At 42.7% G+C, this 72,089-nt stretch overlaps 3 protein-coding genes across 4 annotated transcripts; 2 read left to right on the forward strand and 1 right to left on the reverse strand.

Moving 5' to 3' along the window:
- Positions 1-18,470: 18,470 nt before the first annotated feature.
- On the forward strand, positions 18,471-35,932 carry LOC140568462 (uncharacterized). The gene is made up of 7 exons (XM_072692462.1): positions 18,471-18,639; positions 19,450-19,529; positions 20,635-20,943; positions 29,003-29,230; positions 30,257-30,353; positions 30,438-30,472; positions 34,266-35,932. The coding sequence occupies exons 2-7, from the start codon at positions 19,469-19,471 to the stop codon at positions 34,295-34,297; spliced, it is 762 nt and encodes a 253-aa protein (XP_072548563.1). The 5' UTR covers positions 18,471-18,639; positions 19,450-19,468; the 3' UTR covers positions 34,298-35,932.
- Positions 35,933-37,485: 1,553 nt separating this feature from the next.
- LOC140568478 (uncharacterized) lies at positions 37,486-48,045 on the forward strand. Of its 2 annotated transcripts, XM_072692464.1 has the most exons (6): positions 37,486-37,663; positions 37,799-37,862; positions 40,873-41,211; positions 43,629-43,865; positions 45,035-45,131; positions 46,927-48,045. In XM_072692464.1, the coding sequence occupies exons 2-6, from the start codon at positions 37,808-37,810 to the stop codon at positions 47,033-47,035; spliced, it is 837 nt and encodes a 278-aa protein (XP_072548565.1). In that variant the 5' UTR covers positions 37,486-37,663; positions 37,799-37,807; the 3' UTR covers positions 47,036-48,045. The 2 variants fall into 2 exon arrangements, with proteins under 2 accessions (XP_072548565.1, XP_072548564.1); XM_072692463.1 differs by having other exon boundaries at positions 37,486-37,862.
- Positions 48,046-53,038: 4,993 nt separating this feature from the next.
- On the reverse strand, positions 53,039-59,025 carry LOC140557892 (C-C chemokine receptor type 4-like). Its single transcript, XM_072682647.1, has 2 exons — positions 58,113-59,025; positions 53,039-53,193 (listed from the first exon to the last, which is right to left on the reverse strand). Exons 1-2 carry the CDS (start codon positions 58,927-58,929, stop codon positions 53,039-53,041), a joined length of 972 nt encoding a protein of 323 aa, XP_072538748.1. The 5' UTR covers positions 58,930-59,025.
- Between the last annotated feature and the right edge of the window lie 13,064 nt (positions 59,026-72,089).

Raw genomic sequence — 72,089 nt, forward strand, 5'->3', positions numbered from 1 at the left:
CAGTGGACCTGTTGATAAAAGGTGTGGTGTGAATAAATCAACTGTGGGAGCAATTGTAAGAAAATGGAAGACATACAAGACCATTGATAATCTCCTTCGATCTGGGGCCCCACGCAAGATCTCATCCCGTGGGGTCAAAATGATCATGAGAACGAAAAACAAAAATCCCAGAACTACACGGAGGGACCTGATGAATGACTTGCAGGGACCAAAGCCCCAGCTCTCTGCACTCACACTACGCCGAGAGTTAGTGAGGTCAGGATGTTGGATGTTGACCACCACCCCACCTCATCCCCAGCTCCCTAAACTTATCCCACCCATCATTGCAGAGAACACAGTTCCAGTGCTTTACAGCCCTATAGCCCCGACTGGCATATATATATATTGTTTTTTAATAGTATATGTGTGTGTGTGTGTGTGTGTGTGTGTGTATTGTGAGACACACAGACAGATGGGTAGCTATAGTAAATTGTATCAGTAGTTGTATCATAATCTGTATTTATATCATTATATAACATGATTCTATTAAAACATGTTATTATATCATTTATGATGGTTTAAAATAATAAAATAAACTAAAATGTAATTAATTAATTACTGACAGGGTAAACACATCTGTCTATCTATCTGTCTATCTGTCCTTCTGTCTGTCTATCTATCCATCTATCTATCTGTCCTTCTGTCTGTCTGTCTATCTATCTATCTATCTATCTGTCCTTCTGTCCTTCTGTCTGTCTGTCCATCTATCTGTATGTCTGTTTGTCTATCTGTCCATCTATCTGTATGTCTGTCTGTCTGTCTGTCTGTCTGTCTATCTATCTGTCTGTCTGTCTGTCTGTCTGTCTATCTATCTATCTATCTATCTATCTATCTGTCTATCTGTCTGTCTGTCTGTCTGTTCTATCTGTCTGTTCTGTCTGCTGTCTAGGCTGGGCTTTGTTGTGTGTGGCTTCTGAGGTCAATGATGCTGTAGGTCTGCTGTGTGCATGTTAGTCCACTAGGTGGCTCTGGTGGTTCTGTAGAAGATAGACATGAATGTACCAGGTAGTGCTGGGTTTATACAGGGCAGAGTTCCCAAAACTTGATACTGGAGCATGGATGGGTTGGTTCAGCAGCAGGATTGCTTTCGTGTTGTTCACACCTCTTAGCTTTCAGCTTTAGCGTTCTGGACCAAAATGACCAGCGAATACAGCAAATACAGGAAATCAACACTCCTGTAGTTTTTGCTCGGCCAAAAAAAAAGGGTCACTGCGTACAGGTAGTAACTAATGGCCAATTAGATGGTCATCCAATTTCCTGGAAAAGTGACGTAACAGTGTTTCATCTGGAAAGTTCATGACCAGGGGGTTGACGTAAACAAATCAAAAGAAGGACATGCAGGAGAAAGTGAAAGTGCTGGACATGTGGGTGTGCCTGAAATTACGAGCAGTGTTCAGAAGCAAATGGGAACTCAGCCCCAGCGGGAGAGATCAGCCCGTGGACAAATCCCAGCTATTTATGATGGTTTAAAACAATCAAAGCAGGTAGATGTAGACCAATAGTGGAGGTGAGAAGGCAGGACTCAAGCAGTTTGACCATTGGTTGATGTAGAAGCAGGGAGACTCATTAGAGCAGGCCACCTTTTTCCAGCCCAGATACTTGTGGGCCCTCTGAAGGCACTTTTACCGGTGGACAGGGGTTAGCATGGGCCAACAGTGACCTGTATTTTGTTGTATAAATTTATTTGAATATTGTTTAGGATGATGTTCAAATACGTGTCTGTATTTATTATGATTAGATAATGGTGACAAATAACCTTTGCAGCATTTTCATCTAGCTAACTTATAGCCATTTAAATTTATCTGGAGTTTATTTAAAAAAAAAAATTAAAAACAATTTTAAGAACCTCGAATATCTCCGTCAGGCCAAATGTTTGAACCCCAGGCAGGCTAGGTGGTCCCTGTTTTTTGCCAGGTTCCAGTTCCATATATCTTAGACAGGGCTTCCGTAATACTAAGGCGGACACTCTCTCACACATCCACCAAGCGGCGGATGGGGGAGAGACCGACCCGGTACCTTTACTGCCTTCCACCGTCTCAGTCGCGGCGATACAGTGGGACCTCGACACAGAGATTGCAGAGGCGCTCTCACACACCGTCATTCCCGCTGTGTGTCCCCCGGACAGGATCTATGTCCCTAGCGCATTTCGGGAGAGGCTCGTTGGTTGGGCTCATGCCTCCCCTGCAACCGGCCACCCAGGTGAGACCCGTACCTTTCACTTACTAGCAGCTAAGTATTGGTTTTAATTGGAATTAAGACATTCACCGTGTAGTCGCATCCTGTAGCACCAACGCACTTTGTAAGACACCCAAAGCGCTACCTTCGGGGAAGCTAATGCCTCTGCCCGTCCCTGACCGCCCGTGGTCTCACCTTTGTCACGGACCTGCCCGAATCGGAGGGTCACACGGTGGTTATGGCGGTGGTAGATCGCTTCTCGAGGGGGGTTAGGTTTATCCCGTTCCTGGCATTGCCCACAGCAATGCAGACGGCCCAAGCCCTGGTAGACCACGTCGGAATTACGGAATCCCAGAGGACATAGTGTCAGACCGAGGGGCACAGTTTACATCTCAGGTATGTGGGGCGTTCTGTGAGCACATGGGGGTGAGCGTGAGTCTCTTCTCCGGGTATCACCCACAGACCAATGGCCAGTGCGAGCGCACTAACCAGGAGCTGGGGAAGTTTTTGCGACTCTACTGTCAAGACTACCCCAGCGACTGGTCGCGGTATCTGGTCTGGGCCGAGATGGCCCAGAACTCGCTGAGGTGCACGACGACTGGCCTCACCCCCTGTCAGTGTGTTTTAGGCTATCAGCCCCCGTTGGCCCCTTGGACTGCTGCGGAGACCCGAGTGCCAGCAGTTGACGCATGGATGCAACGCAGTGAAGCCGTCTGGACGGAGACCCATCAACACATCTAGACCTTCCTGCGGCGCTACAAGACCCAGGCCAACCGGAACCGTGGGGAGACCCTGTCATACGCGTCGGGAGATCGCGTATGGGTCTCCACACGAGAAATCCGGACTGGGCCATCGCAAGTACATGGGTCCATTCGAGGTGGTAAAACACATTAATGATGTTTCTGTTAAAGTTCGTTTACCCCCGTACGAATCCACGTATCCATCCTGTGTTCCATGTGTCTCAGCTTAAGCCTGAGCCTGTGGAAGTTGAGGGGACCCCCGCTTATACGGTTCAGCGAGTACTGGACACCCGACGGCGTGGGGGCCGACTACAGTATCTATTGGACTGGGAAGGGTATAGTCCGGAGGAACGCTTCTGGGAACCGGCTAGTAACGTCCTGGACCCGGCTCTGGTCCAGGAATTCCACGAATGCCAGGGAGGGGGGCTGTCAGGGGGGGGCTGTCAGGCCCGCATCGCTTAGCTCCCTGGCTACCTACCAGCCTCAGGTGGTTCTTCTGTTCTGCCCCGTTTATGTTGTCCCGAGTTTGTTTTCAGTTTTTCGTTTGACCCTGTACTTTGCTGCCACTTCTGGTTCTGTTTATGTTGTTGGTTTTAGTCATTAAATATCTTGCATTGCACTGTCCCTACAAGTGTTCCCTTGTCATTGTCTAGCCTAGCCAGTGTGACAGCTAGTCACCTTTAAAAAAAAGTCGCTAGATTTGTCGCTAGTCACTTTTTTAAAAAGTTGCTAGATTTGTCGCTAGTCACTTTTTTAAAAAGTTGCTAGATTTGTCGCTAGTCACTTTTTAAAAAAGTTACTAGATTTGTCGCTAGTCACTTTTTAAAAAAGTTACTAGATTTGTCGCTAGTCACTTTTTGAAAAAAAGTCGCTGGATTTGTCTGTTGTTGCTTTTTTTAAAAAGTCGTTAGATTTGTCGCTAGTCACTTAAAAAAAGTCGTTAGATTTGTTGCTAGTCACTTTAAAAAAGTCGTTAGATTTGTTTGTTGTCACTTTCCAGCCTCTGCTGCCCAAGAGCGGAGTGCAGGCACATTGATGAGGCTTTTAACAGCTATGTTAGCTGACGTTACTCCAGGGATGATGTTTCCTCTAAATTTTACAAAGACCTCGCCTACTTTAGCTAAACACTGACTGGAATATTTACTATACAACCCACAGAGTAGCCGTCCCACCCTGCAAAAACTAATTTCGGGCCTTGTGCTTCATGGATGGTAGTGACCGAATGGCACTTCCCTGTCATCCAACGATCACGCCCGTTTAAGGGTGTAAATCTCTCATGGGTCATACTAAGCGGTTATTGATTACACAGGATATTAATGACAGGGTTTAGGGTTGGCTGGAGCTGGAGTTGGCTGCCCATTGCTCTGGGTGTGTGTGTGTGTGCTCACTGCTCCTACTTTACCAGTGTGTGTGTGTGTGTGTGTGTTCACCACCACAGATGGGTCAAATACGGAGGACACATTTCGCTGTACATAGTGCAGAGACAGTGACAGCACCTTTACTGTAAAGCCCCATGTACATGGGATCCTGGGGTAATTCCCTCTTTCCCAGGGCTCCCAGGGTGAATTTATTCCAGACTGACCATGTCGAGCATAACTGGGTTTTGAAGCTGGTATGCTGGTCAATCCAGCGTAACCCTGCAGAGTGACCAACTAAGACAGCACCAGACCAGTATCATACCATCGTAATCCAGCAGAGATCATCTTAAACCGGCAGAGACCAGCTTAATCCAGAGGAGACCATCTTAAACCAGCAGAGATAATCTTAAACCAGTGGAGACCATCTTAATCCAGCGGAGACCATCTTAAACCAGCAGAGACCAGTTTAAAACCGGTGGAGACCGGCGGAGACCAGCTTAATCCAGCGGAGACCAACAGAGACCAGCTTAATCCAGCAGAAATTGAGTGCTATTTTTTTTTCCAGCAGGGTTTTCAGGGCCATAATAACGTTAATTAGCGAAGTGAGTTAGCATAGCATCTCATGGGAGCAACTTGACGATTCTATCGACAATCTGAGCGCAGTGAAGTTTATCATCACTGGGTCGTTTTGGAACACACATTCTTTCCAGATTGAATTGGAAGAAAGGCCGACTGCAGGGTTAGGGGCTCGATTTTTTACACCCGTGACAATGAGACTGAATGAAACACTTGAATTCAAAGATTAACAGGTGTGTCCCAATACTTTTGTCCATATATTATATATATGAAAGCACCCTGAGATTGAATTTGGTTACTGGAAATATGTGTGAGGGTCCGAAAGGGGGAACAAAAACCTTCAGAAACTACCAAGGTCCTGGCCTCGCCGTCCTCATAGCTAGCTACGGGCATGATGCCAACCGAGGAACCACTTGAATGCTTTAATGGTTCATATCTATGTTGGAAAACCTTTTGTAAATAAAGGAAGGTGCTGTTCTCTCATTAAGGGGACCAGAGTCGTTTACACTATTGAAGCCCCTTTGTTAGGAGTGTTCCTGAGCATGGACACCGGTGGCTCAAATGACATCATGCCATTGTGTGTATTCACATCTGTTGTTATTCATTTCTGGGGTAGTTCGTCATAGGTGGGTATTGAGCGGAGATGTATAGTAAGGCAGTAGAAGTACTTCACTGCTTATTATAAAATTATTATAAAAATGCTATTATTATATAAATGCTACGAATCATTTCAAACCCACAGTATCACCTCCAGAGCGCTAGATGGCGCTGTCACCGGGTTCGATGAAGCAGCCTCAGCACTGAACAGAACAGGGGATCGAGCTGTGAGCTCTGCTGCTGCAGTGAGGACACTAATGCTAGAGCTCTGTTAGTTTATCTCCAGATGAAGAAGAAGAAGAACCACCAGAAGAACCTCCTCCATCTTCACCTCCTGCAAATACTCGTATGTGTCTGAATGGGCTGAGATCTTTCAGCTGTAGTTGAGTTTACAGAGAGTGAAGCTCAGGGGTTTGAGCTGCTCTCCTCAATGGTTTTACAGATGAAACTCTTGTATGTGGCGGGTTGAGTCAGGTCTGAGTTTGATTAGAGAGTGAACTGAAGACTCGTGTTCATGAACTCTGTCTTCTACAGTCCTGTCCTTCTACTACAGCCAGAGGAACTGAGACCGTCCTTAAGTCTGAGCATCTGAAATAATATAAACACTGATACCCAAACTTTTGACTGATTTAATAAGTAAGAACTACAGAACACAGTACTGTACTTTTACTTTCAGTACTTAAGTAGTACTTTTTAGAATACTAAACTACTTGCAGTACTTAAGTACTAAAAATTTGAGTACTTTAGTACTTCCACTTAATTACGGAGCCTAAAGAACTTCTACTTCTACTCAAGTCACTGTTTTAATAGAGCACCTGTACCTCACACATATTTCCAGTTACCAAATTCAATCTTAGGGTGCTTTCACATATATACTATATGGACAAAAGTATTGGGACACACCTGTTAATCTTTGAATTCAGGTATTTCATTCAGTCTCATTGTCACAGGTGTATAAAATCAAGCTCCAAGCCCTGCAGTCTGCCTTTCTTCCACACATCAGAGAAAGACTGGGAGGTTCTGAAGAGCTCACTGAACTCCAGTGTGGTTCTGTATGTAATAGGAGACATCTATGGGTTTAGAATGTCAGACGTCAGAAAAGCTCCTGTAGGTGTTGTGTATAGGTGTCCCAATACTTTTGTCCATATAGCTTACCTTGTTTGGTCAGCACATGGCCCTCAACAAACCAGTCAATGTCTAGAATGGGAAGATAGGTATATCATGCAACATCCTTTAGTGTTAAAGCTGCACTATATGGACAACAGTACTGGACGGAGCACCATCATCATTCTCAAGGGCTTTTGTTCCCCCTTTCGGACCCTCACACATATTTCCAGTTACCAAATTCAATCTGGAAAGAATGTGTGTTCCAAAAAGTCAGAGTCTCTAGTACTTCTGAGAAGAATGGTGATCAGTGTTTGGGAGAGGACAATGGACAACAATATGCCAGGACTGATATTTCTTGTTCCATGGAAATTAGATCTAGGCTGAACACAGCCACACCCAGCGTCATGCCAGAGTGACCTTATAAATGTGCTGCAGGTCCTGCATACTTTCAGTTTAACATCATAGGACTTCTGACAGAGTGATCAGGGTGCATTTACCGAGAATATCACGTTCTTATGTAACAAAAAAATGGCACAAAGTTTGTGACCGCCTGCTGACATCACAGGCATCCATAGCCTGTCCTCGATCTCTCTCGGCGGGTAGGATGGACCTCCCTCTCCACCCATTACTCAGCAACCTTGCTAGCCAGTGTCTTGTGTCTTTTACTTGACGTAACAGAGCTGGTGATTAGTGTTTTCCTCCAAGCGTGTTGAGCCCAGTAGCGGCGGTTTAAGAAGATGGGGCGGAGGTTTATCTGACGCAGAGTAATCAGGGGCTGGCCATTACCCCTTCCAGCGCTGGGAACATCATGTGACGTGGGAGTCCTAGCCAGCTAGTCCCCACCCAGTTTGGTGACCCGTGGCCTTTATGCTGCTTTATGCTGGGAGCCAGGATTAGCCAGGATTATGCTGGCTAAATGTCACAAACCTCAATATTTACTATCGAAATCTTCAGCATTTGCTATCTCTCTCTCTCTCACTGTACTCCAAATCACCCGCTCTCCCTGAATTCTCAGCATCCTCATAGTTTTGCATGACCACCTCTTATCTGATCGGTAATTACTATCTCTGTCACTGCCATGTTTCTACTGTCAACATGTAACACTCAGCAGGTTCCACTCCTCTCGAACAACACACCTGACTCAGCACCTGCACTGCTGAGGTGTACAACCCTGGAGACGTGCCCACAGCTCCTCCTCATAGCAGTCCAACCCCAACTTAAAAGATTACCCTGCCTCTGGCCTACAAACAACTTCAAATACACTCCTGGGGGGCTCCAGGTACGCTCGAAACTGTTCAGCCCTGCAGTGGAAAAGCAGCCTTCGCCTTCATACACACTTCAAACATTCAGACGCATTCTTGCAAACACTGACTACGCCTGCCTTCGGATGGCCTAGAGATGCAGTCAAGCAGGTTGTGAGGAATTTCATGCATTTCTATCTGCATATTGTGATTCATTCCAAGTGAAATGGTCCAATCTGCAGTCATGTGCTGTCTAACTCTGCAGGAATCTTATATTACTGTGACAACCCCACCCATTCATACACCCATATTCATATATATAGATATAAATAGTAATAATAAGATGTGTAAATGGCAAAATGTAAACATTCTTATTAATTAAACAGGCATGTCTGTGTTTTATATTTACATGTATAATGACTACATATATACAGGGCCTAGGGGGTGGATATATATACAAACCGGATTCCAAAAAAGTTGGGACACTAAACAAATTGTGAATAAAAACTGAATGCAATGATGTGGAGATGGCAAATGTCAATATTTTATTTTGTAATAGAACATAGATGACAGATCAAAAGTTTAATCTGAGTAAATGTAACATTTTAAAGGAGAAATATGTTGATTCAAAATTTCACAGTGTCAACAAATCCCCAAAAAGTTGGGACAAGTAGCAATAAGTGGCTGGAAAAAAGGAAATTGAGCATATAACGAACAGCTGCAAGACCAATTAACACTAATTAGGTCAATTGACAACATGATTGGGTATAAAAAGAGCTTCTCAGAGTATCAGTGTCTCTCTGAAGCCAAGATGGTAAGAGGATCACCAATTCCACTATTGTTGCGCAGAAAGATAGAGCAGCAATACCAGAATGGTGTTACCCAGCATAAAATAGCAAAGACTTTTAAGTTATCATCATCAACCATGCTTAACATCATCAAAAGATTCAGAGAATCTGGAACAATCGCTGTGCGTAAGGGTCAAGGCCATAAAACTCTACTGGATGCTCGTGATCTCCGGGCCCTTAAACATCACTGCACCTCAAACAGGAATGCCACTGTCAAGGAAATAACAGAATGGGCTCAGGAGTACTTCCAGAAATCATTGCCAGTGAACACAATCCACCGTGCCATCCGCCGTTGCCAGCTGAAACTCTACAGTGCAAAGAGGAAGCCATTTCTAAGCAAGCTCCACAAGCTCAGACGTTTGCACTGAGCCAGGGGTCTTTTAAAATGGCGTGTGGCAAAATGGAAGACTGTTCTGTGGTCAGATGAGTCACGATTTGAAGTTCTTAATGGAACACTGGGACGCCATGTCATCCGGACCAGAGAGGACAAGGATAACCCAAGTTGTTATCAACGCTCCGTTCAGAAGCCTGCATCACTGATGGTATGGGGTTGCATGAGTGCTTGTGGCATGGGCAGCTTGCATGTCTGGAGAGGCACCATTAATGCAGAGAACTATGTTCAGGTTCTAGAACAACATGTGCTCCCATCTAGACGTCATCTCTTTCAGGGAAGACCCTGCATTTTTCAACAAGATAATGCCAGACCACATTCTGCAGCAATCACAACGTCATGGCTACGTAGGAGAAGGATCCGGGTACTGAAATGGCCAGCCTGCAGTCCAGATCTTTCACCTATAGAGAACATTTGGCGCATCATAAAGAGGAAGGTGCGACAAAGAAGGCCCAAGACGATTAAACAGTTAGAGGCCTGTATTAGACATGAATGGGAGAGCATTCCTATTTCTAAACTTGAGAAACTGGTCTCCTCTGTCCCCAGATGTCTGTTTAGTGTTGTAAGAAGAAGGGGTGATGCCACACAGTGGTAAAAATGGCCTTGTCCCAACTTTTTTGGGATTTGTAGACACTGTGAAATTTTGAATCAACATATTTCTCCTTTAAAATGTTACATTTACTCAGATTAAACTTTTGATCTGTCATCTATGTTCTATTACGAATAAAATATTGACATTTGCCATCTCCACATCATTGCATTCAGTTTTTATTCACAATTTATTTAGTGTCCCAACTTTTTTGGAATCCAGTTTGTATTTATATGCTCATAAACTCCTCTGTTCTGAGTAGATTCTCATCGGGAATCTGTCTGCAGCTCCGGTTCTTAAGGGAGGGGTTCACTCACAGTCTGGGGATTTCCCCCGCATCCCCGCTCAGTGTAATCAAAAGCAGCATGGATACTGTTACCAAAGTAACACCAAACACATCTAATTCAGCACAGCAGTCAAGTGTCTTAGGCCCAGGCCCACGAAAACAATACGGGCGAGTCGACCCCAGTGCTCTCTGCAGCGAAAACTCTCAGAGTGCAGGAGATCTCTGCTTACTGTGGCTGTTTGCCACAGTTGTGTTTTTTTGGCGGTCCGAGGCTCTCATTGCAGTTACAAAGAAGCTCCATGCAGCTAAAGCTGCCAGACTGGTTCTTGGTCTTCTTCTTGTCTCACTCTATACTCGCTCTCTCTTGGTGAAGTGATCTCCTCTCATGGATTCTCTTACCACTGTTACGCCGATGACACTCAACTCATGCTCTCTTTCCCACCGTCTGACACACAGGTTTCTGCCTGCATGCCTCGCCGACGTCTCTTCCTGGATGGCGGCTCACCACCTCAAACTCAACCCCAGCAAGATGGAGCTGCTGTACATCCCGGGAACTGCTGGACCAAAAAACGATCTTGCCATCACCTTTGAGAACTCACTGGTCACTCCTTCTACAGAAGCTAGAAGCCTTGGTGTAGTCATGGATGATCAGTTATCATTCTCAAGTCATGTTGCAAATGTAACTCGGTCCTGCAGATTTCTTCTGTACAACATCCGGAGAATTCCACCCTTCCTCTCTAGAGAGTCGCCCAGGTGCTCAGATGTTCTGTCTCTCGTCACTTCCAGACTTGACTACTGCAGCTCTCTTCTGGCTGGTCTCCCTCTGCGCACCATCAGGCCCCTGCAACTCATCCAGAATGCAGCGGCACGGGTTGTCTTCAATGTTCCCAAATTCAGCCATGTTCAGCTCCTCCACTGCTGCGTTCTCTCTTCACTGGCTTCCTGTAGCTGCTGCCCAGGTCATCAGATTTAAACCCCTGACTCTGGCCTACAAAGCCAAGACTGGACCAGCCAGCCCCTCCGTACTTGATGGCGATGGTCAAAAGCCGATCTGCACCAAGAGCCCTTCCAGCTTCAAGTACGGCTCGGCTCGACCCGCCATCCTTTAAGATCCACGGAAGACGAGCGTCCAGACTTTTTACTGTCCTGCACCGAAGTGGTGGAACGAACTTCCCCTGAGTGTCTGAACAGCAGAGTCCAACCCTCTCTGTCTTCAAACCCTGAAGACTGAAGACCCTCCTCTTCTGAGAGGAGCAGAGTGGTCTCCTTGTTGACTTGTGTTTAGTAGAGTCTAAGATTAGAGGATTTTTGAATTATTGGTCTATTCTAACTAGCTAAGGCTTTTCTTGGGTAAATAGCAAAGCACTTTGTAAGTCACTCTGGAGAAGAGCGTCTGCTAAATGCCGTAAATGTAAATGTAAATGTAAATGTCCGAGGCTGTTTTGTCTGCCAGAGTTTGGTCCGAGACCATTTGGTTTTAGGTTGTTTTGTCTTCCGATGTTTTGTCCAACAATGTTTTATCTGAGGCCGTTTGGTCCGAGGCTGTTTTGTCTGGCAGTGTTTTGTCTAACAGAGTTTGGTCCAATTCCGTTTTGGCTCACAGCGTTTTGTCTGGCAGCGTTTTTCATTTTTTTCCTGAAACTCAAAGTCGCTTAGTATGAAGAATGATGCCGTTCTGTCTGAGTCCTGATTCTGAGGGCTGAGGATGTCCTTAAATGTACCCTATGTTTACGCATCAAGCACTATCACACACTTAACAGGCACATTGATAAGTCATACAAGCGTCAACCGAAGGGACGAGCGGTTGCTGGCACGGAATATCTTGAGCACGTGTCTGTGTACAAACTGAAAGTACTGGTGATCTGACCAGCTCAGGTTCTCAGCAGCTTCATAGTATTAAGATCAGCCTAACTGATAGAGAGAGAGTGTTCTATGCGATGCTCGCTCTGCCATTTAACATCTATGTTTATTGTGACCTGAGAGGGAAAGCCAGTCCTGTAGCTAAACAACACACAGGTCAGAACCATCTAAATATGACTGCACTGGGTTAAAGTGTTCATACTGGAGTATACTTAGAGCTGAAGACATTCTTCATTATTTTAAAGGCATTATTTTATACTAATTTATTACTTTACAAAAAAACAGTATACAGAGTAAAAGTGGATACAGGGGGTCCTGCCATGATTAAAGGAATCACTGCCTTAGGCTGTATGCTGTTCGACGCATTGCATGCTAAGCTTGGTTCAAACTAATTATTTCTGGAGTGCAAATTAAAGAAATAAATAAAATAATAATAATAACAATAAATCTCTAAACCGCTGCTTCTCCCACCCATATGTGAATTTTCTTCCCTCTGATTTCTCCTCAATCTGCTGTTCCCTGCATGTCAGTGGCTGAAATTGGGGATAGCTGGCCTGGCGCCTCGATGTTATGTCTGTAACCGAATCATGAAGGCAACAGTACATCTTGATGTTGAAGGTATGGACAGCTCACTGCTGAATATGAGCGTTTCGCAGTATTTCAATCAAACATGGAGTGGGTTGAGGGAGGCCCTCACGCACGATGTAGCCGAGCTGATACATAAAACATAGATTAACTATTAAAATGTGGAATTTCATTAATAAACAATATATATATTTTATAAATAATACATGTATAATTATTATTATTAATAATAATAATAATAATAAATAAAAAATAATAATACTAGTGAAATCTGTTCTTGTCTGAACCCAAGTTCTGCTCCATTCAAAAGCTCCCCTCTGGCCAAGTACAGTGCGAACGCCCAGATGTGTTCTGGCTCCGCCCGTGTTTTCGAGAATGTTTCGTGGCGTGGGTTGTGTGTTTACTTGGCACAGCCCAATATCCCAGAATGCTAAGCCAGCACTACCAGGCACACCAGTCTGAACTTGGCATACTCTGCATTGGGAATCCCACTAGGCTAAGGAACACAGCTAAATTCTTCAGACCAATTGTACAGACATGGTGGCCCCCTCTAGGTCCTGCTCCCTGCATTTCTTTCCTATTCTTCATTCTCTCTCCTTCACCCGGGTGCTGGAGTTGGCTGCCCATCGCTCTGGGTGTGTGTGTGCGCTCAATGCCCCTAGTTCACTAGTGTGTGTGTGTGTGTGTGTGTGTGTGTATGTATGTGTGTTCACTACCACAGGTGGGTCAAATGTACATAGTACAGTGACAAATACATGCTTGAGACACAGGGGTATAAATACAAGAACAGACGCGGGACACCTGGAGGGAAACGAGAGGGCGTGGCAAGGAATGAGGTACAGGTGCGAACACTGAGGCGCAGGAGGGGCTGGAACTGATGTGAAACCAAAACAGACAGGCATGGCAAAGCTAGAACAGATGAGACGGAACCAATATAGAATGGGATACAACGTATCAGCTCCAGTATTACAGGATTATTGATCAGCAAGGTCACATGATCTCTTCTCTGCAGCTTCCTCCAGCATACTATTCAAGCCCTCAGCCAGGGCCGTAAATCAGCCTACCTCCCAAACGTATTGGGTGTGGACACACAGGGCGTTTTACTGGACGTTCAGCACATTCGGCACGCCGCACTTTGCTCTTCACGCTTCACTCTCTCTCTCTCAACCATGCAAATACACTATGGGCTGATTTCCCAGACAGGGCTTAGGCCTAGTCTTGCAATACAGAGCATTCGGAATGGTGTAGTCTAGGATTAGGCTTAATCCCTGTCTGTGAAATCATCACTAACTCTCCAAATGTTTGTGGACACCCCTTCTGATGAATGCATTCAGCTATTTTGAAGCTGCACCCATGCACACACACACACACACACACACACACAGACAGCTTGTCTAGTCCCTGTAGAGAAGAAGTACTGGAGCAGGACTCTCTATAGCAGATTAACTAGAACCTATTGGCACCATGCTGCCTAATGTCAGGCGTGGGCTAGAGGGGTATAAGCAGCAGCATTGATCTGTGGAGCAGTGGAAGAACTGTTTTTCTTTTAGAATGATGGACATGTTGGTGCTCATTCCAGTATTTTTGGGTTGGACGTGTTGGAGAGTTGGGGGTGATTATCCAACATTACGACCTCACAAATATGCTCTTGTGGCTGAATGCAATCAAATCCTCACAGCAATGAACCTCCCTGGAAAGTAGAGACAGTTACTCCAACAAAAGCAGGATCAACTCTTTTTATTCACCTTGATTTCTGAAGAAACAATGAATGAGCAGATGTCCCAATACTTTTGTCCAGATCGTGTATCTTATGAAGGTTTTTTGGGGGATACGAGGGTCAAAGCGTAGAAAGCCAAGGTCACAGGATACAGCGTCCCTGGAGCAGAGAGTAGAAGGTAGGGTTAGGAGTCTTGCCCAGGGACTGTAGCGCCACCTTGTGCAGCCAAATGTGCAGTCACACGCCCAGTGATTGTATTCTCCTCTTCAGGCTAGAAAGCAAACCTAGCTGGACTGAGGGACGGGCAGCAAAGGGAAGAGGAACTCCTCCAAAACACACTTATTATAGCCCAGTACGTCTCAATCCAGGCCCTGGAGATCCACCACCCTGCAGTGTTTAGCTCCAACCGTAATCTCACACAGCTACAGGTCTTCAGATGCATCCCAATATTGGCCAGGTTTGCTGGATCGGAACTCTCCAGGGTGGTAAACCTCCAGAACCAGGATTGAGTACCCCTGTTACAGCCACAGAACAGCGGTACACCAGAAATCACTCCATCCATGGGGTGGAGTGGGCAGCCAGCCTTGCTTAGGGGGTTGCTTCAGCTGATGCTTTCGCTCCTTCTGCTTACTTAGATGAAGACCACAGCACCCTGCTGAAAAACCCAGCTCGAGACCAACTGTTTTCAGATGGTCTACGCTGGTCTTTGATGGTCACAGTGGTTGGAAAGCTGGTCATCTAGGTGAAAACTGTACTGGTAAGCTAACTGGTTCACCAGCTCTTGGCTATTATACCCTATAAGGCATTGTTTTCTTCTTTATGCTGTGGTCTTGCTGGTCATGTGGTCGTCAAGCTTGGTCATGGTAGTGTGGTCCAGGTCAAGAGGTGGCCTTGACACCAATCCAGCCACATGTGGGAAAGCATTAGCACTAAATTCAAGCTCTGCAGAGAAGGGAGCAAGGCTGATCCCAGTAGAACCACGGTCAAATCAGTCTTTGCAGTTAATAAAGACAACACAACCCAACCCTGCTGTGAAAACACTGATCTGCTTGGCCAATTACATTGGAAGACCTCCCATGACCTTAACTCATTCTGCTGAAAGCAACTCCTCAGCAGGGTGTAGGAATGAGGAGGAGCATAAGGGAGTAACTTGGATTAGAGTTCCCTGCTGAAAAAACAGGCCTGGCCTTATAAGGCTGCTCAAGATGGTCAACCAACGTTGCTCCTGGCCAGCATAGAGTGTGAGTTAGTTTGAGTCTGGTTGTTTAACCGGTCTAAAGGCGCGGTCAATAATGGTTGGCCTTCATGACGAGCATGAGCAAGCTGATTGACCAGCATGGCCACTATGTCCTAGCTTGTCTACTAGTATGACTAAGTTAGCCAAGCAGTATGACCAAGCTTGACCATGCTGGTTGACCTGCATGACTAGCATGAGCATGCTGATTGACCAGAATGGCCACTATGTCCTAGCTTGTCTACTAGTATGACTAAGTTAGCCAAGCAGTATGACCAAGCTTGACCATGCTGGTTGACCTGCATGACTAGCATGAGCAAGCTGACTGACCAGCATTGCCACTATGTCCAAGCTTGTCTACCAGTATGACCAACCTTGTTAACCAGCATGATTAAGTTGGCTGACCAGTATTGCCAAGCTTGACCATGCAGGTTGACCAGCATGGCCATCATTTCCAAGTTTGTCTACCAGCATGACTAAGCTGACCAACCAGTATGGCCAAGCTTGACCATGCTGGTTGACCTGCATGCCCAGTATTATCTTATAGTATTAGCTTATCTTCTTCCTGTGAGGGAGGGGGAGCCAGCTTACTGATGGTTGTGGTCATGCCTGGGTATTAATGGCTGGCAGCTTTGGGATTTGGCGTGGCGTCTTTAGCCCTACTTGGCTGCCGGGTCCTCATGGTTTGTAGTTAGTGGTGGGTTGTGGGTATCTGTGAGACGAAGAGCTACAATCATCACATTTCTGTGATCTACGACTTCACTATTGTTTCATTCAAGGTAGCAGTGTAGGGGTTAAGGCCTGGTTCCTGGAGGGCGTGGCTCTTTTCTCTTGTGTTTTAATAGACGAGGAGAGAGGGAGGACAACACTGTTTTTTAGGTTAACTTGTCATGCATGAGTTAATTATATGTTATGAGTGTTATGAGAATATATATGTTTGTGTGTGTTTGTGGGGGGGGGGGGGGTGATTCAAAGGCAGTCCTATCCCTGCTGCCTTACTTAACACAACATAAACAACTCTGCCTTGTAATTTGTAGCGGACGTGTGAGAAGAGTGAGAGAGTGCTGTCTGCATTGTCTGGGGTTGTCTGCCAGCCAAAAATAAAAAACCCAGCCAATAACACAGGCAGTGTTTTTGTGGTGTGGTGTGGCCGGGAGTGGGGATGTGAGTGTGGTCAGTTATGGGTTCTGTTGGATTTAATTACTTGGATTTAATTAAAGTACTAAAGTTAAGTTAATTAATTAAAGTTTCTGCAGCTCTGTGAAGTTGGTTTATTGAGGGTTGCTGACTTTCCCGAGGTTCCTGTAGCAGGTGGGGCACTAATGACCAATGACCAACCTGATTCAAGTAGTAAATTGGTGGAGTTCAGCCTGATCAGCCTAGCATTAGCTTTTAACCTCTTTAGCATTTTTAGCCTCACTTCCCCATTCTCCTGAACTAGCCAAAGTAAAAAAAGCTTGGTCAAACTGGTTAACTAGCTTGGTCAGATTAACCATGCTTGTAAACCAGCTAAACCATCAAACTAAAAAAAAAATGTATTTGTATATATTGCTGCTGTCTGTTAAAAAACATATATCTCCATTTTTGTCTGTTTTTATTTTTCTCCATTGTACTCTGTACTTTTGGAACTTTTATTTTACATTGACGTTTTCTATAAATATATATTATACTTTATATTACATTTATTTATTTAATATTGATTTATTTATTGGATATTTTTGTTTAATATGTATGTATTATATATTTAATATGTATTTATTATTATTATTATTATTTATTTATTTATTTATTTAATACATGAATGTGTTTATTAAAATATTTATTTAATTCTGACTAGAAACTTGCATCTTGCGTATATTGTATATATAAATAATTACCAAAAAATGAAAACAAATATGTATATATTAAAAAGCATGTATTTCCATATTATTTTCTGTTTTCTATAAAAAATATATTAGAATATATATTTTTTATTGTTTATGTATTTATTATTGTTTAATGTTGATTAATAATATCTAAAAATGAAAACAAGTGTATATATATATTTTAAAAAACATGTTTTTATTTATTTATTTATTTTGTTCTGGTAATCCTGGATGAACAGACCACTAAACAGGTTTTTGCTCTCTCCTGTAATTTATTTTTCTATAAAAAAAAATATTAGAATATATTTTACATATATTTATTTAATATTGTTTTATTGTTTAGGTATTTATTATTGTTTAATGTTGATTAAAAATATCTAAAAATGAAAACAAGTGTATATATATATTTTAAAAAACATGTTTTTATTTATTTATTTATTTTGTTCTGGTAATCCTGGATGAACAGACCACTAAACAGGTTTTTGCTCTCTCCTGTAATTTATTTTTCTATAAAAAAAAATATTAGAATATATTTTACATATATTTATTTAATATTGTTTTATTGTTTAGGTATTTATTATTGTTTAATGTTCATTAATAATATCTAAAAATGAAAACAATTGTATATATATATATATATATATATATATATATATATATATATATATATATATATATATTTTAAACATGTTTTTATTTATTTTTTATTATTTTGTTTTATTTTGTTTTATTTATTTATTTTTTGTTCTGGTAATCCTAGGTTTTTGCTTTCTCCTGTAATTTATTTTTCTATAAAAAATATATTAGAATATATTTTACATATATTTATTTAATATTGTTTTTTATTGTTTATAATGTATTTATTTTGGTTTAATGTTGATTAATAATATCTAAAAATGAAAATGAAGTGTTTATATATATTTAAAAAGCATGTTTTCATTTATTTATTTTATTTTATTTTTATTTTTATTTTTTGTCTGGTCATCCTGGATGAACGGACCACTATAAAAGCCCTAAGATTGTGATCACGTGCTGCCTCGGCGCACACCCTTGGTGTTTGTAGCAGACCGCAGACACGCGCAGTCAGTGGGAGTGGCGCAGCCGGTGGTGCAGCAGAGAGTTCCTCAGAAACGGAGCGTCTCACTAAACTCCACGCCCCACCTGCGGAGCTCTGAGCTCTGCTTCAGGTCTGTTCGGCTGTTTATCTCCTGCACCTGCTGCTGTCTGAAGCTGGGGACTGAGCAGCCAAGCCTAGCCTAGTTTCCTCCTCCTAAACCCGGGCAGAGTGTGGACTAACCCCGGCGTTCCCAGCGCCTCTGGATCCTCTGAGCGCTTCAGTGCCAGGGAAGAAGGGAAGGGAAGGGAAGGGAAGGGAGTACCTGCCACAGCCACCGCCACCGCCACAGCTCTGGTACCCAATCATTTAATAAGGTAATAGTTGAAGTGATATCAGTTTAAACCCTGTTTTTTTACTTTACTGCTTCTTTACAGTTCAGAAGAAACGGGTTTGGGTGGAGGAGCAAAACACCCCAGTATAATAACCTGTTAAAGGGGGATTTGACAGAGTTTTGAACATGGCTGCATATTTACAGGGTTAGGATGTGAAGAAAGGTTTGCAGAGTAGATTTAGTGTAAAATGCTTCATTTAAGAGAAAACTTAAGTTAAACTTGTTTACAGTGGTGGTGAATGGAACCAGATGCCCAGAAAGGCTTAATGGTGATAAATGGGCTCCCTCACACAGTTAATACACCATATGGTAATGGCTGTGGTAAGGATGCTTGAGACTAAATTTTACCATAGTTTAAAAATACATGTTAAACGGGGGAGTAAAATGAGTAAAAAAAAAGTCCTTAAGAAAAAAAAAAAAAAAAAAAAAAAAAAAAATATATATATATATATATATATATATATATATATATATATATATATATATATATCAGTGTTCAGCAACACTGAAGAAAGAGTTGGTTGGTGTCTCATCCACTAAGTTATGCAAGAAATGTACAGTAAGGTGGAAGTATGGCGCCAAACACTAGGTTAAACTCCACCCCTGGAGGATAAATGCGGGGAAATTTAGGGAAATGAGTGGCGAGACAGTGTTTATATAGAATAACTTGCCAAACAATTATTTTAGGAAGCATCTGGGTAAGGAACAGCCCTTCCACCTAATTACTGCTGCTGTGTGTGTGCGCATGGTTTCCTTTATCATCACAGCTCTTTACCCTATTTTTACCCCCCAGGTTGATTATCTTGGCTGCCATGCTATTCTTCTCAACTCTCCGGCGGAGTCTCCTTTGGTTGCTCTTCTGCTGTGTTGAAAGTGAGTGTTGACTTGGCATGTTTGCACCCGACGCTCTGAAGCTTGCTCACACGGCATGTCCAAAAGTTTACAGACACCCCTAATAAGTAGATTCTAACTCTGTCAGTTCAGCGTCGCTAAGGTGTGGCCATTGCTGGCATAAATGGCTTGAATAATGTCCATAGAAAAGCATTGACCAATAGAATGGAGTAGCCACAGATGAGCCTTATGCCTATGCCAAGTGTCGGGTAGAGGAGTATAAAGTAGAGTTGGGCAATATGACGATATTTTATCGTATCGTGATACATTTTTGTTATCGTGGTTCACAATATGCTTTTTTAGGCATATCGGGGATATCGGCAGTGCTTAAAGAACACTGATCAGCTGCATGTTTTATTACAAACAGTCTAATTAGGTCTGTTTAACTGAAGATTATTTTAAAAATCATTATATTAAGTGTGGGAGAGTTTTTAGGTAGTGGTTTTAGATGTGGTCTACAATCACATCTATCGTGCTAAATATCGCGTATCGTTAAAAATTTGTTTAAATATTATATGATATTTTTACCATATCGCCCAGCCCTGGTATAAAGCCCCCAGGGTTGTGCTGTGGAGCAGTGACACTGCGTTGTCTGGAGGGACGGAGCTCCATTCCATACCTTCGGGTTAAGTTGAGGGGTGGCATAATGTCACGTAAACATAGCGTCATCTGTAGACATCGTCCAAACCCAGCTTCAAGAGACATTCCTGACGTGTATGATGCCTGGAGATCTCTGTGAGCTCCCTGGACTTTCCCATTGTACTATGTGTTGGTCAGTTCAGTAAGCGCTGTCAGTCAAACCCTTAATGTATGGGAACGAAGAAGCTACCAGCTGTAGCCAATCATGATCACTAGCAGGAGGTTCAGGACGGCAGGTTTTGGGAACTGTTTTCAGAACCACTGAATTAATAATCTTATCAGGCATATGTAGATTGTTGATGCTGTATGTGTTGATTTAAGAAGCCCCCTGCCAGCCCCCCACTCGTATTGAGAGTAAAAAAATATATATATTCAAATAAATCTATAAAAACCCAATATTATGAGTGCATGTAAACGTCTGACCACAGCTATATCTCCATCTCTCCAGTGATGTGGACGTGTTGGGGAATATCCGTGAGCTTTCCATACAAGCAGCCCGTCTATGTAGCCCCAGACAGGATTCTGATTCTGCAAGCCCAACTTACGCTAGGTCCAGGGGAAAGTGTCCGCTTGCTTACATGGGACCTCAGGAGGGGTGGTGGAGAGAAGAGGCTTGCCACAGTTAATTACCCAGACGTTAAAAATATCCAATACAAGATCAACAACGTCACAACTGACCAAACTGGAACGTACGTTCTTACCATCACGGACGGCAGCGGAGAACAGAAGCCCGCTCTTGTGGACGTGCGAATCAGCCGTAAGTGATTTGCATTTCAGCAGCATTTGCTTCTTCAAATATACACTCATACATTGCTTCTCCATGTATTCCCAGACAAGGGATTAGGCCTAGTCCTGGACTGTGAGTCCCATTTAGACTGCTTTGGATTATGTGTGTTTGTGGACACTTCTCATAATGAATGCATTCAGCTACTTTAAGTCCTGTTAGAAGTAGAAGTGCTGCCAAAAGAATAGGACTCTCTGGAGCAGATAATCATGATAAACCTATTGGCACTGTGCTGCCTAATGCCAGGCGTGGGCTAGAGGGGTAAAAAGCCCCCCTCCCCTCCCCAGCATTGATGGTGGTGCTCCATCCAGTCATTTTAGGATAAGCTAGGGATAAATTAGGAATGAAGTGGGGTGGTGATCATTATTATCCAACATCCTTGCCTCATTAACGCTCTTGTCGCTGAATGCTATCAAATCCTCACAGCAGTGCCCCTCCAAAACCTAGTCCCAGGACAGTAGACAGTTACTCCAACAGACGCAGGGTATTCTATTATTTATTTATTTATTTAAATACCCTTGACTCTGGAAGAAGCAAGAATGAGCAGACGTCCCAATACTTTTGTCCATATCTACCTGATTGCATACCTTCTGTTCATAGTAACCGCCTGTACCTTTGTCAATTATTGACATGGTATCCAAATAGTTTAACCATAAAAGTAATGCTCTGTTTAACAGTAACAGCAGAGGGTAGTTAGTCATGACTGAGGACACTGCTCATTACACCACACCGGTGATTCCAAGCATAGCTAGAATGCGTCAGACAGGTGTGTTCTGCGTTTAGTAGATCCTGGTAAAACCTGTTGGCTCACATGTTGGAAGCCTTTGGACAGTTGCCCAGTTTCCCTATTGTTGTTCTATTAATATTTCTTGAAGATCTAGTGATAATATCTTTTGTCAGTACATAGATTAGGGATGCACCGATCCGATACTAGGAACAGATATCGATCCTGATGATGACAAAATTAGCTGGACCGGCCAGACCGGCTGTTCCTGACGTTTTCAGCGACTATAAAGGGACTATAGCGGAGCTGTTGGGTTGAAGACTTGCACCTGTAATGGAGGACAGCCAAGAGCAAGGGGTAATCATTAGGGATGCGCTGATCCGGCTTTTTCAGTTCCGATATAGATCTATAGATATAGATAGTATCGACTTGCATATTGGTCGATACCCGATACCATTGTTGAATTAATAAACTGTATTTCTAGGATAGACTTAAGGCATCAGGTTTGACTTCAACATTACTTTACTTTACAAACTTTGTAAAACAAAATATAACAAGTTAACACATAGATATAAATATAAAAAATATAAATTAACACTAAATATAAACAATTGTGCAGGACTTTGACACAACATTCTAATTCAAAATAGAAAAGGAGTCAGACATCTTAAAATATATTAAAATAAAAAATGTATTAGCCAAAACTTTATAAAATAAGTAGCTTCACTTTGTCAAGTAACAATAATCAATCTTATTTTTAAATATTTTGCAGTAAACAGTAATTCCAAATAAAATCTAGCAGCTGAACCTGAGAATAAATAAGTATCTTGGCCAAACGTACAAGCAGTAATCAAACATTTCAGACATCTAAACATTTAGTGCAGTCTTACACCAACCAATTAAAGTGAAAGGATCAGTTCCATGGATCTGCCTAATTATCTGATACCAAGTCCAGCTAATTTTGTTAATATCGGGACTGATATCCAATCCTAATATCGGATTGGTGCATCTCTAGTAATGATGTCACTACCGAGAAGGAAGGATCTGCTAGCTTTTTCGGTATTGGGTATCGATTGATGCACAAAGGTAATGTATCCGTATCGGTATCGCAACAGAAAACGTCGGACCGGTGCATCCATAACATAGAGCATCACAGAAGTCAAGAAACCACAGTACTACAAATGAATGGACCGCACCAGACATGCCCAAGGGGGCTACATTTGCACACTGAAGGGAGAGGAAGGGCGTTCTCATACTTGTCTCGAACACAAGTTCGCACCCCAGACCGATTATAGCGTTGTTTGGGGGAGGGGCTTATTATGAGCGGTTTGCTTTCACACGGAAGACTTCCATACAAGCCGTGGATCGACTGAGCCATTTCAAACGTCACGTTTCTGAGCGCATTCGTGCAAAATAGTAGAACCTGGGTTCAACCGTTTACCAATGTTCCTTATTTTCCTTGGTTTCAAACACCCCAGCAGTGAAGAACAGTGCTCTCTGAAGCTCTCTGGAGGGGGCAGTTTGCGTGGAGATGGGTTTTAAGTCATGCAGGCAGTAAGCCAAAGCGGTCATGTGACAAAATGAATCAATCATGGAACCCTAACATGAGGTACCAGGAGCGGTTAGCTTGAAGCTGCCAGAGTTCAGTGCCCCCGGCTGGAAAATACCTCTCGCGCTTGCGAAACTCTCAGAGCAAGCTGACCCGGGTTTGTAGGGAAGAAGAAACAAGGTCTGGAGAATGGGTGGAATGTGGTGATGTAAGAGGGTCTGAGGACGGAGATGAGGAGACCAGCAGCAGATAGCTTCCACACTTGAGTCAGCTTGAAGTGATACCCAGACCACCGATTTCAGGAGATAATGGTCTGATTTTGGAGATTGTGTGAAAAGTATTGAAATTCATTCCTCAGGTTGAAGTGGAGATACTAGGGTTTAAAATACTTCTATAGAAGCTGAAGTATCAACTGAAGCTTTTTACTGACGGGTTTTTTTAACCCATTTCTCTAAAAGCCATAATGAGGAGAATGTTGTATATTAATATTAATATCTGATATTATAATGTTCTATTAAAATGTTGATGTTAGAAATGTTGGGCTGCACTAGGCTCCTGTTTCAGCTGCAGATCTGCCCATTGAAAATGAAGCATTTCAGTAATATCAGCTCTATTAAAGGAGCGTCTCTGTGCTCTACTGAGCATTAACATGAGCTTCATGGAGGAAAATATGAGGAGTCGTTGTCTAGAAGTTCTGTAAAGCTGCAGAAAGTCAGACTTAAGAGGCGTGTGATCAATAAGCTTTATTGGAATGTAAATGTGGGGCTTAGTCGGGACGTTTCACTGCAGTTCTCTTGAGTCTCTGCCATGGACACAGTCTTCATACTAGTCTACATACACATGTGGACAAAATTGTTGGTACCCCTCGGTTGATGAAAGAAAAACCCACAATGGTCACTGAAATAACTTGAATTAAAGAAGTAGTAGTAAAGAAGTAAAGAAGTAATATTAAATAGAAATTCTATGAAAATGAACCATTTTAAGTCAGACATTGCTTTTCAACAGAATTATTTTTAAAAAATAAGCTCATGAAACAGGTCTGGACAGAAATGATGGTACCCTTAACTTAAAATGTTGTTGCACAACCTTTTGAGGTAATCACTGCAATCAAATGATTCCTGTAACTGTCAATGAAACTTCTACACCTCTCAGCAGGTATTTTGGCCCACTCCTCATGAGCAAACTGCTGCAGTTGTCTCAGGTTTGAAGGGTGCCTTTTCCATACGGCATGTTTCAGCTGCTTCCAAAGATGCTCAATAGGATTTAGGTCAGGGCTCATAGAAAGCCACTTCAGAATAATCCAACGTTTTCCTCTTAGCCATTCTAATTCTAGTGCCATTCTAGTGTTTTTAGCTGTGTGTTTTGGGTCATTATCCTGTTGCAAGGCCCATAACCTGCGACTGAGACCAAGCTTTCTGACACTGGGCAGCACATGTCTCTCTAGAATCCCTTGATAGTCTTGAGATTTCATTGTACCCTGCACAGATTCATAACACCCTGTGCCAGATGCAGCAAAGCAGCCCCAGAACATAACAGAGCCTCCTCCATGTTTCACAGTAGGGCCAGTGTTCTTTTCTTGATATGCTTCTATTTTTCTGTCTGTGAACATAGAGCTAATGTAAAGTTCCATTTTTGTCTCATCTGTCCATGGGACATTCTCCCAGAAGCTTTGGGGCTTGTCAACATGTAGTTTGGCGAAATCCAGTCTGGCTTTTTATGATCTGTTTTCAACAATAGTGTCCTCCTTGGTCGTCTCCCATGAAGTCCACTTTGGCTCAAACAACAATGGATGGTGCAATCTGACACTGATGTTCCTTGAGCTTGAAGTTCACCTTTAATCTATAACCTTTACCTTTAACATGCTTGTCTATAATTTTCTTTCTAATCTCCTGAGACAACTCTTTCCTTCGCTTCCTCTGGTCCATGTTGAGTGTGGTAGACACCATGTCACCAAACAGCACAATGACTACCTGGAGAATTTCCCCACTGTGGGACTAATAAAGGATTATCATCTTAGCCCTTTATATAGCCCCACTGACTGATTACAAAATTGTAGAGACCTGTGATGCTAATTAGTGGACACACCTTGATTTAACATGTCCCTTTAGTCACATTGTTTTCAGGGGTACCATAATTTTTGTCCAGGCCTGTTTACTGACTTTACTTTTTAAAATAATTCTGTTGAAGCATGGTTCAAAATTAGTGTCATTTGTTCATTTTCATAGATTTTTTATTTATTATTACTTTTGTCAGATTCAAGTTATTTCTGTGACCATTGTGGGTTTTTCTTTCATTGCTGGAGAGTAACAGGACGTGTGCAGGTGCGATGGATCACTTACAAACCAATAGGGAGTCAGAATGGAATGTGTTTATATTTCTTATGGACAGGGTTTGACGAGCTGGAATGAAAACAAAGGGAAATGAAATAGGAGGAACGAGGCTGTTTTTAAAATGTAAGAGTAGAAAGTTCAGATAATTGGGTGAAAATGTGAGAAGTAGAATTAAGAAGTCTCTAAAAAATAAATAATTGCTTAAGTAGAGTTTAGGGGTGGGGGTGATCCAGGGAGCTCTGATGAAAGCAGTGCGCTGAGGATGACCTAAAGTTCTCAGACCAGAGACGAAGGAGAAACCTCTACGTCATTCAGATGGAGAGTAAGAGCAGCAGTTTGGTGGAGGGTTGGATTTTGGGCCTGTATGGACTTTGGGTTTGGTGAGAGTTTTTGATTCATCCAGTTCTTGATTTCTGATCAACAGATTTCCAAGTGAGCGAGGGGGGGACCCCTAAACTCTACACTAATGATTGAGTTATTAATCCAGAGGAAAGAAAAATCTCTGTACTTTCACCTACACGACAGCAAGATCAGCTGGAAACTAGAGCCTTGCACTGTGCTCCGATTTCCCAGAATAATAACACTCATTTACTGAAGACAGGAGTCTCTAGTTCTCATTCAGGGTGTGTTCACACATGGTGTTGGGTTCCCTTGGTTCGGACCAGGCTAGACAGCGATGAACTGTTAGTTTTTAGTCCTGGTTTGCAGTCGAACCAAAAATAGGGGGAAAAGCTGACGTATGACGCTCGTATGACAAGATGCTGCAAGTACAGGTGTGTCCAAGGGTTCTGCGTGATCCATGCAGTAACTACTGCACCCCAACTCACACGTTTTTACTTTACTTAAGCAGCTACACTAATGAATGCCGTTCTAATTGTGGCTAGTGTTGAGTTAGTGGGGAAGTGTGTGGTTTGGGACACAGCCCTGCTAAGGTACAGCGTCAGACAGAAGAAGCTAAAGCACAGAAATGTGGGCAGATCGATGGAGCCAGTGGGCAGGCAGAGGTGGTACTAGATTTTGCGGGCAGTAATGAGTGACCCCATGACGCTGTGCTTGTGCACAATCCCACGGCAGTTTCGTTTAGATGCATTTGGTTTGTTTAGATGCCGGAGTTCGTTTAGAAACGGCCCAAGGCCAACCGCTTCTGCTCAGGCTTGTTTGATGCTTTACTTTGATGAGTTTACTTTACCGAACCGCATGAACAGGACAATCGCACCGGGGTTCGTTTTAATGGAACCAAAGCTGACAAGTGTAAACACACCCTGCAAGAGTCTTTTCAGTTCTGATGCTGTGAATTGCTGCTTTATTTGGGCCATTTTTGGGCCTTAACAGCTGAACATCTACAAATTCACCTTTTATTTGAATAAACGTACATTTATTTGTTAATAAAAGGATGTGAGGGTACAAATGCATGTCCCGAGGCATCAAAGATCCACATTTGAGCAGTAAAAAGGGAAGTCATTCCTAAAGCAAAAACGGCGCGACACTTCCCGATTTTGTGGGGAGCCACAGGGTTCTATTTTAGGCCCTATGAAAGTGATGCCAATTATTCAAGAGGAAACATGTACGCAATAAACAAGAGAGGTTCAAGGACTGATCCCTGAGAAACCCCTTAAGTAGAAGTATATTAAGATAGCAGATGTAGAGGAAGTACAGTCAGATAGGGCAACAAACTATTTTTGGTTAGGTATGATGTGAACCAATCCACTGTGGCATAGTCGATGGCCTGCTGTCCCAGCCTTGACTGGAACGGAATGAATTATTGTTTTAAGGATAAATAAAATTATTTATATATATATATATATACACTAGGGGGCTTATTACATAAACACAGGCTGCAATGAAGTCTATGATAGAAGACTACTAGAAGCACCGGCGTCTGCAGGCAGAAAGGCATCATCCGTAACCTTAATTAAAGTTTACGGTGCTGTGGAAGGGACATAATCCAGACCGCATTATTATTGGTTTCTAAGCAGTTATTGGAGCTGGCTAGCAACGGCCCAATAGATGAATCTGTAAATCTGTTTAACTGGGGTTTTTTTTTTTTGCAGATTTTGTGGAGGTTCGTAACCGTCCCAGGCTCCATCTGATTGCCAGGGATTCCTGAAAAGCTTAGCGAATGCGAAAGTAACCGGAACTACTTATGGACTTTGTCATTCGCGGAGTTCAGCAACTGCCCATTGGCTTCTATTACAAGTGAATTTTGAGTCTGCAGGTTTTCTGCTCTTTTTCAATCACAGAATATGACCTTAAGATTATTCTCAGTGGAAACCGACAGCACAAGACGCAGCAGATAGAAAGTAGGTTGGAAAACGATGAAGTACTTCTTTAATAACTCGAACTCTCATTGTGTTGCAAACAGAGAAACCTCCACAGGAGAGTAAGAGCAGCAGTTTGGTGGAGGGTTGAATACAAATTCACCTTTTATGTGAATAAACGTACATTTATTTGTTAATAAAAGGATGTGAGGGTACAAATGCATGTCCCGAGGCATCAAAGATCCACATTTGAGCAGTAAAAAGGGAAGTCATTCCTAAAGCAAAAACGGCGCGACACTTCCCGATTTTGTGGGGAGCCACAGGGTTCTATTTTAGGCCCTATGAAAGTGATGCCAATTATTCAAGAGGAAACATGTACGCAATAAACAAGAGAGGTTCAAGGACTGATCCCTGAGAAACCCCTTAAGTAGAAGTATATTAAGATAGCAGATGTAGAGGAAGTACAGTCAGATAGGGCAACAAACTATTTTTGGTTAGGTATGATGTGAACCAATCCACTGTGGCATAGTCGATGGCCTGCTGTCCCAGCCTTGACTGGAACGGAATGAATTATTGTTTTAAGGATAAATAAAATTATTTATATATATATATACACACACTAGGGGGCTTATTACATAAACACAGGCTGCAATGAAGTCTATGATAGAAGACTACTAGAAGCACCGGCGTCTGCAGGCAGAAAGGCATCATCCGTAACCTTAATTAAAGTTTACGGTGCTGTGGAAGGGACATAATCCAGACCGCATTATTATTGGTTTCTAAGCAGTTATTGGAGCTGGCTAGCAACGGTCCAATAGATGAATCTGTAAATCTGTTTAACTGGGGGGTTTTTTTTGCAGATTTTGTGGAGGTTCGTAACCGTCCCAGGCTCCATCTGATTGCCAGGGATTCCTGAAAAGCTTAGCGAATGCGAAAGTAACCGGAACTACTTATGGACTTTGTCATTCGCGGAGTTCAGCAACTGCCCATTGGCTTCTATTACAAGTGAATTTTGAGTCTGCAGGTTTTCTGCTCTTTTTCAATCACAGAATATGACCTTAAGATTATTCTCAGTGGAAACCGACAGCACAAGACGCAGCAGATAGAAAGTAGGTTGGAAAACGATGAAGTACTTCTTTAATAACTCGAACTCTCATTGTGTTGCAAACAGAGAAACCTCCACAGGCCTCACTATCAATGCAGTGCATTGTGGTACCCGAGAGGCCGTTGTGGGACAGCCCCGTGTTTTCATGGTGGGTGAATGGCAATGAAGTGACCAACCAAACAGCTAATCTGTCAGCGGACGGCAGCACACTCTACCTTACCAGCAGTCTGGGAAGTAATTACACCTGCGCCTTCGACAGCAGCCAGGGAAGCAGCAGCGTGCAAAGCGTCAGAGGTATTATCCTGGCAACACGGTTCCTACACACTGCTACACACACAGAGGCATGGATCTAGGGTTTGTATGTGTCTTAATGAAATAGGGTTAGGTTTAGGTTCTGGATGCTGGATGTGTTTAGGTGGTCAGGTGGTGCTGTGACCAGGAGGCTTGAAGTAGGCCTTAGTGGTAGGCTCGTGGTAGCATGGGTGGGTGTGTGTGAGAGGGAGGGAGTTAAATTCCTTTAAAACCTTGCCGTGTTAGTCAATTACACGTCAAGGCATGGCAAGGCATAGGCTTGATTTCAGTATAAGCAACGAGTGAGCAGATGTCCCAATACTTTTGTCCATATAGTGTATCACAAACAAACAAAGCAAGCATTGGTTTGGGTTTGGCTACACTCAGTGCAACAGGGTGGTAGGCATTCTGGCAGGTGGTGGCAGGTTTTTTTGGGGGTCCAGTGGAGTAAGATGTTGCTCCGATGATCCGAGGACTGCTTGGATGGTTCGAATCCTGGGTCGTGCTGCCTGGTCAACCGCCGGAGTCAGAGGGAGAGCGTAGTTGACCTTGTGGGTTCATGGCACTTCGCTGTGTCAGTGGCTTCACATGTGCTAGTCTTCAGCATCTTAAGGGCAGTTCACATGAACAGGGATTGGGTAATGGGCTTTCCAAATGGGGTAAGAGTAGTATAAGTTATATTAAATAAATTGGTACATGCTCTATGGACACGTTTGGGGGCACCGTGGGATCAGGCCCAGGAATGGATGGCCAGTGTGCAGTTTTACAGCAAGGGGAGCACTTCAGGACACATTTAGCTTATCTGCAATTCAGGCTGACAACACCCTGTCATAGTTCCTGTGCCCTTTGTGGTCAGTGTAGGTTTGTAGATAGTGATCAGTCCATTCCATTTATGGTCAGAGGTCAAGGTTGTTAAACTCCACTCTGCCCCTGTAGTCCCTAATGGGCCTAATTTTTACATTTTTCTACATTTGTTTACAAGTTTATTAAATAATGTTGAAGTCACTGTTTGTTTGTTTGGTTCTGTAGACCCTAAACCAGATACATCAAGCTGCTCCAATGCAGGGACCATTATTGCAGTAATTGAGGCAATAGTGATAGTGGGGCTTTTACTGAAATTGTGTTGGTAAGAGAGACAGCCTTTTTTATTATCAATTCTTTAAAGATTTCCATTTTTAGTGGCTTATTTCTGATGAAAATCTGTTCCCAGGCCTCGCATCAAGAAGATGCTTCCCAGAAAACCAGGTGAAGGAACTGAAGCTTACTGAGCCCCTCATTTCATACACTGTCATTGTTTTGCTTTATGCAGTTCTGAAAATTGTTTTTATTTATTGGAATTTCATGCACCAATATTTATCATTACATTCCTAGTATGTTATATGTAAAATATATGTACAATATTGAAATGTATATTTCTCAGTTTGTTCAAGTTGGATAATTAATATGCATATCACCTCATTTCATAGTTAAGTGTTGGCATGAACGTCATCATAACACATCATAATCGGTCATAATGCATTTTCCTTCCCTACTGTGAGGTATCACACAGTATCAGGGAAGGTGTCTGAGCTAACCTAGCATTTTCTCACTATTTATGACCAGCTTTTCAGCCACCTTGACCATTGAGGACCAGCTAAAACCATCTGAAACCAGCTTGAGCTGGATGTTTTTTAGCAGGGAAGGTCAGACCAAACAGGTGCAGGAGCTGCTATTTGGAGGTGAAGCTCCACATTATTGTTTAAAAAATAATAATTCGCCACGTCTACTGGTGCACAGTGACCTCATCAAAAATGACCAGATGTTTCAGAGGCAACAAAAGTCTGTGTTTAGTCTGACCATCCCTGCTAAAAAAATCCAGCTCAAGCTGGTTTTAGATGATTTTTAGCTGGTCCTCAATGGTCAAGGTGGCTGAAAAGCTGCTCATCCACACGAAAACATACCCTATGCTGGTAAGCTAGATGGTTAACCAGCTCTAGCATAAACTGGATTTGATTTTGGCCATGCTTGGCCAAGCTAGACAGCCAGTATGACCAGCTTGACCATGCTGGTTGGTCAGGGTGATCGTGCATGTAGGCCAGCAAAACCAGCTATGAACTCAAACTCAGATATACCCTTTTTCCACGCTAGGATAGACAACCAGCTTCAACGGCTTGACCAGCTATAGCTGGTTTTAAATGATATATGATATGTTATGATATGATATGATATGATGAGTCATGCCTAATAGGACCAAGTATACAAGCTAACAAGTTAAAAAGGCTCTGTTAAGACTTTCGTTAAGCTTGAAGTTTTTCAGGAGTTTGAGTAATGTTATATGATGTTATAAGATTTTGCTTTCTTGACACTAGTATCTGATAGGAACGGATATGGTCATTGCACTGAAGACACAAACTGGCTTTCAAAAAACTAATTTGCATCTGTACAAACAGAGTAAAATTATTTATTTTAAACAACGTTCTGTTGGATCTGTCTTCTGATTGGAAATGCAAGTACAGCAACTAGCAGTTTTTAAATATACAGTATATATTAAAAGTGAATGAGTGACAGAAAAAGCCCTGGGCTCTCAGTGGTCTAATTTTACTACCACTATGGCCTGGCTGGGGGGTCGCGAGTTTGAATCCTAAGCCAGTGGCAGTGCTCTCTCCAGGTGGGTAGATGGCGCTCTTCTCTGAGCGTGTCGGCTGCAGTTTGTAAAGAGGCGGTGGTTGGCTTTGCAGGTATCCAAGGAGATGGAGAAGTCGTTACCCTCCTAGTCTTGGGAGCATTGCTAGTGCTAGGGGCAGTTTTGAACAGGTGGGTTAATTGGCAGTACCAACCTGGGAGAAAGGGGGGGGGGTTACTTACTCAAAATGGTCAGAGGAACAACTCAGTTGACCCAACCTGGCCTTGCTGACCCTTTTCTCACCTCTAAAGATGTCTAAAGACATCTGACCTCCAGCCGAACTAACTGCCCTTAATCCCTCAGTATCAGCCCGCCAGCAATAACCAATAAGAAACTAGCTGATTAGCCAGGATGATCACATCTGCCCCACTGTCGGTCTGATCATGCCCCTGTGATGGAGGCTTGGTGGGGTGAATGCCCCCGGAGAGAGCGAGGCTACTGGGTAGGCAGTAGGCAGAACGTACAGGTCACAACCCAGAGCTAACCACCTCTGACCCCCCCCGACTTTGGATAACCAATATTCTCACTGGATGCATCCAACAGCAGACGGGCAGAGAGACCTAGAAGGGGTACATGCTACCAAATGCACTTTCAAGGGCTACTGATTAGACACTACTATAATAAAATCTTAAAGAGAAGATTAATACTGATGAATAAATGTAGGACGGTGTCCTCTAATCCTTCTAATTAATTAATAATTAATAAGAAGTGGTTGACTATGATATATATTTCATAACCGCAGTAGGAAGCTCAGTGTGTTCTTCGGTCAAACTACTACGATGTATTTGATTTACTTGCTCCCTCAAGGGCTGGGAGTGTGTAGGGAAAGTTTGTAATTTCCTGAAGGAAACGTAGAACAGCAGCCTAAGCTTTTCCAACTTCCTGGCTGTTGCTAGGCTGTTGCTATGTGGTCAACTATGTTGCTACGAATCCCCATGGTGATTGTTTATGTGATTCTAATGTGTCTTTATCTGTCCTTTTGTAACAATTCCGATAGTACCTTACAGCATCGCAGGCCCATCAAGCAACTAGTTTAAAACACCGTAGCAACCATTTAGCAACAATATAGCAACCACCTGAGATACCATAGCAACACAATAGCAGGCACTTTTGATATTACCTTATGACATTATACCAACCATCAAGCCACCACTTAATACACCATAGCATCCACCTGGGATACCATAGCAACCATATAGCAACACAATAGCAACCACTAGGGCTATCTCAGCAACACCATAGCAGCCACTTTTGATATTACCTTACAATATTATACTACCCCTCTAGCAACCACATACGAGACCATCGCACCCACTGAGGAACACAATAGCAACCACTGGGGTTCTCACAGCAACACCATAGCAACCACTTTTCATAGAACCTTACAACATTATACCACTCATCAAGCAACCATGTGGGAGACCATAGCAATGACCTAGCAACACCGTATGCAACCGCTTAGCAATGACCTAGCCACACTGTAGCAACCACTTAACAACAATATAGCAACCACCTGGGAGACCCTAGAAACCACTGGGGCTATCATAGCAACACCATAGCCACCAATTTTGATTTCTTGCATTATATCACCCATCAAGCAACCACCAAAAAACATCTTAGCAGCCACCTGGGAGACCATAGCAATGACCTAGCAACACTGTAGCAACCACTTAGCAACAATATAGCAATCACCTGGGAGACCATAGAAACCACCAGCAACACCATAGCAACCACTGGTGCTATCGTAGCAACACCATAGCCACCATTGCCACCATTTTTGATATCTTGCATTATACCACCCATCCAGCAGCCACCTAGGAGGCCATAGCAATGACCCAGCAACACTGTAGCAACCACTTAGCAACAATATAGCAACCGCCTAGGAGACCCTAGAAACCTCTCAACAACACCATAGTAACCACCAGCGACACCATAGCAACCACTGGGTCTATCATAGCAACACCATAGCCACCATTTTTATTATCTTGCATTATACCACCCATCCAGCAGCCACCTAGGAGGCCATAGCAATGACCCAGCAACACTGTAGCAACCACTTAGCAACAATATAGCAACGGCCTGGGAGACCCTAGAAACCACTCAACAACACCATAGTAACCACCAGCAACACCATAGCAACCACTGGGTCTATCATAGCAACACCATAGCCACCATTTTTGATATCTTGCATTATACCACCCATCCAGCAGCCACCTAGGAGGCCATAGCAATGACCTAGCAACACTGTAGCAACCAATTAACAACCATTTTTAACAATATAGGAACCATCTGGGGGTACCATAGCAACCACTTGTCTCACCATTGCTTTACAATGTGCAAACATCATAAACCATATGAAAATGCGTGTTATTTTAGATGGGTCTGCAGAATCCTCCGAGAAGCTCTGAAGCTCTGAAGTAAAGGCCAGAGGGGCACACTCCCCCAAACTCACCTGACCAACGCTTTGAACAGTGTCTCCCAACAGACCAGCAGAGCCTCTTACTAGACAAACGGGGAACAATGAAGACTTGTACAGTTTGGACACTTCCTCTATTGTTAATAGGAGTCTTACGCCGTCTTTAAAGATGCGGGACACACAGGGAATATGTGGAGCGAGCAGTGGCTGATAACAGCAGAGGGGGTCTTTTTTTCGTCTCTGCCATGAGCTGCAGCATGAAGACCAACCTGGTTTTAGTTCAGAGGATTCAGTCTGAAACTGCTGACATGAAACTTTACACAGCTTTTCCATCTTCCCACACGTCAGCCAAATGTCCTGCCTGTCCACCGTCCAAAACAATGCCATTATTGATGTCCGCAAGAAACGAGCCAAACAATTAAATCAGTGAGCTGGTATCTAAGGGTGGGCGGGAGGGGATAGGCACAAGTGGACACTGTGGATACGTCTGTTGAAGGCCTGTTCTTCCCAAACTTCAGCAAACATGGACAGATGATCCGCTGGTCATTACGATTCCCCGTTGAGGCCTGTATCACTGTTTTGGACATTCTTCCACTTTTTGACAGGATCTGAATCTGGCCGTTGTTCTTTACGCTGAGTCAAACAATCAGGACCAATAGAAACGCTCCGAATGGACTTGGATTAACATATTTTGTACCTTGACTAGCATTGTAAGTTAGAAAGGCTTTTCTTCCTTCTGCAAAGTTGCTAGTCAGGGAGATACAAGGTTTATACATGGCCGTGATGACGTGCGTGAAGGTCTTGAAACTTAGAAGACCTTCACAGGCCGTGGTTAAACCCTCTCTACCCACTTTCTTTTAACAACAGAGGGGATTTGTATCTTTGTATCTGGCTAGTTCAGGAAATGGAACAGGAAACCTGCTTGACTGAGAGCGGCGCTGCCTAGCGACCCTCACCATGGACACACAATTGGTTTTTTACTCTGAACAGATCTGCCCCCTTGTGTTGGAACTGGCTAACAGATCAAGCCATTCCTCTTTGACAGTGAAAAACACACCCACATATAGACACAGTGTTCTGTGGCTGCACTGTACTTGAGAAGTGACGCCCCCTTGTGTACTGATGGAGAGGAGGATGATGATGATGATGATGATGATCAGACAAATATTAAATGTTTAAATAGCAGATTTCATACTTTCAAAGGGAAATTTTCACCGAGATGTAAACAAACTCAGAGTGGGTTTGGTGTGAATCATGTTACACAGGCAGGAGAATGCAGAGTTAAGAGTCTTCTTCAAGAATTCCTACTAATGTAGAGGGGTGGGCTTGTCTGGTCAGTCATTTGAGCCATAGGCATCCACCAGTCCAGTCACCATGACTGTAACACACAAAAAAAAAAAATATATATATATATATATATATATGTGTGTGTGTGTGTGTATATATATATATATCTATAGAACCTACATATAGGTAATATACATACATATATATGTGTGTGTGTGTGTGTTACAGTCATGGTGACTCGACTGGTGGACGCCTATATATATATATATATATATATATATATATATATATATATATATATATATATATATATGTGTGTGTGTATGTGTATATTACCTATGTAAATATATATATAATGTTATATAATGTACTAAATTATATAAATAAATTATAGATATGTGTAACAAGGTAAAGGTGCATGTTTTTTTCATTGTACTATGTACAGTGAAATGTGTCCTTCGGATTTTACTCATCTGTGATAGCGAACACACACACACACACACATACACACACACACACACACTGGTGGGCAGCCAACTCCAGTACCAGAGGAGCAGAGAGGGTGAAGGGCCTTGCTCAAGTGCCCAACAGTGGCAGCTTGCTGAGCCCGGGTATCGAACCCACAATCCTGCCATCAATAACTGCCCCCATGTGTGTGTATATAGATGTTGGGAGAATGTTAACCAATCACAGCGCAGGAGTAAATATTTGTTTTTGTGCAGCTTAAATTGATTTACAATATAAAATAAATCCAACATAAGAAAAATAAAATAAAATCATAAAATGAGTAAATATTTTAGATAAAAAGTCAACACTTAAAAGGAGTGAAAGAAAAAAAAAAACCCAGAACTACTAGCCAATCCAGCTCAGATGCCGGGATACTGTTAACCAATCAGAGACGCAAGGGGCGCTGTTTGTTTAAAACGGGAGGTAAAATAAAAATTAAAAAGTGTAAGGAAATAATAAATAATAAAAATAACACACAATGACTAATAGCAGTGGCTAGTGAAAGTGGCTTTGATTAAAAAATAAAAAAGCAACACATAAAGGCTTTGACAGAAGTAACCCAGACCTATTGAGCCAATCCTCATTCAGATGTAAAGATATTGTTAACCAATCATAAAGCAGAAGGCGGGGTTTCTCTAAAACCAGGAAGAAGACAGTGTAAGCACGTAATACAAATAATAAATAGTTACTAATTATATAATAATAAAAAATCAACACATAAAAGCGATGATAGAAAGAAAAAAAACTACTGGCCAATCCAGCTCAGAGGCTGGGATACTGTTAACCAATCAGAAACCGGGGGGCGGGATTTGTCTGAAAACGGAAGCTAAAGAAGTGTAAGTAAAAGTAAAAGTAATACATAGTGGATAATAATTTAATAATAAATCATCAAAACATAAAAAACAAAAGCAGAACTAGCCAATCCAGCTCAGAGGTTTGGGTTGTATTAACCAATCAGAGCCCGGGGGGCGGGATTTGTCTGAAAACGGGAGGTGAAATAGTGTAAGTACATAATAAAAATAATACATAGTGGATAATAATTTAATAATAAATAATAAAAACATAAAAAAACAAAAACAGAACGAGCCAATCCAGCTCAGAGGTTTGGGTTGTATTAACCAATCAGAGCCCGGGGGGCGGGATTTGTCTGAAAACGGGAGGTGAAATAGTGTAAGTACATAATAAAAATAATACATAGTGGATAATAATTTAATAATAAATCATCAAAACATAAAAAACAAAAGCAGAACGAGCCAATCCAGCTCAGAGGTTTGGGTTGTATTAACCAATCAGAGCCCGGGGGGCGGGTGCTTCAGTGGAGGAACGCAGCCTGCCCTTTGAGCCGTCCTGGGCGTTACCGGAGCCAGACCGCGCTCTGTCCAGCCCACAGCGCTCATATTTCTCCCAGCCCAGTCTGAGGTTGGGTTGCTTTGTTTTTCAGTCGAGAATGGGAGAGGAGACACTGCGTGGAGACACTGGTCATGTTATCCTGACTGCTTAAGTTTTTTTCCCAGGAGTTTTTTTTAGCTGTTCTCTCAACTATCAACCCTCAAAGCTCCAGCAGGTTCAGCCAATTTCTGTAAAAGCTGTAGAAACTCCATGAAACTCTAAGAAACTCCATGAAACTGGGACTGGAGGACTTCATGAGTGGGAGATAAACAATATACATGACTGCTCTCCTCTTTTTTTGCTGTTGCAGGTGGGGAACATGGCACCCTTGGGACCACAGTGTTTCTGGGCGGCCCTCCTCCTCCAAGTCTGTGGTGAGTTCCCTTCTGCTCACATTTCATCTAAAAGCGTCTAGATGGGTGGCTTGCTTGTCACATGTAAGCTGACAGTTTCCGTGCTGGTGTAGAAATGGAAGCTGTTGGGCTGTTGAGAATGTTTCAGCAGGAGACCACAGCTCTGTAAGATCTGCAGAAGAAAAAGGAGGTCAGGATGTAGCTACAGCTGTCATGTTTGCTCCATATCGCAGTTAAAGGCTCTGTTCTCGATATTTGAAGAAGACTGAACTGACACACTTGAGCTGCAGGGTAACAGGGTGAGCGGCAGGGTAACAGGGTGAGCCGCAGGGTAATAGGGCGAGCCGCAGGGTAACAGGGCGAGCCGCGGGGTAACAGGGCGAGCCGCGGGGTAACAGGGCGAGCCGCGGGGTAACAGGGCGAGCCGCGGGGTAACAGGGCGAGCCGTGGGGTAACAGGGTGAGTCGCAGGGTAACAGGGTAAGCTGCGGGGTAACAGGGCGAGCCGCGGGGTAACAGGGTGAGTCGTAGGGTAACGGCAAGCCGCAGAGTTACAGGGCGAGCCGCAGGGTAACAGGGTGAGCCGCGGGTAACAGGGCGAGCCGCAGGGTAACAAGGCTATGTACATATATCAAATATTTACATATATCATATGGTATTGGACTTTTTTTGTTTGGAAAAATAATATATGATTATATATGATTGGCATATACATAAGCTATAGATCATATATTTGTTGTTATATACAATGTTTTTTATTATATATATTTATATATATATCATATATTACATATATATATATATACACACGTAATACCTAACAAGCAAACATGTATATCTTCTTATTTATGTGCCAAAAAACAGTATTTTGGCACATACATAAGATATAGATCATATATTTGTTATATATGTTTGATTGTTATGTGTATATATATATGTGTGTGTATATATATATATATATATATATATATATATATATATATATATATATATATAATCAAACAAGGGTATTAATACAATCAATATTATATTATCTATATATATACTTTTGGTATATATATATATATATATATATCAGTGTCCCCCTTGTGCCATGTGAAGCATGGACTCCACAAAACCTCTGAAGGTGTCCTGTGGTATTTGGCACCAATTTGGCACTTTTGGTTGGTACTGACCACTGCATGCCAGAAACACCCCACAAGACCGGCCTGATGTTTTAGAGATGTTCTGACCCAGTTCTCTAGAACATCACAATATAGCTCATGTCAATGTGCTTGACCATAAAGACCATTTCAGCTTTTAACAACACGCCACCTTTAAAAACAACTGTTCACTAATCCACATGACTGGTCAGTGTATGTATATACATGTATATGTGTGTATCAGATTTCTGTATGGGTATGAATGCAGTTTTTGTTTTTTTTTACCTCTTGTAAAAATAATTAGCCTAATCAATTTTAGTCAGTCAGGCAACTCTTTTGGCAGTTTTTACGATGAATCGGCTGTTTGACATGTTGTAGAAAATCAAGTCTAAATAGAATAGAATGAAATCCCCTTAAATTGAAGCACATTAAACCTAAAGTGTGTATTTTTTGCCCCTCTGTAAAACTGCCATTTCAGAAATGTCAGGTTTTGAGGAGCTACAGAAATGCATTTGCTGTAATTTGCTGTTTGCGTGTCTACACTTTTAGCAACTGGGGGTCTTTGATTTTACTTTTTGGGGCCAAAGAATCATTTTACCAGGCAACGAACCCCTTAGACTTTCAGAGTAACGCTGGAAGAGGCAAGCAGTGCAAAGTCCATGATGGCAGATGAAGAGTTAAACAAGCAGAAACAAGACGGATCTACACCCAAACACTTAAAACAGTGAAATAATTGGAGCTAAACTAAGACAAAGAGGCATAAATACACGGAACACGGACGAGAAACACATGGAATAGACGATGAAGAGGCGGGGCTACAAGCTACACTTAGCTCAGGGGCAGCAGGGGCAGGGCAGGAAACCAAAACATAGACAAAGTCAATGCTTGGCTTTGGAGGGTGTAACATTTGATCAACTTCAAATGATATTTGCTAGTTTTGTAAGTCTGGGAAAGGTCACATTGTTGGGACAGCTCAGCTTATTGTGGCGTAAACAAAGGGTTTCGAGATAGCCATCTGTTTCCCTCACGCTCTGAATCCAGATCATGCAGGCCTTGCTTAACACTGTCCAACTCTGGATAATAGCTGTGTCACAGTAAATAAGTAAGAGGTCAGTTGGGGTCTTTTTTACCCTGTACAAAAAGCCCTGGTCAAACTGTCAATGGCTGTGATATATATACACTGCTTGACCAATATATCCACATCTGGACAAAAGTATTGGGACACCTGCTCCTTCATTGTTTCTTTTGAAATCCTGCTTGATCCTGCTTTTGTTGGAGTAACTGTCTCTACTGTCCAGGGAGGAGGAAGACTTTCTACTAGATTTTGGAGGAGCATAGCTGTGAGGATTTGATTGATTGATTGATTGTATTGGGCAACAAGAGCATTAGTGAGGTCAGGATGTTGGATGATGATGATCAGCACCCCACCTCATCATCCCCAACTCCCCAACTCATCCCAAAAGTACTGGATGGGGCTCCACCATCCATCATTCCAGAGAACAAGGTTCCTCCACTGGTCCACAGCTCCTCAATGCTGCTACTGGGGGGGCTTTATAACCCCTCTAGCCCACGCCTGGCATTAGGCAGCATGGTAGCGTGTCAGTAGGTTTAACAGGCATATTCTATTGGCTGTTCTTCTTTTCAGGGACTAGATAAGCTGTGTGTGTGCATTTGCACATCAGTGTCAGTCAACTTAATGTAGCTGAATGCATTCATTAGAAGGGGCGTCCACAAATATGTGTTTTTTTATCCCACTATTGTTTTGAGTCAAAGAACCCTTTTACTGGTACTACACTTTACTAAAACCAGTGTTTCTATCTAGAACCCGTTTTTTTAATGAACAGTGTTAACTATTAACTGTTCTCTTTGTTCTCCTGCTGTTCCTTGTAGTCCTGCAGAGCTGCTGGTGTCTCTCCGTTCGTTTCCTGAACCAGCAGCCCACCTATGTGGTCAGCGGGCACACCCTGGTCCTGCAGGCCCAGATAGACCTGCCTACGAGAGAGTCCATCGCCAAGGTGACATGGGAGCATGAGGGGACAAGGAATTCTGGGAAGGCCGTTGTGGCCGAATTCCCTTCTAAAAGCTCCGGCGATCGGGTGACTGTAGAGGAATACGGAGCCGTGATGAAGCTCAGGAACTACCAGAGGGCAGACAGCGGAGAGTACACCGTAACGGTCACAGACACACAGGGAGGTCAGGAGTCAGCAGTCTGCAGCGTCCATGAGTACGGTATGAGGAACCAGGTGGTCCAACAATGCATCTATAACATGTGAAGTTTACTTAACCTTCTAAACTCCACCCCCACTCTTATATTACAGCCAGCTCCAGGTTAGATCGATGGAGGGGGGGGGCTTCCTATTCTCTGACTTGTATTTAAACGAATGATCTACTGAGCCTATTGACAAGCAGGCAGTTAGACCGTCACTCCACTCTAGAGCTGTAAAGCCATGTACATGTCTGTGTCTGAGAAAGAAGGGAAGGGAAATTTACTCAGAACTGTAGACATTTCAACGCAATGTAATTTCATAACTCTAGACCGGCCCTACGGTCTAACTGCTGCTCATCATCAAGTGTGAGGAGGTCATCCGTTCAAATCCCAGCAAGGCCTCAGCACTCCATTGTCAGATTGAGGGGGCGGAGCCACAGACTAAACATCTTACACAGTATTTAATCAGTTTCAGCTGCAGCTCATTTACTGATGGTCTGGAGGCTGAACTCAGTGTGGATTATTGACCAAACTGAGATGCAGAATGAAAAATTAGACTGAACTAAGTTGAGTTATGTCAGAAAATGCTCTGTAATCAGATGCTGCACTATTTTATAGACCGTTCAGGAAAAAAGGAGATATTTTTTTTCTTAGATTTATAAAACTGCTTACCTTGGATAAAGAAATACGTTTGTTATGGTTTCCAATGTTTCCCACTTCAGCAGTGTGCCACTTGCATCTATGAATGTAATGGAAATATCAATAAACTACATAACAATTAAGCTAGCACCTACCTTACTAAGAGAAGCCTTGAGAACTAAGGTGGTGGTGATGGGAAACCTCTCGTGGATGATTCTTTATATCACCAAAAAAGCAAAACCATTACAGCTCAAAGAACCAGTTTAATGCTTAACTGGTTATTCTCCATAATTGAAAACCTCATATATACCAAACATATTAAGAGTAAGTATTCACCATTGGAGAGACTCACTGGACACAGATGGAATCTGGCCTCCGCCTTTAACCCATTTGCAAACACACACATAATGATATAGTGAGCACACAATAGGCAGCCATTGCTCCGGTGCCCAGGGGGGGAGGCAGGGTTAAGGGTCTTGCACAAGGACCAAGCAGTGGCAGCTTACCGAGCTTACCTGGATACTGATCCCACAACCCTGTCATCAATAGCCCAGAGCTCTAAGCACTGAGCCACCACTGCCTAACTGCTTAAGTAGTTCATCCCAATATTGGTTTGATTCTTAAAAAACTCTATATATAGGTTCTATATAGACCCAAAAGAGTTCCACTAGTGTTAGAAGTCAGTTCTATATAGAATATATATATATATATATATATATATATATATATATATATATATATATATATATATATATATATTCTGCTTACTAAAACCAACAAGTGCTGGATCCTGAAGTTCTAGAGGGCCACAAAGGTTTCCTTCAAAGAGTATGTGTAATGTGGTGCTCAACTACAGCAGGGTTTGAACCCAGTGTTGGTGGGCCGACGCGATACTTAGTGAGTTTCTACCATGATCACGTGACCAACGGCCCAAATTAATCTCAGAGCAGGCAAAATGGAAATGAAAATAAAGCCACCCGGGGCTCGAACCCAGGCCGCCGAGTCGCAAGACCAACGCCCTGCCGCTTCACCCAACATCCTCTCTCCTTCACGCAACACACAAAGGAGAGTGAGGCCCACTCAGCCTTCGGCTCAAGAATGAGGCTGATACAAGCAGATGGGCAATTGGATCTAAGTGCTTATATAGCCTTTTGCCCAGGTGTTGTAAATCAGGCCTAATTACTGGCTGGCGTGACTCGGGTCACTCCCTGGTGGCAGGAGGAGGCCTTGCCCTAGAGCTACCCCTTACAATATGCTTTGTTAAACCCATCAGCTAATTGATTTATTCATGCTCCGTCCACAAAAAAGGGTTGGTCATGGTGTTTTGCAGAACCTTGGCAAAAATCTTGTTCAACTCAGAATTTAGTTAAATATATAAATTATATATATATACTAACCAAGTGTGGGTTTTTTGTCATGTGATCAAAGTATAACTTTCTGAATTACAGGCTGGTTTTGACACTTTAATTAAGTTTAAATTTTACAAATGAACCTTTTACCCTACATCTAGTCACATCTATGACTATTAATGACAGTTACAGGTATCTTATAAATACCCAAACACAGCTAGTCTATAAGATTTTTGCCAACATTTGGGAAAAACATGGAACAACAGGAGTCAGTTTGTGGGCGGAGCCTGGATAGGTAAATGATTTAGTCTTTAAATCAATGTGCTTTGAAATCAATAAGCTGTGCAGTGCAGTGGACTTTGGGAGTTCTATATGAGTTCTTATATATGAGTTCTTTTTGAGTTCCTGTTGTCTGGTACTCATTGTTGTTTGGTTTGTCTTGGCTGTCTCAGAGGCTGTACACCACGTGTCCGTGATGGTGAACGTGTCCCACTCTGTCCTACACTGTCGCGAGGCATGGGGCACTGAACCTGTGTTCAGCTGGCTCCATGAAAAAGCCACCGTGACCGAGGCTGTGGGCAAAGTGTTCGACAATGGAAGTTCAATTCACCTGTCCATTCCACTCTGTGGACACTTCACCTGTGTGGTGTCCAACAAGCTAGGCCACAGCTCGGCCACCTACACCGCAGGTACAGCATTCTTCCAATGCTTGTATGTTTGATCTGAACCTCAATGTGACCTAGGACAATCTGTCTTCTAGAGTCAAAACAATTCAAACAATGTCTGGACCGACGGTAGCCCAATAAATTACTGTCTGAACCGACTGTAGCCCAACAAAATACTGTATGAACCGACTGTAGCTCAACAAAATACTGTATGAACCGACTGTAGCCCAACAGAATACTGTATGAACCGACTGTAGCTCAACAAAATACTGTATGAACCGACTGTAGCCCAACAGAATACTGTATGAACCGACTGTAGCCCAACAGAATACTGTATGAACCGACTGTAGCTCAACAAAATACTGTATGAACCGACTGTAGCCCAACAGAATACTGTATGAACCGACTGTAGCCCAACAGAATACTGTCGGATCCCGATTGTAGCCCAACGCAATACTGTCTGAACCAACTGTAGCCCAACACAATACTGTCGGATCCCAATTGTAGCCCAACACAATACTGTCAGAATCGACTGTAGCTCAACAAAATACGGTCTGAACTGACTGTAGCCCTACAAAATACTGTCTGAACTGACTGTAGTCTAACACAATACTGTCTGAACCGACTGTAGCCCAACAAAATACTGTCTGAACTGACTGTAGTCTAACACAATACTGTCTGAACCAACTGTAACCCAACAAAATACTGTCTGAACTGACTGTAGCCCAACAAAATTCTGTCTGAACCGACTGTAGCCCAACAAAATACTGTCTGAACCGACTGTAGCCCAACAAAATACTGTCTAAACCGACTGTAGTCCAACAAAATACTGTATAAACCAACTGTAGCCAAACAAAATACTGTCTGAACCAACTATAACCCAACAAAATACTGTCTGAATCGACTGTAGCCCAACAAAATACTCTCTGATCCTGACTGTAGCCCAACAAAATACTCTCTGAATCTGACTGTGGCCCTACAAAATACTGTCTGAACCGACTGTAGCCCAACAAAATACTGTATAAACCAACTGTAGCCAAACAAAATACTGTCTGAACTGACTGCAGCCAAACACAATACTGTCTGAATCGACTGTAGCCCAACAAAATACTGTATAAACCAACTGTAGCCAAACAAAATACTGTCTGACGCAGTTGTGTTTGACTGTGTGTGTGTGTGTGTGTGTGTTCCAGAACCTTGTGAGAAAAGCAGCGGAGGAACAGCTGTAGCCGTTGTGTTTCTTCTGCTTCTCCTGCTGCTGGCTGGAGGTTTGGCCTTCCTGTTATGGAGGTACAGTAGCACACACCCTCAAGACAAAAGCCAAGATGACACTTTCACCAGACAGACCAAGACAACACACATGACACCAAGCATCACTTCATCATAGTGAACACCCAAAAGTTGCTGTAAACAATAAGACTATTCTCAGATGTGTCAAAAGGCCAGAAGAAACCTGGGGTGTTCCAGAATGTCACATCCTTCCCGATGTTAAAAACGATGAATGTTTTGTTGACATGTAGGACCTTATATCGACAACACTGAAAGAACTGATCTCCTGCTTTTAGTCGCCAGATTCCAGAACCATCGTTGGCCATAGACAATAGTTTCAAGCTTTTCGCATGAATGCAGTCTGTGATGATGCATTTTTAATATTGTCAAATCCCTCCGCCAAAAAGTAGTTCCACAACAAATGAGTTAGTGCTGTGCAACGTTAGCAACTCCAAAACAACAGGGCCGACTTGGAGTGGAGGTTCATAAAGGTACATGTTGAGCCCTGTATACAGTCCAAGACAACTGTTAATGCTATAAGTTTCACCTCTCGTGGTACGGATAGAGCCTTAGAACTGTCCATGTATCAAGTTCAGCCAGAGACATTAGCAATAAGAAGCCCGGCCACTGGTTGGAATATAATTGGGAGTTCCCATAAGGCTCAACATTGCATCTGTTCACGGATAAAGTCCCGCCCTTTAACCAAAACGCTAGTCTGACCTTCAGTTTCCAGTATTGTGGTCTCTCTTCATGCAGAGAGATGGGAGCCTGGTCTTGTGCCGGCCGGACAGGCTTCCCTTTACAGACTTCACTTCAGCTCAGCCTGTGAATAGTCGTCGGTACATCAGTGGAGTGATACAGTTTTGAAACGGTGTGAAAAAGCCATGCTGTTATCACAAATACCAGCGCAGTTGGAACCAAAGTCCTTATAGGCAGGTCTGGTCATGGTCTCGTCTCGTCTTTGCGACGCCGCCAGGCAGTTATTTACAGTCGGACAGACTCTGTGAATGGGGAGAGACCAAAACACTGGAAACTGAAGGTCAGATTTCTCCACTCGTGCCGCAACCAGCAAGCCGATTAGCTCATTTTGCTGAAAGGCGGGACTTTATCTGTGAACAGACGCCATGTTGAGCATTACGAGAACTCAAATTTTTTAACCAGTGGCTTCTCAACCAATCAGATTGTAACAGTTGCATAAAATATAATATAATATATTAAATGGGGCAGTGCTGGCTTAGTGGTTAGAGCTCTGGTTAGGGCTATTGATGCCTGGGTTGTGGGTTCGATACCCGGGCTCGGCAAGCTGCCACTGTCGGACCCTTGAGCAAGGCCCTTTACCCTCTCTCTGCTCCCTGGGCACTGGGATTGGCTGCCCACCGCTCTGTGTGTGTGTGTGCTCACATTTACTACTATGTACTGTGACCGATACATGCACCTTTAGCTTTAAATAAGTACATTTTTAACATCGCAAACCATCCCTGGTTTACAGAGTAGTCTAAACCCACTGTGTTACATAAGGCAGTTTAATAGAGAGACACCCTGTGCTTTTATTTGTTAGTATTACAAGGGTGGGGTGGCGAAATGATGAAATCCCTACAATCCCTGAAATCCCAGAATTTTTGCAGGGTGGGATCTGTGGACTTTCTCTTCCAAGCTGCCTTTTTTTTCTGCAAACGTCCCAGAGAGACTGGGATCTAGCAAAAGGGAAACACAAAGCTTGCTGCCTGTGGGCGAACACCAGCGCACTGTGGCAGATGTTAGCTTGAAAAATGCTGGAAAATTCCACCAAAGCCTGACTTTTCCTCTTTCCTCCCAGGAGACACGGCAGCAGAAACGATTGGCACCGACTTGTGTCTTCAGAAGATCCAGCAAACAGACCTGAATGCACAGATCTCTGCGCTGTCGGAAGAGAGGAGAGCGCATAGCTCCCTAGAGGCCGTCGTCGACTCTCTGCCAGCACCCTGACCTCAACATGGCAGCGCTGCTAATGGTGAACGCACTCCAGAATGGGAGTGGCAAGAGCGGCGACAGTGCCTAAGCCATGTTAGCGTGTCCTAGCTGGACTTTGCCTTGAAGAAGGGAAGGAAGCTGATGGTTAGCCACCATTTGAAGCTTCAGAAAAAAGGAACTTGCACTGTTGATGTTTGTCTTCTCTCAGGTGGTTTTAGATTTAGCAACACTGTCCGTGTCTCGGAGCTGCCGAGGAGAGCAAAATGTACTGTACTTCTCTTTTTCCTGGAGACATTTCATATTAAGCACTCGACCATTTCACAAAAATTATGCATATGTGTTTATTATAAGTGTGTGAGACGAGTATCACGTCAACAAAGCCGTGGTGGCAGGGCTAGCTGGACAGCTCAGTGGCTCTAATGATTTAGCACTGGGTTTGGTTTCAAGGCCAATATGAGGAACTGCCATTGCTATCAGGTTGGGGCTTCACAGTAGTATCACAGCTCCAACAACCCCCTCATTAAACTGTACAGTAGGTACATTTCCCATGCTGTGAACTCAGAACTAGCCTTAGGGAAGCTCGAGCTGGTGCTCGCTGGTGCATTCGCTGCCTGTGGTGCTAAAAGTGCTATTCTATCGCCTGTGCTACTGTTCAGCTCCATAGGAATGTGAAAAATGGAGGGTGAGGTGTGTGGCTACTGTATCTGTACGTCCTGAGCTGATTCTCCTCGGTATAATCTCAATAGCACACTTTCGAGTGTCCCTCAGCTTTTAGAAGACACATTCTGTACGTTTATGTGTTTTTAATATTCGTCCACCATGAATTCTTCCACCAAAACAAAAGGGGGGGGTAGTTTCAGTAGGTCCAGGGTTTTAAGAGTGTTTAAACACTGTGGTTGCTTAGCAACTGGGCGTGCCCGTACAGATATCTGATGTATGATGTATATATACAGATTGCAAATATATAACATCTATATGGACAAAAGTATTGGGACACCTGCTTGTTTATTGTTTCTTCCGAAATCAGTCCAGGGAAGACATAGAGCTTTTTTTTTTACCAGTTTTGGAGGAGAATTGCTGTGAGGATTTGATTGATTGCATTCAGTGACAAAAGAGCATTAGTGCGGTCAGGTCATGTCGGATGGTGATCCCCACCCCCCTCATCATCATCCCCCAAAAAAGGTATTGGCTGGAGCGCCATCCATCATCCTAGAGATCACAGTTGCTGCTGCTGGGGGGCTTTATACCCCTCTACTAGCCCACGCCTGGTATTAGGCAGCATGGTGCCAATAGCTTCATGATGTTTATCTGCTCCAGAGAGTCCTATTCTATTGGCAGCACTACTCTACAGGCTCTACAGGGGACTATATGAGCTATGTGAGTGCATTCGCACGTCTGTGTTACAGCTTAAATTAGCTGGATGCATTTGTTAGAAGGGGTGTCCACAAACTTTTCAACAGATAACCCAGCTATTCTAGTCCCAGTTCTAGTTATAGTTTTTAAATGTGATTCAGGGCCAAGGCACATTAGGAAGCCCCTAAAATACAGTATTATCAGATGTCCTTCAAATGAGGGTCACAGCATGGTGAGAAAGCTCTCCACATTACCGGCTCACTCACAAGCGTTCGCTGGGTGTGGCTGGGCTTATCTATGCGTGCACATATCCCTGCTGGATTTCCTGACCAGAAACACATGTTCCAGTGTTTACACTGAACCAGTGTGACAAGAAATGAGCTGGCCATCATGTGAAGGGTGAAAAAAAAACCCTGCTTAGAGACGTCCCAGAGGATGTTTATGCAGCGTAGCAGAAATCAATTTAAGCAGAGACCTAAATTACATCATTTAATTAGAGGTGTACAGGTGTAGCGTGGGGGTGTAGCGACTGTAACGATGATATAATTAGTTCTAGTTCTGCTCTAATAACAAGCGTGAGGAGAAGCCGTGGGTATAACCTCAGTGAAGCTGCTCAGTGTCCAAGCCAAGTGGTTTAATCAATACAGCTGTGTTCTTCTAGTGGCTTATAATCACTGCTAAATCCCTCAGGTGGCCTGAGGACGCAAACAACAGGGTGCAACCATCAATTTGCAAGAGGACCTAAGGAATCATGGCTGCCTGAGGCCTAAATCTAGGTTGATAAACAGGGAGTATGCTAAGCATGCTAAAGCCACTTATCTCCTAAATGATCGTTTAGCAGGAGAAGGAATTCCAAATTATAATATACAAAACCTTTAGGGGACGAAACACTCATACAGAAAGTGCTTTTCACTCCAGTAAAAGTGTAAAAGTACTGGTTTCAGAACCACTTCAAGTAGAAAAGTAAAAGTAATGGAAGGAAAACAAAGGCTGAAAGCTTAGGCCGCGCCACAGGGGTCTATAGTGCACTTCCCCCCCCCCCAGAAAAAAAACATTTCTCTAAAAGCCATAATGAGGAGAATGTTGTATATTAATATTAATATCTGATATTCTAATGATCTATTAAAATGTTGATGTTAAAAATGTTGGGCTGCACTAGGCTCCTGTTTCAGCTGCAGATCTGCCCATTGAAAATGAAGCATTTCAGTAATATCAGCTCTATTAAAGGAGCGTCTCTGTGCTCTACTGAGCATCAACATGAGCTTCATGGAGGAAAATATGAGGAGTCGTTGTCTAGAAGTTCTGTAAAGCTGCAGAAAGTCAGACTTCAGAGGCGTGTGATCAATAAGCTTTATTGGAATGTAAATGTGATCAATAAGCTTTATTGGAATGTAAATGTGGGGCTCAGTCGGGACGTTTCACTGCAGCTCTCTTGAGTCTCTGCCACGGACACAGTCTTCATACTAGACTACAGACGTCTGCTGTGAGCTCGCTGGAGCGTGACGGGACGTGTGCAGGTGTGATGGATCTCTTATAAACCAATAGGGAGTCAGAATGGTGTCTGTTTATACTTCTCATCCAATCAGGATCAGACTTACACTTTCCGGATGGAGAGATTTATCTGGATAAATAAATAAATAAACAAAGGGGAATGAAATAGGAGGAACGAGGCTGATTTTAAAATGTAAGGAGGAGAAAGTTCAGATAATTGGGTGAAAATGTAAGAAGTAGAAGTAAAAAGTCTGAAAAATAAAGAATTACTGCAGTAAAGTTTAGATAAACAACATTTCTACTGAAGTATCAAAGTATTCTGATGGGATCTGGAGATATTGGGTCTTAAATGGGCCTTAGTACACCCCTATTAATGCACTGACATGTACCTACTGACTGCTTGCTTTACTGTAGTGGTAAGTGGAACCAGGGCTCGGCCTTACTACAACACAACTACAGCCGTTTGATTAACCACCCAAACCCACCGGTGAACCAGCAGGAGGCATCTGAGTGTTTCATGTGACGGTCAAATAGGTGCAATTAGGACATTTTTGCATGTATTTATACAATAAGATGAATTTTAGACCCAGCGTCGTCTCAAAACCCTGGTAAAACCGTGCCTCAGGCTTCAGGCAGTGTATTTATAACCATTCTCATGGAATATCTTTCTGTGAAGGAGCTTCACCACCGTGAACGAGTCTGACGAATGGTTTTATCAGCCATATCATTAATACCACCAGCCTAGCATCCTTCCTTGGAGGACTTTTGGTAAGTACTGACCAGAGACTGCATACCGGGAACACCCCACAAGACCTGCTTGCTGATGTTTTGGAGATGTTCTGACCCAGTCATTGTCTAGAACCTCACAGTTCGGTTCTTGTCAAAGTGATTCAGATTCTTGTCCATTTTTCCCTGCTATTAACACCAACATCACCTTCAAGACATGTCTAATATAGCCACTCCTTGACAGGAAGCATTGGACCCAGATGATCAATGATAATATTCCCTTACGTTTCATGTTCTGGCAAACCCACTAAACATCAGGGGGCTTCCAGTGTCTGTCAGCATCATTAGCCCATGTTATAGCTCAAAAAGCCCATGTTATAGCTATGTTATAACCAAAAAAAAAAGGGGGGGGGGTTAATAAACCATCCTTTAAACCTTTTATTTCTGAAGGAACAGCTAATGTGGTTAAGGAAGTAGCTAAGCACCCCAAAACCCACCCAAATTAGCACCCCCACATTAGTTACCCAAGTCTAGCAAGTGTCTGTGCCCCAAAATGCTTTGCTAAAGTTAAAAAATAAAATAATATAATAACCTTACAGCCTGCAACTATAAGTTTTACAAAGAACCCTTTCTTTATTTATTATTTATAAAGCCAGTCATTATTAATATTGCATTGTTTATTCTGACCTTCCTAATTCTGTCAGTTTGACTCACTCCTCTATTCCCATCATCCCATGTTCTAGCTGTTTCACTGCACCACTGGAGTGGCCTTGGCTTTGACACATTGGGTGCTTGTCTATTCCAAGTAAAAGCTTAGGAGGCCCTCTGGTGGACAAAGCCCCGAGCTGCAGCCTCAGTTTCCTAAATACCACAAACTAAGCCAGTTTAGTCATGGTGCTCCAGTTAATGGGGCGACCTCTGTTCTCTGTAATAGTGTATATATATATATATATTCATATACCATATGTACCATATGATATGTCAGCCATAACATTAAAACCACTGACATAAAGTGACGAAAATAACATTGATGATCTGGGTTCAATGGTTCCTGTAAAGGAGTGGATATATTAGGCATTTCTTGAAGGTGATGAAGGTGGAAAAGCAGGAAAAAAGGGCAAGCATAAGAATCTGAGACACAAGAACCAAACTGTGAGGTTCTAGACAATGACTGGGTCAGAACATCTCCAAAATATGGGGTGGGGTGGTCCCGGTATGCAGTCTCTGGTCAATACCTACCAAAAGTGCTCCAAGGAAAGATTCTACACAATATTAGGTTGGTGGTATTAATGTTATAGCTGCTGGATGTATAGTGCTCCAATGTAGGGAACAGTGATTAGGGGGCCACTTTCATTCCCTAGAACAGTGATTAGAGGTCTATTTATGTTCCCTATAATAAGTGTTCTATATAGTGCTCCAATGTAGGGAACAGTGATTAGGGATCCACTTGCATTTACTTAAAACAGTGGCTAAAGGTTCAGTGACTAGATAGTGCTCCAGTGTAGGGAACAGTGACTAATGGGTCATTGCTTTCCCTATAATAGTGTTCTATACTGCACTCCAATGTAGGGAATAGAGATTAGGGGACCATTTTTGTTCTTTATTATAGGGCACATAGTGCTCCAGTGTAGGGACTAGTGATTAGGGGCCCACTCCTGTTCCCTACAACACTGAGAAGTGGTCTATTAGTGATTAGGGGACCATTTTGTTGCTTATACTAGTGTAAATAGTGCTCTTAAGTGCTCTTATAACTAAAGTAGTGATCAGGGAACCACGTTTAACAGTGATTAGGGGACCATTTCTGTTCCCTATAATAGCGTACATAGTGCTCTTATATCCAAATGAGTGATTAGGGGACCACTTTGTCCCCTATAACAGTGATTGGAGGACCATTTCTGTCCCCTTTGTGGTGTACATTGTTCTCTAGTGAACAGAAAAGTGATAAGGGGACCATTGTACTCTGCAGTGGGTTGCATAAAGCATCACCATAATATGTTATGGTAAGTATAAACACTGAACACTGTGTCTAACAGTAAATGTTACTGAGAGTCTGGGCTCTGTACAGAGTTTTTGCACCTCCTGTGCAGAGCTGGAGGACCCTACAGTGTGTAGAAGCTCTGAAGCACAAACACCTGCTACAGTGGCTAAATGCTAAAGAGCAGCATTTCCTTCATGTTTCTGTGCCAGTATAACTCATGGCTGGCTTACAGGAGCTGGTAGGTCCACACACACATACACACACAGCAAGGCCTGCACCTGTCAGGTCCCTGATAAGGCTAGAAGAAAAGACTGAGCATTCATCACTGCGCAGACGGAGCTATAGACTTCTCAGAAAGAGAGTCCCACAGTGAAAAGAATAGGGGGGCTGCATATGACAGACTGTAAACGAGGTGTAAACAAGGCCCTCCTCACACACTCCTGTCTCCATTCGTCATGACGACAGGATTTCGGTCCTGGAAGCCTCTGTTCACACTAGGGGACAATAGCCACAGGCGAATAATCTCCAAACCAGGCCGCTTCGTCCAGCTCCTCTCGGCCAGCCTGCCAAATGCTCCCTTCAGCGCTGAAAGGAAAGGATACGTGCAGCAAAACAAGACGTTCTCTTCTTCCCTGTTTTACTATAATGTGAAATAAATGACTGGCTATGACGTTTACTTGAACGCTGCACGCCTCCGTCCCACTCTGGAAGCAAGAAGAACCCAGAAACTCTCCCCCAAGCCTTTATGTCCTTTTCTCTGCTCGATATTCACCATTAGTGTTGGACACAGGGAGGATTTGGCCTTCACCTTTAACCCATCCGTGCAGTGAACACACACAGTAACAGTGAGCACACATGCCCAGAGCTGTGGGCAGCCATCGCTGCAGCGCCCAGGGAGAAAGGAGGGTAAGGGGCTCAACAGTGGCAGCCTGCCGAGCTCGGGTATCAAACCCACCACCCCTAAACCACCACTGTCCACTGCTAAAGGTATATTTCCCTTCCCTAGAATAGTGAATATAGGGCTCCAGTTTAGGGAATAGTGAATATAGGGCTCCAGTGTAGGGAATAGTGAATATAGTGCTCCAGTGTAGGGAATAATGTATCAAGGTCCACTATCCATCCCTAGAATAGTAAATATAGTGCTCCAGTGTGGGGAATAGTGAGTGTAGTGCTCCAGTGTAGGGAATAGTGAGTGTAGTGCTCCAGTGTAGGGAATAGTGAATATAGGGCTCCAGTGTAGGGAATAGTGATTATAGTGCTCCAGTGTAGGGAATAGTGAGTGTAGTGCTCCAATGTAGGGAATAGTAAATATAGGGCTCCATTGTAGGGAATAGTGAATATAGCGGCCCAGTGTGGTGAATAGTGATTATAGTGCTCCAGTGTAGGGAATAGTGAAAATAGTGCTCTAGTGTAGGGAATAGTGAATATTGGGCTCCAGTGTAGGGAATAGTGAAAATAGTGCTCTAGTGTAGGGAATAGTGAATATTGGGCTCCAGTGTAGGGAATAATGAATCAAGGTCTACTATCCATCCCTAGAATAGTAAATATAGTGCTCCAGTGTGGGGAATGGTGAGTATAGTGCTCCAGTGTAGGGAATAGTGAGTGTAGTGCTCCAGTGTAGGGAATAGTGAATATAGGGCTCCAGTGTAGGGAATAGTGAATATAGTGCTCCAGTGTGGGGAATAGTGAGTGTAGTGCTCCAATGTAGGGAATAGTAAATATAGGGCTCCAGTGTAGGGAATGGTGAATATAGTGCCCCAGTGTGGGAAATAGTGAGTATAGTGCTCCAGTGTAGGGAAAAGTGATTATAGTGCTCCAGTGTAGGGAATGGTGAATACAGTGTTACAATGTAGGAAATAGTGAATATAGTGCTCCAGTGTAGGGAATAGAGAAAATAGTGCTCTAGTGTAGGGAATAGTGAATATTGGGCTCCAGTGTAGGGAATAATGAATCAAGGTCTACTATCCATCCCTAGAATAGTAAATATAGTGCTCCAGTGTGGGGAATAGTGAGTGTAGTGCTCCAGTGTAGGAAATAGTGATTATAGTGCTCCAGTGTAGGGAATAGTGAGTGTAGTGCTCCAATGTAGGGAATAGTGAATATGGTGCCCCAGTGTGGGAAATAGTGAGTATAGTGCTCCAGTGTAGGGAATAGTGATTATAGTGCTCCAGTGTAGGGAATAGTGAATATAGGGCTCCAGTGTAGGGAATAGTGAGTGTAGTGCTCCAATGTAGGGAATAGTAAATATAGGGCTCCAGTGTAGGGAACAGTAAATATAGTGCCCCAGTGTGGGAAATAGTGAATATAGTGCTCCAGTGTAGGGAATGGTGAATACAGTGTTACAATGTAGGAAATAGTGAATATAGTGCTCCAGTGTAGGGAATAGAGAAAATAGTGCTCTAGTGTAGGGAATAGTGAATATTGGGCTCCAGTGTAGGGAATAATGAATCAAGGTCTACTATCCATCCCTAGAATAGTAAATATAGTGCTCCAGTGTGGGGAATAGTGAGTGTAGTGCTCCAGTGTAGGAAATAGTGATTATAGTGCTCCAGTGTAGGGAATAGTGAGTGTAGTGCTCCAATGTAGGGAATAGTGAATATGGTGCCCCAGTGTGGGAAATAGTGAGTATAGTGCTCCAGTGTAGGGAATAGTGATTATAGTGCTCCAGTGTAGGGAATAGTGAATATAGGGCTCCAGTGTAGGGAATAGTGAGTGTAGTGCTCCAATGTAGGGAATAGTAAATATAGGGCTCCAGTGTAGGGAACAGTAAATATAGTGCCCCAGTGTGGGAAATAGTGAATATAGTGCTCCAGTGTAGGGAATAGTGAATATAGGGCTCCAGTGTAGGGAATAGTGAATATTGGGCTCCAGTGTAGGGAATAATGAATCAAGGTCTACTATCCATCCCTAGAATAGTAAATATAGTGCTCCAGTGTGGGGAATAGTGAGTATAGTGCTCCAGTGTAGGGAATAGTGAATATAGGGCTCCAGTGTAGGGAATAGTGAATATAGTGACCTAGTGTGGGGAATAGTGAGTATAGCGCTCCAGTGTACGGAATGGTGAGTATAGTGCTCCAGTGTATGGAAATGGTGAGTATAGCGCTCCAGTGTAGGGAATGGTGAGTATAGTGCTCCAGTGTAGGGAATAGTGAATATAGTGACATAGTGTGGGAAATAGTGAGTATAGCGCTCCAGTGTACGGAATGGTGAGTATAGCGCTCCAGTGTATGGAAATGGTGAGTATAGCGCTCCAGTGTAGGGAATGGTGAGTATAGTGCTCCAGTGTAGGGAATAGTGAGTATAGTGCTCCAGTGTAGGGAATGGTGAATATAGTGCTGCAGTGTAGGGAATAGTGAGTATAGTGCTCCAGTGTAGGGAATAGTGAGTGTAGTGCTCCAGTGTAGGGAATAGTGAGTATAGTGCTCCAGTGTAGGGAATAGTGAATACAGTGCTGCAGTGTAGGGAATGGTGAATACAGTGCTCCAGTGTAGGGAATAGTGAGTATAGTGCTCCAGTGTAGGGAATGGTGAGTATAGTGCTCCAGTGTAGGGAATGGTGAATATAGTGCCGCAGTGTAAGGAATAGTTGAGTATAGTGCCCCAGTGTAGGGAATAGTGAGTATAGTGCTCCAGTGTAGTGAATAGTGATTAATGGGCTCCAGTGTAGGGAACAGTGAATATAGGGCTCCAGTGTAGTGAATAGTGATTATAGGGCTCCAGTGTAGGGAATAGTGAATATAGGGCTCCAGTGTAGGGAATAGTGAATATAGTGCTCCAGTGTAGGGAATAATGAATCAAGGTCCACTATCCATCCCTAGAATAGTAAATATAGTGCTCCAGTGTGGGGAATAGTGAGTATAGTGCTCCAGTGTAGGGAATAGGGAAAATAGTGCTCTAGTGTAGGGAATAGTGAATATTGGGCTCCAGTGTAGGGAATAGTGAATATAGTGCTCCAGTGTAGGGAATGGTGAATATAGGGCTCCAGTGTAGGGAATAGTGAATATAGTGCTCCAGTGTAGGGAATAATGAATATTGGGCTCCAGTGTAGGGAATAGTGAATATAGTGCTCCAGTGTAGGGAATAGTGAATATAGGGCTCCAGTGTAGGGAATAGTGAATATAGTGCTCCAGTGTAGGGAATAATAAATATTGGGCTCCAGTGTAGGGAATAGTGAATATAGTGCTCCAGTGTAGTGAATGGTGATTATAGGGCTCCAGTGTAGGGAATAGTGAATATAGGACTCCAGTGTAGGGAATAGTGAATATAGGACTCCAGTGTAGGGAATAGTGAATACAGTGTTACAGTGTAGGGAATAGTGAATAAAGAGTCATTGCTGTTTCCTATTGTAGTGTTCTGGTCCTTATAACAGTGCATATTGTGCTCCAACATAGAAAACAACAGTAAGGGGGTTACTTCTGTTCCTTTGGATTAAGAAGGTGAGCGGTACCAGATGCTGTTAAACTGTAAAGTCGACTATTAATGTTTGTGTTTTAAGGGTGTAAGGGAAATTGGGAAATTGGGATATTGTACTGTGTTACCAGAGATACAAATATAACAATTAATATGGCTTTATTGACAGTGCATTTTTCATACAGACAGCAGATGAATGTGCTAAACAGAGATAAAACATTTAAATAGTTGATTAAATGAAAGTTAACAGCATCAATTAAAATGGAGACAATAACATTAATCAACTAAGAAAAGAAAGGTTAAATAGGAATGACAGAAATCAATTCTATTCTATTTTTTTAATAAGCTATTGTCACATGCTATATTAAGACAACAAGATAATATTTTGAGGTAATTCAATCTATTAAGAGAACAAGATAATAAATCGTGCCACAAAATAATTTATTTGGCCACAGGATGATATATTGAGGCCACAAGATAATTTATTTAGCCACAGGATGATATGTTGAGGCCACAAGATGATATGTTGAGACCACAAGATGATGTATTGAGGCAACAAGTCATTTATTTGGCCACAGGATGATATGTTGAGGCTGTAGATAATATTATGAGATAATACAATCTATTAAGAGAACAAGATAATAAATTGAGGCCACAAAATAATTTATTTGGCCACGTTGACATATTAAGACCACAAGGCAATATTAAAAACAACCACTATGTCACCCCGGGAGCGCTGTAACTACTGTAACGAATGCATGGACAAGTTGAACTAAACTTAATTATTATTTCACACCTGATTGAAGCTACTTTAGTGCCTGTGCTGACATGCAATCTTGTGGCATCAACATATCATCCTGTGGCCAAATACATTATTTTGTGGCATTGATTTATTATCTTGTACTCTTAATAGATTGAATCACCTCAAAATATCATCTTGACACCTATCTGACACAGCATTTGTAATGATCTATGCAGGGTTTTGATTAGATTAAATGAAAGCATACACATTTACACTGATCCCCTCTTTTAGAGTCCTCTGTACCTGCAGCCTGTAGGGTCAGGTGGCTGCTTACGAACAGCAGACAGACCAACTTTCTCTGACGAGCCTGACTAAATGCCTCCTAAACTTCTCTCCCACAAACACGTAGAGGACTGGATTCAGGCAGCTGTGAGAGAACGCCACGGCCTCTGTGATCTGCAGAGTCAGCTGAATCCTCTCAGTGAACTTACAGGTTTCAGATATTACGCCCATTATTTGCAGGCCTCTGAGGAACGCTGCAATGTTATACGGCGCCCAGCAGCAGAAGAAGACCACTATTACCAGGACAATGAGGCGCATGGCGTGTTTCTTGGACGAGCTAGACCTGTGGAGTCTTTGCAGGACCATCGAGTAGCAGAATCCCACAACGGTCAGGGGAATCAGCAGGCCTACAATGTTCATTTTGAAGATGCCAACAGCTCGATAGAAATCAGAGTTACTGGTCAGTGGATATGGACTGCAAAGCAAGTACGTTGTGCTCTTTGTGACCTTGATGTACAACAGCTCTGGGAAAGATGCCCCAACAGCTAAGATCCAGATAACCAGGCTGGCCACAATCCCGCAGGCCTTAGTCCGGACCCTTATGGCAAACACGGCATGGACCACGGCCAAGTACCTGTCGATGCTCATCAGCACGATGAAGAAGATGCCGCCATAGAACCCGACGAAGTGCATGCTGTAGACCAAGGCGCACATGGCACTGCCGAAAATCCAGTAGTGGTTAAAGTGGTGGGCCAGGAAGGGAAGAGACAGGACCAGGAGCAGGTCAGCCAGAGCCAGGTTCAGAAGGCACACGTCGGCCATGGATTTGAGCCGAGTGCCCACCGCGATGACCCACACTACGAGTGCATTTCCAATGAGGCCCACCATAAACAACAGGCAATAGAGTGATGGGAGGAACTGGTTCTTGTGGGCTTCAATTAAACAGAAATCCACGTCCTCATAATAATAGTAGAAATCAGAGAAATCGAAGCTAAAACATAGAAAAATGACGCCATAAATCACAGTGTTACCTTCCCCCTTACCCCTTTCACATTACATCAGTGTTGAGCTTCTCACCTGGCCGTTTCCCAAGGAGTGCTGGTGGCGTTCACCATCGCTGCCATCTGGAGACCCGCTACACGTCTACTGAGGACACAGAAGTGGTAAATCTGCGGTCAGTCATCTGTACTGGGTAAACCACAGGAAGTGCATCACTCCTGTACTGCTCGATTTTGCTCCCTTCCGTCCAAACGGCAGCTCCAAAAATGAGGGAAACCCAAGGCCGTACTGTCGAAAATTAATTGTTTGGTTTTCCAGAGCAAAACACGTCCAAAACATGTTAAAATCAGCATATAGTGTTTACTTCCTTAACATTTCACAGGTTTTGGGGCCGAAAACTTCACATCAACTCATGTCAGAAGCGACAGTTCTCTTACTCGAGGATGGGTTTAGGCTTTAGGCCTTTTAATCTGAACCATCTCAAGAACCTTGTAACTCACCACCCTCAATCACTCCCCCGTCGTAAATGCCTGATTCAAAGGGTTTAACCAAAAAAAAAAAAATGCATGGACACTTTTTACATAGTCCCTCCGTTTCCCATCCAGCATAATACGCTTAAAACACATGCCTGCATGACAAAATCCATCCAAAAATATTGGAAAATTGTATTATTTATGTTATATTAGCATTATTATAATCATCAGTAGTTATTTAATAACTATATCGTTAAATTTGCAAAGTTTTACAGCTAGAAAATCTGTCAAAATGAGCATCAAGTGAGGTGCTGTCCTGCCCATGTCCCTTTGTCTTTCCCTACAGGGACTAAACAAGCTGTGTCAGGCCCCTCATTGCCACACACTTTCCTGAGGCAATCTCAGGACTCTGCCCACAGTGTCAAATAAGGACTTCCTCCTCATTGCTCACAATTCACGGGACTGGGGGGGGTTCTTAAGCCCAGTCCACAGACTGGTAGGTTCCATGAATTAGCCCTTTCGCAACCATGTTGTCCAGTGCGGTCCATGGTCTGCTCTAGGAAAACCGCCAAAATTGTGCCGTGCCTCGCCGTGCCTCGCCTCGCCTCTTAGTGTTTTGTTTTCCCTGTCCCGATCCTGTTTTTTCACCCAAGCTCGGCTCTTTTTTTTTCTCCTTGTCCCACTGCTGGTTTCCCCTACCCGGTTTAGTTCCTAGCACTCTGTCCCAAGCTCTGTATCCCATCTCATTTATCCTTGCAAGTGTGTCTGGTTCACTGCCACACCTAGCCAGCAATGAGTGCAGCTTAATGTAGCTGAATGCATTCATTAGAAGGGGTGTCCACAAACTTTTCGTTGCCGTTGAAAAATATGTTAATTGATTAATTAGTTGAATGAATTAAAGTTGCCGAAATTATCAATAATCAATATCTGCACTGTGTATCTCCAGTCTAACCATTAGCAATGGTACATATTTCCCTCACCAAATTCTCCTGCAGGTGAACACGGTCAGGGCAGTGAAACACAGACAGTCAAAGCAAATAAAGTCCCGACTGAGCTCTTTACTCTAATCCACTGCCACAGGTGGGCTGTCTCGAGCAGCTGTCGATAGCCAGTAAGGTGGTCAAGCAGTCAGTCATGCTTGAAGCTAATTCTGAAAGGTGCAATGCAAGTATAGTATATAAGATGGATCAGCCATAACATAACATCACCACCACCTGCCTAATATTAAAACATTATATTATTAATATTATTATTATTATTATTATATTAAAACAACCACACTGACATTTGTGACGGACACAGATGGAATTTGGCTTCCGCATTGATCCCATCCGAGCAGTGAAACACATACAGTGGACAGTGAGCATATATGCCCATATATGGGCAGCCACTGCTGCGACGCCCAGGGAGCAGAGAGGGTGAAGGGCCTTGCTCAAGGGCCCAACAGTACTAATGCTGGTTATCGAACCCACAACCCTAGTATTAATAGCCCGGCGCTCTAACCGCTGAGCCATTCACCACTGCCCCCAGAACTGGCTAATATAAAGTAGATCAACTATGATACTACTTTATGGAAAATAATTTCCATTATTATATAAAGTGGATCGACTTAATATATTAGGCAGGGGGTACTAATGTTATGGCTGACCAGTGTATATCTGAATAACTTTGTATTTCTGCTGAAGTCATTTTTTGAGGAAGTTCCTTTTACTTGAGTCATCATTTTACAGAGTATCAACGCTCTCACACGAGGACGGCTTTAGGCTTCTCTACACACCTCTGGAGAGTGAGTCAAAGCTGTAGTTCAGCCAAATTCATCATCATCATCATCATCATCATCATCCTACCTGGAGTATTCCTACAGTGCTGAAGTGAAATCAGTGACATCGCTGGTGCAGCTTTACCTTCTGAGGCTTCTCCCTGTAGACTGCTGTAGGATCTGCTGGGGTGTAGACGGTACTGTAGACGGTTCTGCAGTTCTCACTTGGAGCAGACACAAACCAGTAGAAGTAACACATCTCACACACACACACACACACACACTCCTCCTACAAACCAGCAGAAATCTCCACTTCTCTTTTTTGAGGTTTAGCTGAACTGATCAGATCGAGCTGATTGCTGAAGTAGTGCAGCGATGCTGACTGTAGAAAAGGAAATGCAGCAATGGTAGAGCTGAAGGTGGTGCCAACCTGCCCTAGACAACAGGAAAATCTAAATCTAAATCTTAATCTATTATAATTATCTTTGAAATGCATTTAGTAAACCCCTGGGAACATGTAGCATAAAGGGGCTGAAATTAGTATTTATAATATATTACATTTTGCCAGTGCATTCATGTTTTTAAAAAATCATGTGGACGCAGGAAAGGCTTTCTTTGAAGACTCTTCCATGAAGGTCATATTTGTGCAGGTGTTGCTGCACAGTAGAATAGTGCACCGCCACTCCAGAGACTGCTCAATCTCCCTGCAAATGTAATCTAATTTATTTGTATAGCTTTTTACAGCTGGTGTCGTCACAAAGCAGCTTTACACAATCAGTAATTAGTAAAAGACATGAAAATAACAACATAAGAAGACATGAAAAACCTAAGACCCCCAGTAAGCAGCCAAAGACCACCGTGGCAAGGAGAACCTCCCTCAGAGCTGGAGGAAGAAACCTTGGGAGGAACCAAGACTCACAAGGGGGACCCATCCTCCTCTGATCAGAACTATTTATTAATTATTGATAAAAGTAACCAAACCATCTGAAAACTGATCAACTGGTCTGATCATATTCATAATATAATAATCATGGTGTAGTAGAACTTAATACAGTCATGGCAGTGATGGTCAGAGTAATGATAGTTAATAGTGGTGATATTAATAGTGACAGATAGTTACAGAGTCCATTTACGTTTTAACATGGTCATTAGGCAGGTAGCAGTAGTACGAGGGTGTGTCGCTGGTCTAGTATAGGTGGTGATAGTGGGGAGGCCTGCTGGTAGGTGGCAGTTGGTCTGACGCAGGTAGAGGGGACCCCAGCGGGCAGTCTTCCAGCTGGTCGGGCTGGGTGACCATTTACTGGGAGAAGGTAAAGAGACAGAGTTAGTTCTGAGAGGATTTTCAGTATCAGAGTGTGTCTTCCGACTCCGGCAGGTCTGACTATAACAGCCTAAGTAAAAGGAGAGAGCCAGAAGGTAACACAGACACGGGAGCTCCCTGAAACACTAGCGTCCATCTGCTCCACCATCCCCAAACCTGAGTGATTGTGTACAAGCAGCAAGACGACAGCTCCAGCATCTCAATGTACTACAATTCCCTGTGTCCGCGAACCCCTAGACCTGCAATCTTTATCTAAGAGAAAACATTAATTACCAAAAGCTAAACTAAACAGATGAGTTTTCAGCTTGGATTTAAAGATTGAAACAGAGTCCTGAACATTATCTGTAAAGTTATTCCAGAGTTGGGGGGCTTTATAAGAACCCCTGCTGAGGGTTTCTGAATTTTGGGAACGAGTAAGAAGCAGCTTCCTGAGATCTAAGTAGTCTTGATGGTTCGTAATAATTAATAAGATCTGGCAGGTACTCAGGAGCGAGGCCATGTGCGGCTTTATATGTAAATCGAAAAATTTTGAAGTCAGTACAGAATATAACTGGGAGCCAAAGAAGTGCTGATAGAACAGGTAGCATAGCTGACTCTGTGCTCTGACCCCAGCTTTAACAACAACAACAACAATAATAATAATAATAATATGATCAATACAGCAAAATGTGCTTGTCAAAATTAATATACAGTAAATGCACAAGCAAAACACAGTGCTTCTTTTATTTATTTTTCATTTTTTGCATAATTAACTCATTTTAATATAAGATAAACAGCACGTGTAAACGTAAGCTGCAGCTTTTACCACTTTATTTACCTAACTTAAACCTAATCCTAAAACAAAACCTTAACCTCAACCTTAAACCTAACCCTAACCTCAACCTTAAACCTAACCCTAAATCTAACCCTAAATCTAACCTTAACCTCAACCTTAAACCTAACCCTAAATCTAACCCTAAATCTAACCTTAACCTCAACCTTAAACCTAACCCTAAATCTAACCTTAACCTCAACCTTAAACCTAACCCTAAATCTAACCCTAACCTCAACCTTAAACCTAACCCTAAATCTAACCTTAACCTCAACCTTAAACCTTACCCTAAATCTAACCCTAACCTCAACCTTAAACCTAACCCTAAATCTAACCCTAACCTCAACCTTAAACCTAACCCTAAATCTAACCCTAAATCTAACCTTAACCTCAACCTTAAACCTAACCCTAAATCTAACCTTAACCTCAACCTTAAACCTAACCCTAAATCTAACCCTAACCTCAACCTTAAACCTAACCCTAAATCTAACCCTAACCTCAACCTTAAACCTAACCCTAAATCTAACCCTAAATCTAACCTTAACCTCAACCTTAAACCTAACCCTAAATCTAACCCTAACCTCAACCTTAAACCTAACCCTAAATCTAACCTTAACCTCAACCTTAAACCTAACCCTAAACCTAACCCTAAATCTAAGGAAAGGTTAGGGTTGGGGTGAGATGCAGGATTTCATTCAATAGACATTCATTTCCATTCGACTTGGAGTTCAGTTGCATTTAAAAGAAATTTAGTTGGCTGTTCGTTGAAAGTCAGATGAGCATCTGCATTTAAGTTTAGCAAACGCTCTTCTCCAGAGCGACTTACAGAAGTGCTTCACTGTCACTCAGAAAATCCCCTTATCTAGTTTATATAGACTAGAATCCAGAAGATCCTCTAATCTTAGACTCTACTGAATACAGAAGTCAGTCTGAAGACACAATCCTCCACACACTCTACACTCTGCACACTGAGTCCTCTCAGAAGAGGAGGAGGGTCTTCAGTCTGGGTTTGAGGACAGCGAGCGTTGGACTCTGCTGTTCGGACACCCAGGAGAAGTTCGTCCCACCACTTCAGTGCAGGACAGTAAAAAGTCTGGACGCTCGTCTTCCGTGGATCTTAAAGGATGGCGGGTCGAGCCGAGCCGTACTTGAAGCTGGAAGGGCTCTTGGTGCAGATCGGCTTTTGACCATCGCCATCAAGTACGGAGGGGCTGGCTGGTTTATTCAAAACTTTCCAAGATGACCCATGGAAAAAATGAATTGCCCCTAAACCTACTTTACTACTTCACTGGACTCTATTTATCGCACATTGCACAACTTGCACACTACAGTCATTATTTATTATCCTCTGTCCGCACTTGTTTGTTTGTGTTGCACTTGTGTCTTGTATGCACTGTCTATGTTGCACCATGGTCCGGGAGGAACGTTGTTTCGTTTCACTGTGTACTCTGTATGTAGTTGAAATGACAATAAACCCACTTGACTTGACTTGACTTGACTTGACCTATTTTGTGCCATATTCATCAGAAACATCTGCAACCAAACGTATCATTGTGACGGCTTACAATGATACTTTTACATCGCTTAAGGAATTTTTGTCCACTCTTCTATGCACTGTTTTAACAGCTTTAACTGTTTTAATTCAACTACATTAGAGGGTTTTCAGCATAAACTGCATGGTTATGGTCTTTAAGGTATTCAGGACATTAACAGCACTCCCTTCCAAAACCTTTGGATTATTGTACTGCTGCATAACCCAACTGCGCTTGAACTTCAGCTCATAAACTGACAGACGGACAGTCTCCTTCAGGATTTTCTGATCGACAGCAGAATTCATGGTTCCATCAATTAAGTTGTCCAGGTCCTTCAGAAGTAAAGCAACCAGACCATCTTGTGACCACGGCCATGTTTGACTGTTGGAATGATGTTATTATGGTGGAACGCAGTGTTCGCTTTACACTGGATGTAACAACACTCATCTTCCAAAAGGTTTCACCATTGACTGATCAGTCCACAGATATTATCCTCTTGATAAGCCTTGAGGGTCATCTAGATGTTTAGTGGCAAATGCAGGAGCAATTGCACAGCAGTGGTTTGCTACTTGCAGATCTCCCATGGATGCTATTGTTGCTCAATGTCTTTCTCATTGTGGAATCGTGTACATTGGCCTTAACTGAGGCAAGTGAGGCCTGCAGGCCTTTAGATCTTCATCTTTATCTTACCCACCCATAGAGAGCTGTGTGACTGTGGCTTTGGCAGGGATCAAACTCATCAGCTCCCAGTGGGAGGGCCTTCAGAAAGTAGCCTCACTCAGGTTCACTCTAGTTCCATGTGCTTGAGGAAAACTATGAAGATGGACCAGCAAGACGTTCTGTAAGAACATTTGTGGAAGCCGTTGTCAAGAAAAACGTGAAGAACTTCTTTTAGTGTTCATGCTTAAATTCATTGACAGAAACTCAGCAGTTTCTACACATTTGGTCTATACATTGGCTCCTCTATACATCCCTGAAACAGCAGCCAGTAGTTCAATCAACTTACCTCGGATATTTTGGCCTATCTAAGTGGAGAAGGATAAACTCTGATGTCTAATCAGCCCAAATTTGGTTTAAGTGAGCTCACTGCTGCTGGACCATTGAACAGAACCCAGAATGTTAAGTGAACATTTATACAATTAGATATTCAATTTCCACAACTGTCTGGGTTCTGATTAATGGCTTATTTGTAAGTTTCATTTATTTCATTTACATTTACGGCATTTAGCAGACGCTCTTATCCAGAGTGACATACAAGGTTATTCATATTACAGAGGTGGGCCAATGTAGTGTTAGGAGTCTTGCCCAAGGACTCTTATTGGTGTAGCGCAGCATGGTCACCCCGACTGGGAATCAAACCCTAGTCTCCCACATGGTGTTGTAACTCAGGGGAAGGTAGTGGTGTTATCTGTTGCGCCACACCAACCACTAAGTATCATACTTACACTAAGTAAGTATCATACGCTCAATATTCAGCAGCTCCTGTAAGTTATGGTAACTCCTCGTGACTCATGCATCATTTAGTTACGAGAGAGTGAGGATCAGGCCATGTTTTCATATTAAGAAATATTTATCAGCTGAGCTCGGTACTCTGACGCAGGACTACATTTCTTACAGTTTCCCTGAATGTAAGTCACTAATTAGAGGAATATTTATATGTAATTAATCCAAATGACTGAATTCTGATCATTCTGAGTATTTCTACAGTGCTGAAGTGAAATCAGTGTTTTTAGTTTGATGTAGCTCCTAGGAACAGGATGAAGGCTGAAGGTAGTGCACTTCTAACCCTAGGACACAAGAATGTCTTCATTGGTCATTATATTTACCCTGAAAACATGGGGCAGAAATCATGAATGGCAGCTCAGTGACTGTAAAGGACTATTTTTATGAATACGTATCAAGCCAGCGATACCAGTACCAGAAATAGCAAAGAAAAAAAAATTTATGTAGGCCAGCATCAGGGGTTTGAATCTGATGCGGGCAGCAGCTACAGGAAGCCAGTGAAGAGGGTACACAGCAGAGGAGTCACATAGCTGAACTTCGAGGTGTTGAATCCTGGATCAATTGCAGGGGTCTGATGGTGCACAAAGGAAGACCAACCAGAAGGAAGCCGCAGTAGTCAAGTCTCGAAGTGACAAGAGACTGAACAGGTGGAATTCTCTGGATGTAGAAAAGGAGAAATCTGCATGACTGGGTCATCCATGACTACATCAGGGCTTCTTGCTTTCTTGCTACTTCGTCCAGTCCGTATTCAGCAGACGCACCCTTGGCCACAATCACAGCAGTGAGAATAGGTCTCACTCAGGCTTGTACATCTGGACACTGCAACTTTACTCCATTCCTCATTTCAAAACTGCTCAAGCTCCGTCAGCTTGCAGAAGGATCGGGCCTTGAGTTCTGGGCTTTGACTCGGTCACTCCAGAACCTTCTCTTTGTTGTCTTCAAACTATTTCCGAGTAGCGTTCACTGTGTGCTTCAGATCACTGCTGGAAAAGAAATCTTCTCTTAAGTCATAGTTCTCCTGCAGGCTGAATCAGATCGTCTCGATATTTGGCTGCATTCATTTAACCCTCTACCTAAACAAGCCTTTCAGGGCCTGCCGCCGAGATGCATCCCCACAGCCTGATGCTGCCTCACCCGTACTTCATGAGGGAGGGTATGCATGTGGTGACGTGCAGCGTTTGGTGTTCATTAAACATAGCGACTTGTCTGATGGCCAAAAAGGTCCATTTCGGTCTCATCAGGCCAAAGAACCTTCTTCCAGCTGACCCTGGAGTCTCCCTCATGCCTTTGGGTGAACTGCCGCTCTCCCATAAAGCTTTGATGGGTGAAGATCCCAGGCAACAGTTGTCCAAGGGGGTGAATACCATTTACATTTACATTTACATTTACATTTACGGCATTTAGCAGACGTTCTTATCCAGAGCAACTTACAAAGTGCTTTGCTATTTACAAGAAAACCTTAGCTAATTAGAATAGACTAATAATTCAAAAGATACCTCTAAGCTTAGACATTGCTAAACACAATACAATACCACTGATAGGTGATAGGAGGGTCTTTCAAAAAATAATATGCACAAATTATTAATGTCATATTTATATAAACACACAATACCCATTTCAGAACACCCCCCTTCTTCTAGATTTATTGACAGGTTTGTAGCAACTTCAGGTGCCCAACTAAAATAAAAATGGGTTTTGTCCAGTAGTGTCCCTTACATGCAAAAATCTCCCAAAAAACGTATCTCCAAAAATGGAAATTTACCACAAAAGAAAAGAAACTTTTAAAAACATTTCATTCCTAATCATTCTTGAGCATTTTTATTGGTCCATTCATCAAGAAATTCTGATACAATATATAAAAAAACAACTTTTAGAAATTTCAGGAGATGGCCTAGGAACTGGGATCTCAATATTAGATGATGACATAAGCAATACATTACATGGACAAAAGTATTGGGACACCTACACATTCCACCCACTGGAGATTTTCTGACCTTCCATTCTAAACCCATAGGCTGTATTAATATGGAGCTGGTCCTCCTTTGCTCTAAGCTCTACCAGCAGCAGCAGGTCTGGAGCTCTGCTGCAGTTATTGAGTCAGTTGGAGGCTTTTCTGCACTCTGCTCTGAGCTCAGCACTCGGCCCTGACCCCGCTCTGTAACTTTACGTGGTCTGATAGACACTCGGTGGACACTGAGCTGCTCTCTGTGAGCTGTTCCTCCTAAACTCTTCCACTGTTCAATAATAACACCACTCACAGCTGATGGAGGAAGATCTAGGAGGGTGAAACTAGGTTTACCAGTAAAGGGTATGTTTTGACCTGGATGACCAGCTTTTTCACCTCTTTGACCATCAAAGACCAGCTTAGACCATCTGAAACCAGCAAAAGTTGGTTCTGAGGTGGGAATACTGTGTGCAAAAGCTACAGCAGACCTACTGAATTAACGCTCACCCTCGACTCCTCGTCCTGCTGGATGGCAGACCGAAACACTGAACCAAAGGGGCCAAAACTGTAGACTGGGCTCCTGCAGGCAGAGTACAGTTCCTTTAGTTAGCCACTAGAGGGAGAAAATCCTCCAGAAATCCTCCATTGGCATTAATATGAAGACCTACAATTTATGGCCAAAGGTATGTAGACACCTGACCATCACACTTCAATATATTGCCAAAAGTAAGAGGACAATTACATATTTATGGACATCCAATTCCAAAACCATGGGTATTAATATGAAGTTTGCATGTTAGGCACATTTTACCTGTATGTGGCTGCAAATGCACTCTTCACTCTTTAAAATGAAATGTTGTTTAAGAGTTCCATAAAAAAGGTAGTGAGGACAACTCAAACAGACCTTTGAATGGTTAATAGTGTTTTTACACACCAGTAGAAACTTTTATATGATTCTTTATCCCACCAAAAAGTTCCACTATTGTTACGAGAACCTAAAGACCCATTTTTAAACAAAAGGTCCTTTGAACAAAGCCCCCAAAGCTATAGAATAATCATGAGGGGCTTAAACTGTTGGAGCAGGGAATGTTTAAAACCAGGTCAGGACAGCAGGTTCCCAAGACTTTATGCCCTAAAGGAACCACATCTGAAAATGAGATTAGCAAGTGGGAAGAACCCTTTAAAGGGTTAAAGACTCTTCACAAAATGAAAGGATCCTCTTAAAACATTATATTATGTGGAGGATCTTTATCGGTCATTTCAAAAACTGTTAAATCATACAATTCTAAAAGAATACACTAATCCTAAGAATGTTTCATCTTACATGCATCTTACATAAATATGTACATATGTATATGTATGTATATATACACACACACACACACACACACACAGACACGCACTATTTCATCTCTGTATATATATTTGTATATTTGTATTCTGTACTTTTTTTTGCTTATATTTCTATATTTTCATTTTTATATTCTATTCTTTAACTTAAATGTAACTTATTCTATTTTTATTTTCTTCATTTTTATTTTATTTTTCTTTTGCACTTTACTTTATTAAGTTAAGGTTTAGTTAAGTTTAAATGTAGATTTTTATTGTATAGCTTGATGTGAGCAGACTGTCAAAAAAAGCATTTCACTGCAAGTTATACTGTGTATGACTATGTATGTGACAAATAAAATTTGATTTGATTTTGATTTTTTTTTTTTTACATTTTTTCAATGTTTAAAGATCAGATTTCTACTTCCTACACACACTAACTGTAATACTGACCAGAAACGTGTGACTGTAAACTTGGTCAGTAAAGTATTTACTTGTATTTATTTGTATTTACAACTCTAAAAAAAAACAACAAAAAAAAAAAACTGCTGAACGTCTACAGCGGTGGAGACAAGGAAAAACCTTGGACAACCTGCTGAAGTTTACCTTCAACTAGGGCTGCACGATATACTGATAATCATTTCACAATATTGACCAAACAAGTCTTCTAACTAATCATTATGTGAGAATTCTGACCAATCACAGAATCAGATGAGTCATATGACTTTATATGGCTTTTTCATTTAAATGTCATAAGTCTTTTATTTTAGTTAAAAAAATTGTATCTGATAATTGTTCGATTTCTTAATACCATTTTTTCATTGTCCGATACTGATAAAACCTTGAGCGTTGGCTAAAACTGATCCAATATTCCCTCTTCATAAATGAGCTGATTTTAATTTAAACTCTTCTCTTAGGATGAGCATCTAGACGTAGGCAGTCATGCTAAAGCTCTTCGATATCCCATCCATGATTTTCTTCTGCCATCAACCCAATGCAGATACCAGTAGAGATATGCCATGCCAGGTTTGGTGACCACTGGTACAACCCTTGATTCTAGCGTGATTCACCACTAGCCGAAACTGATCCGATACTGCCTGTTTAAGATTAGTCATTTCGAATTTAAATTCACTTTAAAGATGAGCATCTAAAAGTAGGCCGTCATGGTAAATCTACTCCAGATCAGATCAACTCTTTTTCCTCTCTGATATCTCATCCACGATTTTCTTCTGCTATCAACCCAATGCAGATAATCCTAGAGATATCTCATCGCTATTTCAAACTACATTACGTTGGGGGTATGCTAAGGTCTGAGAGCAGGTTTGGTGACCCCTGGAACAGCCCTGATTCAAGCATGATTCAGAATGGGAAGGGGTGGGAAAAATAAATCACAAGAAGGGTCTCAAAAGCAAAGCTTTTTATTGCAAGTATTAGTGAAAGATACACTTCAAACTGAGGCAAAGCAACACTAAAAGGCCATTAAATCTACAGAGAGAGAGAGAGAGTTACAAAACATACATAAGAAATACATTTAAAGGTAAAATAAAAAGACCCCTTGGTACATCAGAGAATCTTTGCAACACAGAGAGAGGAAGAGAGAGGGGAAGACAGAGGCATAGAGCTCCGGATAAAGGATCCTGGACATTTAAACATTCGTGAGGAACGTCCTCGTGACGCAAAGGCCTCCGCATCGTCCGTCAAGTCTTGAAGGACACTTTGCTGAAAGAGTGCCGTCGCGAGCGTGCTTTGGTTCCTTTAAGGGACGAAACGTTCGGGTGTTCGGAGAGTAAAGATAACACTGTCATGGAGTTCGGAGCCCGACGGCTGGGCGGACGCGAAAAAGGACGTTATGTTTGGAGGAAATAAAAGGAGGAGATCTTTCGTGTTCTGCTGTTGGGTACTGCTAAGCACTGTCCTCGACAACAGCAGGACAAGCTTTCACAGTCCTGGTTTGGAATGCTGGAGACTGACTTCTAGTTTCTCAGTAAACTTGACTTGTAAACAATCCTCGGATTTCGGAAAACTCGTCAAGTCCTTTCGCGCCTGAACTCCACGGGAGCTGTATGCCTCCGCCACCCCTGCACAAAATTAACTAGTGGCCGACAAATAGACCTGCGATAAATGACAAGACGATGTTTTGTTTGTTTTTGTTACGTAATACAGACGATGTTGTCTCGTATGTCGGGTCTGTCGCCGTCTTATTCTTGCTGGACTGGAGGAGCCATAATGGGGACAAATGTTACATATTCACACATCTGGATTTGCTCTTGCAGCACGCTTAGTGGTTTATAAAGGAGATAAGATGCCACTGGGATGAACTGGGGAGGAGAGGGGGTGGGGTTAGTATGCTTCTCTATATAACTAAGGCATTTAAAG

The sequence above is a fragment of the Salminus brasiliensis genome, chromosome 1 (genome assembly GCF_030463535.1).
Source record: "Salminus brasiliensis chromosome 1, fSalBra1.hap2, whole genome shotgun sequence".
In the NCBI taxonomy this organism is placed as follows: Eukaryota; Metazoa; Chordata; class Actinopteri; order Characiformes; family Bryconidae; genus Salminus; species Salminus brasiliensis.

Excerpts from the sequence above, each read along its gene's own strand:
- LOC140568462 (XM_072692462.1), top strand. The coding sequence starts at position 19,469 with ATGCTATTCTTCTCAACTCTCCGGCGGAGTCTCCTTTGGTTGCTCTTC. Across the intron at positions 20,944-29,002 it reads TGTGGACGTGCGAATCAGCC|AGAAACCTCCACAGGCCTCA; the intron begins GTAAGTGATTTG and ends TGTTGCAAACAG. Across the intron at positions 30,473-34,265 it reads GATGCTTCCCAGAAAACCAG|ATGGGTCTGCAGAATCCTCC; the intron begins GTGAAGGAACTG and ends GTGTTATTTTAG.
- LOC140568478 (XM_072692463.1), top strand. The coding sequence starts at position 37,808 with ATGGCACCCTTGGGACCACAGTGTTTCTGGGCGGCCCTCCTCCTCCAA. Across the intron at positions 41,212-43,628 it reads CTGCAGCGTCCATGAGTACG|AGGCTGTACACCACGTGTCC; the intron begins GTATGAGGAACC and ends TGGCTGTCTCAG. Across the intron at positions 43,866-45,034 it reads CTCGGCCACCTACACCGCAG|AACCTTGTGAGAAAAGCAGC; the intron begins GTACAGCATTCT and ends TGTGTGTTCCAG.
- LOC140557892 (XM_072682647.1), bottom strand. The coding sequence starts at position 58,929 with ATGGTGGGCCTCATTGGAAATGCACTCGTAGTGTGGGTCATCGCGGTG. Across the intron at positions 53,194-58,112 it reads AGTCAGGCTCGTCAGAGAAA|CGCTGAAGGGAGCATTTGGC; the intron begins GTTGGTCTGTCT and ends CTTTCCTTTCAG.